The sequence below is a fragment of the Miniopterus schreibersii genome (genome assembly GCF_964146895.1).
Source record: "Miniopterus schreibersii genome assembly, chromosome: 4".
NCBI lineage: Eukaryota > Metazoa > Chordata > Mammalia > Chiroptera > Miniopteridae > Miniopterus > Miniopterus schreibersii.
In genome coordinates this window covers 46603132-46674931 of record NC_138105.1, presented here as the reverse complement: position 1 = coordinate 46674931, position 71800 = coordinate 46603132, and the positions used below count along the sequence as shown (strand labels likewise).

The window sequence follows — 71800 nt, the reverse complement described above, 5'->3', positions numbered from 1 at the left end:
ACAGCATAGCCAGGATTGATATGGTCACGATACAGAACATTTCCATCACAAGGCTCCCTCTGTTGCCCTTTAATAGTCACACTCACTTTCCACCCACCTCCATGCCTTTCTTAACTGCTGGCACCCACTGGTCTGTTCTCCATTTCTATAATTTTATCATTTCAAGAATGTTCTATAAATGAAATTATACAATGTGTAACCTTTGGAACTGGATTTTTAAATTCAACATAATTTTATGGAGATGGACCCAGGTTTTTTAATGTATCAATAGTTGATTTTTTTTATTGCCGAGTAGTATTTCGTTGTATGAATGTACCATAGTTAGTTTAGCCATTCACTCACTGAAGGACACTTGGTCACTTTTAGTTTTTGGCTATTACAAATATAACTGCCATATACATGAAGGTACAGGTTTTGGTGTAAACATTAGTCTTTGTTTCTTTGGGATAAATGCCCAAAAGTATAATCACTGAGTCATATGTTAGTTGCATGTTTTGTTTTTAAAGAAACTGCCAAACTGTTTTTCAGAGTGGCTGTTTCAAATATTGAACTAGCCTTGTATTCCTGTAACAAACCCCACTTAGTCAAGGTGTATAATTTTTTTATATATTGCTAAATTCTATTTGATAATATTTTAAAAAGATTTTTGCATGTATATTCATGAGAAATATTGGTCCAAAAAGATTTACATACTCTCTTTTTCTGGTTTGAGGATCAGGGTAATCCTAGTTTCATAAAATGAATTGGGAAGTGTTTCCCATCTTCTATTTTCTGGAAGAGATAGAGTAGAGTTGGTATTCTTTTTTAAGTGAATGGTGGAATTCTCCAGTGAAACCATCTGGGATTTTTTTTAGCAAGTTATTTAATTACAAATTCAATTTCCTTAGTAGTTATAGGGCTATTCAAATGATCTGTTTCATACTGAGTGTTATGGTAGTCTGTGTTTTTTGAGGAAGTGGCCCATTTTATCAAAGTTGTCACATTTATGTGTGTACAGTTTTTCATAATATTCATGTATTTTGATGTCTGCCGGGTCTGTAGTGATATCCTGTTTCATTCCAAATACTGGTAATTTGTATCTTCTCTCTTTTTGTTTTGTTAAAGACTTACTAATTTTATGATCTTTTCAAAGAACCAGGTCTTTGTTTCATTAATTTTCTTTGTTTGAAAACAGATGTTTCTCTGTTTCAATTTCATTCATTGTTATTCTTATTTTATTATTTTTTTTCTTCTGCTTTCTTTGAGTTTAAGTTCTTGAAGTGGGGACTTAGGTTATTGCTTTGAGACTTTCCTTCTTTTCTAGTGTATGCATTTAATTCTATACATTTCCTTGTCAGCACTACTTTATCTGTGTCCCACACATTTTTTAAAACCACTCTAACAATTTCTGTCTTTTAATTGTCATGTGGTCCCACTGTCACCGTGGTGAAGGTGGCCTCATTACCTCTGGGGAATTGTGCAAGTCCTGACTCCCCACTAAGCTGCCTCTCACACCACCCACGAGGCGGGAGGGGATGCTGCCTCCTTACTGCCCGGTGGGGGTAGGTAGCCAGGTGGCCCACATGGTCTCCACCGACACTGTGGGGGGGGGATGTGTGATAGGAGGAGGCTCATAGGTGGCAGGGATGAAAATTCTGGCTCCTGCCTGGCCTTCCCTGACACCCCTGTGGTGCTGGGGTGACTCATTACAACTTAATGGGAGTAAAAGTTGAGGTCCCCACTTGGCCTTTTCTGGATGGGTTTCGTGGGACCATGGTTTTTGTCTGGAGTAGACTGGTTATTGTCTAAAGCCTTTCTGTCTTGCTAAGCTGCTGTTTTCCTGATCCTTCAGCTAGAAAGAGGAGACTTTTGTGGGGGGGGGGTTTCTGGTCCATGCCATTGATATTTTGGGGTTGATGCTCCTTCAGCTCCAAGTCTGGGATGATATGAGATAAGAAGTAAACCCCAGGAACTTACCTCTGTCCTTCCTTGGCTCCCGATGTCCTGGGCCATTTTGCCACCTTCTCTCCACATTTCAGAGCTTTCTTATGTCCGTTTTATATATAATGTCCAGGGGTTTTAGTCGTATTTTGCACGAGGAATGTGGGAAAGTTTGCATATCATCTTCCAGAGCAGAAGTCTCCACAGTAATTTGCTAAGAGTGTGGAGAGAACCCGTGGGTTTGAGAACCTCTGGTCTAGAGGATACAAAATGTGTAAATCATAGATCCTTGCTCTCAGGCTTATAATCTTGCTGTGAATGTGACACACTAGAAGTTTGTCATATTCAGCTCTCCATGCTAAGCTATATATTTTAAATAAAATAAGCTACTACCAATTATAAATGGTAAAAATACCCTTTTCTGTTTATGTTAGTATCTTAGAGGCTTGCTTTTCTGCTCTCCACCCCAGCGTGCCACATTCTCCACACCACACTGCAGTAACAAGGATGGTGACAATTGTTTTTTGCACCCTGTGATAGTTTATAAAGTGTTCTCATGTACATGATGATATTGGATCCTCAGAATAGCCCTATAAAGTCAGTAGAACTAGCATTATCATCACCAGGGCTGATGTTTGGCTGCCACACACCAGCACAGTTGTGCTGGCTGCTAAAGTAACAAAATACTTCTGTAAAAGCTGCTGTCTTGAACCCCAAGTACCCACCTGCCACCTGTCCCTCTCCATCCTAATGATCCTGCAACTAAAAGGTTAACACTAGGCCAAGACAGGGCCTCGCTGGAGTCAGATCTGGTGCCTGAGCCCCTCCTGTTTGTCAAATGCTTTGACTACCACCCCTTAGTCTTCCTCATGAGACATGAGGCTCCAAGAGCAAGTGACCTGCTCACGGTCTCCCATCAAGCATTTCAGGATCCAAAGCTGCAGATCTTTCCTGGGCCAATAAGTAGACAGAGAAGTAGGGCAGCAGGGGCTGACAGGTGGCCCCTTTGAGACCTCCCCACACACTCTGCTTGTTTTTTCTGCCTGTCTGTGCCTGGCACCTGCTGTTCTCCCAAATGACTCAGAACACCCGCCTGCAGAGCCTTTTCTAGGAACCTCAGCCCCACTGATCTTCCCCGTCTAAACTTCCCTGCAACATACCTGCCTAGCCCCTTCCTCCCATGAGCTTTTCTTTTGGTGGTGGTGGGCTCTACAATGAATCATGAATGTACAGTTTATATTGCTCCCCAAAGAGCACATGCTCCTTGAGAAGGCCCATCATATAATCCCAAATCACGTGGAACGCAATGCTATGCACACAGTGGGTTTCTAAAGCCCACAAAGTCTTCCCTGGATTGGCAGGTCATCAGAGGCGAGCCCAGACAGCCTAGCCGGGAAGACAGGGTCTGCAGCAGTCTCTGCTCTCTCCTTTCCCCACCCACTGAAGGTTTCTTCCATGTACACACCCGTGAAATGAGCTGCAAGACTCCAAATCTGCTTCTCTTGTGCCCGCAAACATCGAAGGGAAGTTTCCCCTTGACAATTACGCGATTGGCGTATGCTCACTTCCCGTGCAATTTCTTAGGGCATATATATTTAACAACAATAAAAAAATGACGTAAATGTTGATGAGCTAGTTGGAAAGTGCAGCTAAGTGCAGCTCTCCGACTCCGACCAGCGGAGAGCACCTGGGCTGGCGAGTCCTTGGGAGAAGAGCCAGACCCGCCGCGGCGTGGAAGGCTGAGGCTGTGCGGCCACGTGTCCCGCAGGGGCCCTCCCAGGATGACACAGCTGCTTCCCGGAGGCGCTTCACTAAATGCACTGAGCCTGTGGCAGCCGACCTGGTGGGATGACCCTGACTTAGATGAGATGGTGCCTCGTTTCGGAGGCCCGACAGGCTAGGATAACGCTGGCCCAGGGCAGTGGCTGGGCAGGTGTGTGAGGGGACGGTGTGGGGTGAAGGATTCCCCTTGGCCTGACTTGGGGTGTTCAGTCTCCCCAGCTCCCTGCCCCTCCCAGGCCTCTTCCTGCTCTGTCCCCGGGGCTGCTCTTTTTTTTTTTTTTAATCCTCACATTTTTTCCATTGCTTTTCAGAGAGAGTGGAAGGGAGAGAGAAGGGGCAGAAACATTGATGTGAGAGAGACACATGGATTGGTTGCCTCCTGCACACCCCAACTGGGGCTGGGGATCGAGCCTGCAACCACAGTATGTGCCCTTGGCCAGAATTGAACCCAGGACCCTTCAGTCTGTGGGCTGATGCTCTAACCCTGAGCCACACCTGCCAGGGCCGGGGGCTCCTCTCTTAAGAGACTTTGAGGTGAAAGCTCACCATGCTCAGAATTCAGACATTTCCTGTGCGTGGCCAGCTATGCACGCCAGCCCACGGTTTTCTTTTTTCTTGAGAAAGACACTGTGAGAAGGTAGAGAGGAAATCAAGAGGATTAAAAATGACAAGCAAGGAGAAAAGGGGAAGAGACTGTGAGAAAAGGACGGGACAGGAGGAGCCTGGGCCCCCTGCCAGCGCTGGCAGTGCCACACCAGATGTCAGTCAGCACAGGACTGGCCTTGGGCCCCGAGGAGGCGCCGCTGTGGGCACGGCAGACGCTCGGTGTGAGGACAGGATGCTCCGTGGGCCCGGAACCTACTTGTTTGCTTTCCTAGGACTTCCACAAGCAAACATCCTGAGGCATAAAACCCACCGGCCCTTGCTGCCATCAGAGTGGAAAAGTGGAGGTGACTGGAGAAGACGTGTTCTGTGGCAGGGCTGAGACAGCAGAGAGGCTGGCCTGCCAGTATGGACACCGGCAGTGCCCCAGAGCCCATGTCCCACAGCAAAGTCTCTCTCTCCCCCCCCCTCTTCCTCTCAACAGGCCTTTTTCAGACAAGGCCACACCCCGGGCAACGCGGGGCCTCGGTGCAGCTGGCGGTGTCAGCAGGCTGGATTTTGTGCCCCTCAGTCCCACCCCACGGGCCTGGGCCTGGGCCAGGGCCTGACCCTGCCACGCTCAGGACTCTCACCGTGGCTCTTTTCATGTGGACTACAGTTAGGAGAATTTTGTTTTACAGAACTGTGATGGCGCGGGATGGTGATGACATGTTAAACAAAAAACCACACCAAACAAAATCTCTACCTTTTTTCCTTTTGCAAACATTTCATCCCCCGAGGGTTGGGGAGCTCTAAGGAGAGCAGTTTTCTCAATGGTAATTACATCTTCAAGAAAACTGCAGCACTGTGTCTGAATTTGCAAGGCCCGGGGAGTTGTTGGTTTGTGCGAGCCACACCCACAGTGTAGTTCTCCAGCGAGGAGGCCTGGTGTCCTGGACACCCCGTCCCTCTACGCACCCACACACCAGGCCCACGCCTCGCTGCCCTGAGCAGAGCCCCGACAGGGCGCCGACTGGGAGAGCTCCCTGGACCGGGCACCGGCTCTTCTACCCACCCAGCCGTGGGCGGCCCGGGTGGCAAACAATACCTTCTTTCACTGGAGGCAGGTGGTTTCGTTGCAACACAGAGTGAGAAGAGGCAGGCCTCACTGTGAGAGGCTGTTCTGGAAAAAGGAGGAAATTCGTTTCCAGAGGGAAAGGCGACCAGGTGCTGAAGATGTACCCAGCCCTCACACCACTCCAGGGCTGCGAGCCAGCTGCTATGCCACACACGGCTAACCGTTCATTAAAATACCAAAATGCTTTGGTTCTGGGTGGTAAATAGTGGCTGTCCCCAGCCTTGCCATGTCCCCATCTGCCCCGCCTCCCATTGCGAGGTTCCTGTCAGTTCCCATGGCCCAGCGATTAAGGAGTCATATCAGGGCCCTGCAGGAATGTGCTGTCTCCCACTGGTCAGTGCTGTCAGTTCTGACTGTCAAACCTCACCCACCCCCATGCCAATCAGAATTAATTGCCCTCCAGAGACATCTCATAGCACATCGCTTACTCACGGACATTCTCTGCATTCCTGAGCGTCATTTCTGTGTTGCGCACTTATTTACATCCAGGTCTGTCTCCCCTTCCCAGGTCCCGTGTACCTTTCACCCAGGGTCCCCAGTGCCTATTATAGAGTAGGTGCCACCTACATGTTTGCAATGTTAACTTGAATTAGGGTTGGCTTGGAAGTGGGAAGACAGGGCGAGAAAGAAGTTGCACTGAGAAGAGGGACCTGTCTGTGTGGGCACTTGTGGGTAGGGCCCAAGGGGGCATTTCTGCCACCTCTGCTGATCCGAATGTAGAGAATGAGGACAGGTTTGGGTGTAAGTAGGGAAGCCACACAGCAGGACAGCCTGGCATCAGAGCAGCCAGACTGGAACTGCGACAGGCCTCTCCCAGGGCTCGACTCTCCCATCAGGCTATGTGCCTCTGCTCAAAATCGAGGGTGCCTGTTGGCTGCATTAGTTTCTGTTCTCTGATGAGACACTGAAGGAAAGCAGTTCCAACCACTTGGCCAGAACATACCCCCCAAAAGTCCTCTAATGGAGCCCTCTGTCCCCACAGACAAAGATAATCTAGTGTTGTGCTGTCTTTCCAGAGCCCCCCAGCCTGGCGATGCTTCCCGTGGGAGCAGGAAAGGTGGGGAAACGGGAATGCAGTCCTGCCCTAGAGGGCCCCTGCTGGGAGCAGCAGGGGTCGGGCTCGTGGAGTCAGATCTTACACAGTTTGGGGGACACTCTATTAGAGAAATAACTCAAAATTACAAACACAAATGAGATTCAGGGCCTTGGCAGGAGCCCACACAAGGAAGGGGCCTGAATGATATGCTCCTTTGGCTTCGCATTAAATCTACCTCTGGTACAAGATCAGAATAAGCAGGAGGCAGTGTGCATTCATTTCCTGGGGCTGCCGTGACCAAGTACCACAAACTGGGTGGTTCAAGCAACAGAAATGTGTTGTCTCACAGTTGCAGAGGCTAGACGTCTGAAATCAAGGTGTTGGCCGGGCCACGCTCCCTCTGAAACCTGTCGAGGAACCCTCCCTGCCTCTCCCCAGCGTCGCATGGATTGCCAGCTCTCTTTGGTGTTTCTTGACTTGCAGCTATGTCACTCCAGTCTGCGCCTTGGTCTTCTTGTGTCACTTTCCCTGTGTGTCTCTGTCTTCTAAGGACACCAGTTATGTTAGATTAGGGGCTCACCCTACTCCAGTATGACCTCATCTTACCTGATTACACCTGTAATGACCCTATTTCCAAACAAGGTCCCATTCTGAGGTACAGAGGAGTGGGACTTCAACATATCTTCCTGGATGGACACAGTTCAACCCATAACAGGTGGGGGTTGGGAGCAGTAGCGTCAGTGGTAGAAGCAGCTGGAGCTCTTCTGGAGCCTGAGGACTGGGAGATCTCCAGGTGCTGCTGCACTGGGCTCTCTGGGTGGGAGAACAATCTGTCCCCTTCCCCAGGCCGCCTGGAGAGGACAGTGTCTCCCCAGACACCCTGCCAGCCTGAGGCCCTGCTGCTTCACCTCCACTCTTGGTGTCTTCACTCCATGACCCAAAGCATCTCTGTGCTCATCCCAAAGGAACTTGGCAAGTGTGGGTGGAGCACACGCCAGATGCTCTGACACTCTGGTCCCAGATCCCTGAGAGTTCACAGCCTGGTGAACCACAAGGGATGAGAATTGGCCACAGAACATGCCAAAATATCCAGAGCCACAGGGCTACAAAGGCCAACTCCCAATGCTTGCCAAGCTCAGTGAAAGGGGTAGATGACCAGGTGGTTAGAGCAGTAGGTAATTCAGGCTGAAATACATTGTTGTTTATGGTTTTCTTTCCTCTAAGAGGTTTTCCCTCTTAATTAGGTTCTCTTAATCTCCAAAATGAATGTATGTTTGCTGAGCACACAGCAAGGGGTAGGGGGAGCCCAAAGAGTTCGGGGTGGTAGGAAGAAGCCAGGCTGAGGTTAAAAAACAGGCAGATCATCACAAGATGGGTTTCCACATACATTCGGTAACCCCAGCCCTGCCCAGCAAGGTCAACCATGGGATGGCCTGGCTCCTTCAATATTCTAATTAACCAAATGCCGAAGAGGCCAGGCGTTTTCAAAGCCATGCTCCAATGAAATACACCCAACATTAAAATGCAACTCAACATGGCTCATCCGTGCTGATTCAGTCACCCTCGGAATCCTGCTGGCCCCTGGGGACATCATTTTGAATGTGAATTGTCCACGTGCTTGTGCTCGTGAGCGATGTGGGGACTGGCTGGCCCTGTGATATAATGTAGAAGCTGCTTCCTGGTCACACAAATCCAGGGCAGAGCTTGAGTCTGGTCATAAGAGCTTGTGGATGTTTAGATTCTAGATTATGAAACAATAGCATAATGGTCCTTTGGCTGATTTTGGATGTGAGGCCCTGGAACAGGTTCACTGATGGACTGATTGTGGTTAGAGCACGTCTGAGCTTGCTGAGCAAGGAAAGGCAGGATCTGTGCTGACCCAGCCCCCACCCACCCACAGAGAAGAGCAGCCCCTCTGTCCCTCTAATGGCGCCATTAAGACATTTCTGTGATTCTTTGAGTGGCCTTTGGACCACGCTGCTGCGAGCTCATGGGCTTTCACTGAACCAGTCAAAACTTCCACCCCTTCTGTCTCTTTATCGTCCAGACCTTAAGTAACTGTTACTGCCTTTCTGTGGAGTAGCAGAGTTTTTATCCTGTTCCTGCACTTGATCTCAGCAGCTCCTTATCAGAAAGCAAGGCTGCCCGTCAGCAACCTCCTGGCAGTCCCACTCTCAGCTCCAGCCCCCAGAGGGGTCCACAAGACAGCAGGCCACAGGTGCCTGCGCACTGCACTGGAAACCAGCTGAGTGCTTGGCCAGTAGTGGTGGCTGAAAGCACCTTTGCATCTGCTTTGTGTATGTCGCTCACTTTGGGGCTTTTGTAAAATCTTATATGGTGATCGCCAAGGCACTGGTAAGTTGAAACATCTGTTCAATAATGAATATGTGATCAATAGGGACCAAGTCTGCTTCCGCTCTCATTGTAACTCAGGGGCTAGCATTGTACTTGGCTCAGAGGATGCCCTAAATAAGAATATTTAGGTGGATGGGCAAGCGAATAAGTAAATGAGTGACTTATCAAAGCGAGAGTGGTGGTAATATGAACGGGAAAGACTCAGGGGAACAAAAGCAATCTGGGAGTTTCCATGGAGGAGTGAGACCTGGGCTGGGCAGCTGAGACTGAGTGGATTTAACCAAGTTGTGAGAAACCAGAACTATCTCTGTCAAAGATCTTATAGAGAGGAAAGGATCTGTGATGGTGGGGATGTTGGGAGCTCAATCAACAACCCTCATCCTGGAGGCTCAAGGGTATTTTCCCATGGGACCAATGTGGATCCTGCATTGGAAGTTTTAAGAACTTGTGATCACACAGCTCAGGCCAGCAGTAGAGGCCATGCAACAGTGGCTATAGCAGTGAATGTGAATTCAGGTTCTGCTCAGGCAGTGGGGCCTGAGTAGGTGTTTCATGCTCTCAAGGGGAAGGATTAGGGAAAATCAACATCTCCCTCCCACTTGGGCTGACAGGTTTTCCACTTGAGCTTCTTGGATTTTTCCTAAGGAAGATTTTCAACAGCAACACCTACTCCCAGTGTGTCATCTTGGTTCCCACGCAGAGTCATCTATTCCATACATACTTATGGAGCACCTGCCATGCGCCAAGGCTTCTCCTAGCAACAGCAGCAAGCAAGACAGGCTCGGTCCCTGCTATCATGCAGCTTACCTTCTCCAGCAACGAAGACAGGTAACAAAACAAGTAAAGAAAAAAAGAAATAAAATTTAAAAATATGATCGTTGCTGGTGTGAAAGGCACAATAAGGAATACAACCGAGGCAACAGATAGAGAGTGACAGGTGTGGGGTGGCAACGTTAGAGAGCGTGGCTGGTCCGAGAAGGTAGTTCTGAAGAAGTGACGTGTGAGCTGAAAGCTATAGGTAAAGTAAACTCATGCCAGAAGTCAATAAAGAATAGGAAATAAAGTTTTGAAATAGTATCTGTTAAAATCTGAGATTGACTGCTAATAACAAGAACCAACTAAAGTGGCTCAATTAAGTTAGAAGGTTATTTCTCTCACATAAGATAAGTACAGAGGTAGGTAGCCTCTAGATAGTACAGTAGCTCATTGGGGGCCTAGCTCTTTCTACCCTTCTCTTCCACCATTTCTAAAGCCTTACTTCCAGCCTTATGATCACATCATGGCTCAAGACTGCTGCTAGAGCTCCAGCCATCACGTCTGTATCCCAGGCAGGAAGAATAAAAAGGTAAAGGAGCAGTGAGTGCCCAGCTATCTGTCTCCCACTGAAGGAACTTTCCTGGAAATTCCACTCAGTGAATTTTATTTGCAGATCTTTGACCAGAACTTCGTCTCATGACCACAACAAGATGTAAGAGAGGCAGAGTCTTTAAGCTGGGGACTCTGCCACTGAGATAGTGGGTATTTAGGTAGTCATCTCTGCCTCCAGAAGCCAAAAGATACTTCTACTCCAGACCCCTGAGAGCATGAGCTTCTGTTGACAATACCTATGGGATAGGATTTAAAATGAAGCAGTTTCCCCACTGATGATCTAAATCAGGATTCAGAGGCTGGCTGCTCCCTACCCCCCCACCCCCACCCTCCAGGGCCCACCCTCAACTTTCCCTTGACTTTACTCCCTCATATTAAAGGCATTTGGATACATTCTGTTCTCTTTCCTGAAGAGGAATGAGATTTTTTTCCCCAAGTACTTGTAAGATGTTTCTTAGTGGCCACCCAAAGATATCAAGTCCTTATTCCTGGAATTTGCAAATATTACCTTATTTGGAAAAAGAGTTCTTGCAGATGTGATTAAATTAAGAATTTTGAGCTGGCATTGCCCTGGATTGTCTAAATAGGCCCTAAATGCCATCACAAGTATAGTTTTGAGAGACAGAGAGAAAAGAAGAGGAAGCAATGTGACCAGGAGACAGAGATTGGAGTGATACAGCCACGAGCAAGGAGCACCTGGAGCCACCAAAAGTTGGAAGAGGCCAGGAACAGATATTCCCCCGGAGCCTTCAGAGGCAGATGGCCCTGCCAACACTTTGATTTTGGACTCCTGGCTTCCAGAACTGTGAGAGAATAAATTTCTGTTGTTTCAAGCCGCCCAGTCTGTGGTACTTTGTTACAACACCGAGTAAATGAGTACAGTAGTGTACCAGCCTCGGGGAAAACGAGCGAGTGGCACATCTTACACTATGTAGAAATGGATTAAAGAATTGCACTTTAAAAACAATTAAATTGTTGAAAAGCTAGTAGAAAATAGAAAATATATCATGTTCATGAGACTATAATGATGTTTTTAGTTAAAGAAATTTAAGACTTCTCAGTGGAAAAAAATCTACAAATTTAGTCATATAAAACTGTTAGACCTCCAAAATAAAAATGACAAACTAAAATATTTAGAACTTATATGACAAAAGACAAAGGCTAAAATATATATAAAGAATTCATTTAAATGTATTAGAAAAACAGCTAGACCCTAACATAAACGAAGAAAACACGAACAGTTCTCAAAGTGGGAAATTCAGTGAGTGAATAAACATGTGATGTCATAATAAAAACAGTTGCTTTTTATTGCATCAGGCTCTATGTTAAATTCTTCAGAAAGTCTCTCAGATTGCTCCCTTAATCTACTACAAGGTAGGTGCTATTATCCCCATTTTATAGATGAATAAACTGAGGCTGGGGGAGTATACTGGACAAAGCTTAGGGAGATGAAATTTGAACCTAAGTCTGAGAGAATAATTACCATTGCAGGTAATCTTTCATTCATTTACTGTATGAAATTAGCATGTGTTTTACTTCTACTCTGTAGGACTAGGCATTGGGCTAGGATTGAAGATACAAGCCTCTCTTTTCTTTAGGGACCTGGAGACCGGGGGAGCAGGCAGACAGTGAAACCCACAGTTATCAGAACTGTGATAAGCGCTGTGGTCGGAGCACACAGAGAACCAAAGAAACACCTGTCCCAGCATGGATGACCTTCAGAGTGTAATGCTAAGGGACACAAGTCAGACAGAAAAGGACCCGACTGTATGTGGGGAATAAAACAAAAAGCAACAGATGAGCCAACAAACCGAACTCACGGAAACAGACAACAGAATGGTGGTTTCCAGGGGGAAGGAGGGCGGAGGGATGGAAAGGGTAAAGCGTGTCAAATATATGGTGACGGAAGGAGACCAGGCTTCTGGTGCTGGGCACGCAACAGAGTATACGGATGCTGTGTTATGAAGATGTATATCTGAACTTTATATAATGTTACTAACCAATGTTACCCCAATAAATTTAATTAAAAAAAGAAAAAGAAAGAAATCCTGTCAGAGATTCCTATCTGAATTTGGCCTGATTGTCACAGGCATGTAGTGCCAACTTTGGGAAAAGCAATTTTGCAATTCATGCCCTAGAATTCACTCCTGAGAATTTATCTTTTTTTACTTTTAAAAGGGCAGAAGGGTACCCCTGGGTCTCGAACCACCCTCACAAGCAAGAGAGGTTGGCAAGCGAAAGCTTGACTTGAAGGAACCGCTGAGCTAAAGCCAGCTCCTGGGACTTTATTTTAATAAAATCATTCACAGAAGAAAAGAGAACTATAGTGCTATAGGTTTAGCATAGCATTTAAAAAATAACGACAGGAAGCTCAGAGGAGGCAAGAGGTATTTTGAGACAACCTAGGACAAAAGCTTGGGTGTGTGTGACTGACCGATAACCAGCAGCTGAGAGAAATGTTCAGCAGGGCTAACCAAACTGATCTGTGATCGAGCCTCTTGAAGCCCTGGTTGCCCCAGACATGCCCATTGCCTCTGCCTCTGAGTCACAGATTTAGCCTGTCCTGGTCCCAGCATGTGTCTCTGTGATCAGCTTGGCTCTGACCCTGTCGTCTGTACCCACAGCCATGATGACCAACAGGAGGGGACCACGCGTCTGTAGAATATGGTAGATAAACACAATGAAGTACCATCCAGCTACTTAAAAAAATGAGGAAGTCTACGTCAAAATATGGAAAAATGTTTCAGAGCAGAAACTGCCTAGATGACCATAAGGGGAAAGATTTAATGGGCTGTGACCGATTAACACAATGGAACATTATGGTAGCTGTTTTTTTAAAACAAGGATAATTATGAAGACCATGTAGGGACATGGAAAAAATGTTGGATATGGTGACAAGTAAAAAATAGCTAATACAGAATTAAATGTGTGAACAGACTATATAAAGGTTTCTCCATTTCTCATTCCTATAATGCGATGTAATTTTCATCATGAGAAAAATGGAATGTATACAAATAGAAAGTGATTGGAACTTTATTTTTCATTAGCATTATCTTAGTGTTTTGTCAGCAAGATGAACAAAGCTTTGAAAAGATAATAAACTTCAAAACCAAGAGAAGTCTTCCAAACCAGCAGAGGAATAAATGTTGCTTGAGCATCTTCAGAAACATTGCTCTAGGTTCTGGTGGTAAAAGGGTGAAGAAGCCAGACTGGGTGCCTGCCCTCGAGCTGTTCCCCCGTCTCCATCCTCGTGGTAGATTGCCTGCAAAGATGACTGTCCTCAGTTCCCCCATTCCTGTGCTCGCTCCTCACCGTCAAGACAGAGACTACTTTACCTCCCCTTAAACCTGGGCTGGCCCTACCGCTCGCTTTGGCAGTAGGATGTGGTCACACAGGATGATTTCTGGGCCTGAAGAGCCTTCTTGCCTCTGTATTTTTTGCCTTCATGGAAGCATGCTGCCATGTAAACAAGGCCAAGCGTCCTGCTAGAGAGAGGCCATGTGAGGAAAGAGGTGCTGGAGAGAGAGCTCAGTTCAGCCAGCCCCTGGCTGTTCCAGCTGCCCCAGCTGAGGTGCCAGGCATGTGAGCAAAGCTATCTTGTAGCCTCCGGCTCCGGTGGAGCCATCCAGCCAAGACTATGTGGAGCAGAGACGAGCCGTCTACACTGAACCCTGCTCAAATGGCAGAACTATAAGCAAACAGATGCTTGTTGTTGTTTTCAGTTACTAGGTGTTAGGGTATTTTGTTACATAGCAGTAGCTAACTGAAACAACTCTAATCTTGACTAGACTGAAGGATTCCAGGGCTGAGCCTCCCCGGCTTTATGTCCCCTCCTAACACAGTGCCTGGCACTTCAGAAACATTGGATGGATGGATTCAGGTGGGAAAGAAGAGAGAAGGAGAACATACTGACTCTGATATTCCGCATCAATGCAGTTGAGAAAATGTGGCACAGAGAGAATAATTCTCAGCTAAGGTCACTCTCAGCGATATAGCTGTGTTTCAACCCAGGTAGTCCAGAGACCATGCACTGGATTATTTTTATATGAGCTCTTAGAATAACATGATGATGAAATTAAGGAGTCTAAATGCTGGCTCTTGACAAGCCCCTTCTTGTGTAAGTACAGAGAGAAGCAGGACAGGATCCTTACCAGGTGAGGGCCTATGGCTGAGGGATGCTCCTGGGCCAGGGGGGCCAGGGGAGCCTGGGGAGCCTGGGGAGCCTGGGGAGCCTGGGGAGCCTGGGGAGCCTGGGGCCTGCTTTCAGTGAGCCCTTATTCCAAGGCAATTCTGCCCCAGTCGGCTCCACCCGCACCTACAGCCTCCTGAACACAGATTTCCAGAATTCAGGGGTTCTCACAGGCTTACTCATGCAGATGGGATAGAGAGAAAGATAGAGAAACTAACTTCACATTGGTTCCAGTTTTATGTAGATGCTGTGCTGGGGAGATGGTGGATCTTGAGAGGCCTGAACCACCTAGCTCAGCAAAGTTCAGCTGGTGAGCCATATGCAGTTCGTCATAATTTTGAATGACTTGTGAGCTAAGGATGTTTTCCAATGAGTGATGTTTTTTTCAATAAATGTTTTCTGCCTGGCCGGCATGGAGATCTCGGTTCAATTCCCGGTGTGGGCTCGATCTCCAGCAGGGAGTGTGCAGGAGGCAGCCAATCATGACTCTCATCATTGATGTTTCTATCGGTCTCTCCCTCTTTCTTCCTCTCTCTGAAGTCAATAGACATATTTAAAAAAAACAACACAAAACTTCCAATATTTAACAGTTAAAAAAATCAAAAGAATAATTCTAGTTTGTGACAACATGAAAATCATATGAAATTCACATTTTATTGCCCCTAAATAAAATGTTACTCGACTTCAGACACACTCATTCACTTACTTATTTGTATGGCTTCCTTCATGCTACAATGACAGAGCTACAGAGACTATGACCCAAAACAAAAAGTTATTTACAAAGTAGCCTTTCATAGAAAACATTTGCCAACCCCTAGTCTAGATCGTACTTCAGATATTGACATGATCTTAGCCTGTTTTCTATATAACTATAAATAACTCAAAATATAGTATTGACAAGGTCTGTGGGTAGATAAACTAAATATGAAATACTGGAATGTTAGAGAGATGCTTTTCCTGGTACTAGGTTGAGGATCTAAAGACAAGGGTGACAGGCAGAGCTGGGACATTGTTGTGTCACCTTGGATGGATCTTTCTACCTCCCTTAGCTTCATAGTGTCTCCATCCTTTGGTTAGCTGTTGGGCTAGTAGTCAGCTGTCTTCACAGGTGAAGGCAAACCTGTTATTAAAAACAGAAATACTTTGTACCATTTGGTGACTAACTGAACCCCCAGGGGTTTCCCTGGTAGCCTTGGCCCTTCCCCCCCCCACACTCCCCCCCATCTCCCACCGTCTCCCCAAGATTCAGCAACTAAAGGGTTAACATTGATGATGATCTTGTGCAAAAAATGCTGGTAGGATGTATCCATTTTCTTCTAAAAACACATTTTCAATCCTTGGGCTTAAAAATATATCTTCTATAATACTCATAATCTTAAAGTTCTAATCTTCTGTCAGCCCTCAGTTCCCAAGTGAGCAATTAAAATGAAGAAAATCTTCCCAAAGTCAGTTATAGAAAGGAAGGCAAGAGTGCGAATAGTCATGGGCTCTGGCCCACTGGATTTTGTGTGATATAGGGCTCCAAGGCTGAGTGGGAAGAGCTGATTAACCAGGTTGTCTGGCTAACAGGATTGGTTTTAACAAAGCCCGCTCCCCAAAATCCTCTCAGCAACTCCAGACATCTCCAAGCTAATGCATCTTCCAGAATGTGCTTGTCTTCGCTGCAAGGATTCCCATAGGAACAGGAGGGAAAGAGAGGAAAGTGGTCTCAATAACACGGGGCATGGACAGCTGCAGCCTGCCAGGCCCGGGCACATCCGCACCCTGACCCTGACCACAACATTCGTCCAAGGAGAACTGGATACAACCAACAGACTCTCCTGCAATTCAGACCTGCTCAGGGAAGGCGTCCTCATAGTTGTGTCTCTCAGGGACTCAATTCCCATTTGTGTGCATGCAAATAACCGCTTTCCTGGACAGGTGTCCTAGCAAGTCAACACTCCCACTGCTGTTGTAACTCTCCCGGGTAGGAGGGGCCACAAGAAGCCAGGACCCCTGGGCTCAAGCCCAGCTTCTGACACTTCAGCTGGGTAATGCACCCATCTGCAGAAGAGGGTTAATATTTATCCTGCAACCATAAGGGTCTACCTTAAGGCTTAAATGAACTGAAGTGGGTAAAAAACCTGCAAACGTAGAGCTTTTGTGTTTTGTCTTTCACATCCTCTCTCTTAGGTTGTTCATTTGGCCCCTGGGGAAGCAAGTGAGAGACAGTTAGACCCTTTACAGGAGGAAGGGGCTACCCATCTCCAAGGCCCTTCTAAAGGATACAAACAGAACTCTGATTAAGGTCCAATGGAGAACAAGCTCAGAGACCACAGTTAATCTTGCTTAACTTCTTAAAGCTTCCACCTTTACTTATTCCTCTCAGATGCTCTTTCTTTATGTAGATTCAGGTTAATCTATATCAATGTCCTTTTCTCCCAAGAACCTCTTTTAACATTTCTTGCAAGACAGGTTTAATGGCAATAGAGTTCTGCTTGTCTGCAAAGGTCTATTTCTCCTTCACTCTTGAAAGATAATTGCTCAAAGTACAGAATTCTAGGTTGGTGGTTTATTTCTCTCAACACTTTCTTTTTGCTTGCACAGTGTCTGAGGAAAAGTCAGTTAGATGTAATTTTTATCTTCGTTCTTCTATCAGTGTTTTTTTCCTCTGGCTTCTTTTAGGGTTTTATCTTTGATTTTCTGTAGTTTGAAAAGGACATGCTTAAGTGTGGGGGGTTTTTTGGTCGTTTATCCTGCTTGGTGTTCTCTGAGCTTCCTGGATCTGTGGTTTAGTATCTTACATTAATATGGGGAAATTCTCTGCCATTATTGTTTCAGAAATTTCTTCTGTTCCTTTCTCTCTTCTCCTTCTGGTATTCCCATTATGCTTGCTACGGCTTTAATAGTTGTCCCACAGCCCCTGTTTTTTTCAGCCTGTTTTCTCTTTGCTTTCATTTTTGGAGGTTTCTATTGAGATAGCCTCAAGCTCAAGCAGTCTTTCCTCCACTGTGTCCAGTCTACTCATAAGCCCATCAAAGGAGTTTTCTGTCTTCATCATTTTCTGGGTCCCTACCTCCAGCCTTGGCTCCTCCAAGCCATGGAAACCTCACTCGGATATGTCACTCATTTGTGCAAAGAACTTCACTTCCCCGGAGCCCTAGGAATAGGACCTGAAAGTCTTTGCAGATAAACATATAGGGACTTTGAAGACCCCAACAGTCTGGCCTTCGCCTGCCTTTCCAACCTGATCCCCTCAGCTTCCTCACCAGGCCCCAGCCAGAAACTGCTGCTGCTCCCCTCGCTGCCCCTGACACCTCTCAGGGGCTTTTTTCAGGGAGGAGGGATTATTAACCTGAATTCTGCACTTATCTCATGGGCACAGTGGCTGCCAAACCCTGCCACCCACCCTCCCTCCTCCTCCACTGGGTGTGAACTGTTATAATCGGTTTCACAACGATTGTGAGGTGAACTCAGGGGCCCTGAGTGCAGTTGGGTGCTTTTGGAGGCGGGGTATCTGCAGCACAACAATTAGAGTCCCTCACCCCTCTGCCCTCCCATCTCCTGCTCCTCCCATTTATCTGCCAGACCCATCCTGAGGTAGGAATTAGGAAGTGACACTCCCCGGCTGTGTGTGCATGTTATTTTCAGCCACCATTTTCCATGCTGCCTGCCCCGGCCCCTTCCTCTAGCTCCCCCTGGCCAGGGTTTCTGTCTGGAAGCTGTGGGCAGTTAGATAATGGAGAGCCCTAGATGAAAAGGGAGCAGCCTGGGTAGCTGGGAAGCAGAGGGGCAGTGATGGAGTCTGACCTCCGTCAGGACCATGGGACTCCAGTTTCTGGAAACTCCTCTCTCAGGCGGTCCTCGAGGCCTCTCAGAGAGGGGTCTGGCTCACGCTGCTATTATTGGAGTTAAGCCAGACAGCAAGGGCTGTTTGTCCCCGCCTCACTGTCCTTAGTGCCTGTGTTCCAGGCTCCACAGCAGAAGTGATGGGGCACCCCAGCTCCACCAAGCCCCACACCCCAGCATCATTTACGGTGCCTGAAAACAGCACTGGAGGAGCTCCCCCGACACCTGCAGAGCACCTGGAGCATGGCATGCCCTGGGCTGGGCTCTGAGCTGACTGCCTAATCTGGCTGCACACAGTTGGAAACTGAGACACAGAGAAGCTTAGTGATTTGGGTGCCAAGACCCAGGACATAAATCTTAGGTGGTGGTTTTGAAACAGCATCTTCTCTTTCTGATAAGTAGATTTGATGAATCTAGACCAGACTCATAACAGGGAGTGCTCCCCAGAGTTTGTTTCTGTAAACACTATCCCCCCCAGATGCCAATGGAAAAAACCCCAAAATGTGTACTAAGGTCAGATTTGGAAATTTAATATATTTAATTTGTAAATTTAACTTATATTAAAGGCTCTGAGAAGATCTGAAGTCAAGAAAATGGTCTAACCCAAGTGCATTCTTTGGCCAGGGCAATAGTAACCAATATCACAGACTGGGTGGCGTAAACAACAGAAATGTATTGTCTCACTGTTCTGAGGGCCAGAAGTCAGAGATCAAAGTTTCAGCAGGGTTGGCTCCTTCTGAGAGCCATGAGGAAGAACCTGGTCCAGGCCTCTCCTCTAAGATTTGGTGTTTACCAGCAATCTTTGTGTTCCTTGGTTTGTGGAAGCATCACCCCATCTCTGCCTTCATCTTCACACGGCTTTCTCCCTGTGTGTGTGTTTGTGTCCAAACTTCCCCTTCTTATAAGGACAACAGTCACTGGATTATGGGCTCACCTTACTCTAGGATGACCTCATTTTATCTAATTACCTTTGCAACAGCCCTATTTCTATTTCAGGTCACATTCTGAGGTACTGAGGGTTAGGACTTCCACATATGCATGGGGTAGGGGGGGCGTGGGCTTGCACAATTCAACCCACACCACCAGGTTTTTCCCACATTGAATCTGGCCTTGTTCGTTCTGGAAAAAAGTTGATGGCGTAGCTCCTGGAACCAGAACACACACTCCCAAGACAAGTCAGCCCCTACCTTTGAACTTCCCCAAACTCAGTGTCACTGGAGAATCTGCCCCCTACTTCCCACTCCACGCCACTCATCCTTCCGCAGTCTGTGATGGGAGCAGATTGAGGCTCCCAGGGTTCACTGAGGGCAGCCCAAGCCCCAGCCTGGAGGAGGAACAGAATCATTCATCACTGGCTTGTCTCTCATCCCAGCACTGGGAGTTGGCAGGAGGACCTGCCCTCCACATTGAGGAAAGAAAGATCAATTCTCTCTTGGTAATCAGAGCCCCTAGGCATTCACAGTTTCCAGTATTCAAGGGGAAATGAAGCTCTGAGACATGTACAAATGTGTTATTTGGGGCATGAATTTGATGTGGCTGGTGGGACTGACATATGGAAGTCACTGAGCAGCAAGCAGGCCTAGCTGAGCACTTGACCCAGGCTGAGCATCTTGGTGTGACCTCTCTCCCTCCGCCCACACATTCAGGGGAAGGACTCAAGGCTTTCTTGGGGAAGAATGGACTGTAGGAGATCTTGATTCTGATTATCCCAAGCAACAGAGGGGCAATAGAAAGCTTTTAATTCAAATTGTACGTCCAGCTGGCCCTCAACAAATCACCAAAGTTTACATGAGCATCTTATTAGATGTCACTGGCACAAAAAACACACTGAAGGACAACAGAAGGGTGTCATTTAGATGAACCCAAAGCATCAGCTAGGCCAGACCCGAAGGGCACCTCTGGTTTGGAAGATGAAAGTCTAAGAGAGAATATGCTTGAAATTTAAAGGATCACGGACATCTGAGAGGAGAACATTTTGGAATACTTGAATGAACAAATGTTTCCTTGAAACTTAGAAAAAGCAGCTGTAGGACAAATAAAAGAGAGTTCTGCTTTTAGAGCAGGTGACAAACACAGAATTTATTAGCCCAAGATATACTACAGGCCAATGATGTTATAAACAGGTTTGAAGAGTTTGAATCAATAGACTCAATCATGGACTATAAATTTAGCTAAGCGAAGTATAGCTGGAATTCAGAATGTCCAGGGGGAACGACTTGAAAATTGCACATGCCGGCTATGAGCCCAGAGCAAATCCATAATGTTTACAAATATGCCTTTAATTTTAAAAGATCCTTCTACTCTCTTTTATCTTCTTTATACTAGTAACCACCGTAGGCTAATATTATGGGAAGAGAGTCACAGGCTTAAGAACCAGAGAGTCGGTTAGTTCCTGGTTCTACTTCTCATGGGGATAAATTTAGGTGAATTATTGAACTTCATTCTGCCCCAAAAGGACAATATCAAACTAGATTTTTATGAATCAGCGAGATAATTTATGTAAAGTACTTGACTCACAGTCAAAGTTCAATAAAATTAGCTCCTCTCCCCTCTCCCCACCTCAGGACTCTAGAGTAGAATGTGGCTTTTCCTGAGGCAGGACAGACCAAGCACAGGTGCTGGCAGGATGGAATGACAGAAAGTTCATCTAAATGTATGCCCCTGTCCCACTTGCTTGCTCCTCACTTCGCTCACCTCACTCCCGGGCAGGCCCTCCTTGCAATGCCCATCTCTCTCTGCAGAAGACGGGACAGTGACCTAAGGCTATGTTCCAGGTGACCAAAGGGCTGGACCAAATTCAACTCTTAAGAAGAGACTTAGAAATAAATAACAGGTTTGATCATCTCCTCTCTTTGTCTCTCCGCCTCACTTGTCATCACATCCACCCTGTGAAAGCAGTCTTCTTTTTTGTTTGTATACTCTTTGAACACATATTAACATGCCCGGTTCCAGGAGACAGTGGGGAACAAGACTCACAGCCCCGTGAGAAAAAAGAAAAGTTAACACATAAAAAGACTCCTTTCCCTTCAACATTTAAGACTCTCTTAGGGAATAGTCAATAATATCATAACTATGGGCAGTGACAGTTGGCTGCTAGATGTATTGTGGCGATCACTTTGTAAGGTATATAATGTCTCATCACTATGTTGTACACCTGATACTAATATAACATTGTATGTCTACTGTAATTGAAAAAAAATTTTTTTCTGAGGCTGGGAGAAGGCCTGGGGCAAGGAACCAGACAAGACCTTTCTTTACCCATCAGGATATAGTGATGGAGGGATGCAGGAAGGAGGAAAAGAAACGAAAGCAGGGTGAAGAGCCAGGCAGAGGCGATTGGTTTATTAGGACTTGGAGAGGCAAGACTGGATGCGACGCGGCCTCAGTCCCTGGCCTCAGGCTGGCTCAGCCCCAGGTCCATAGGCTGAACATCTGGCTGTGTGTGCAGCCCCTAGAGGAAGCCATGTGGGGCCTCCTAATCCTCTGCCCCCTTCCCCATCTAAATTTACAGTGGGCGTCAAAGCAGTTCTGTTCTTTACCTTCACCAGGAAACAGCTGCCCAAAGGCATCTCTTCAAGGTGACCATTTGAATGAAAAGGGGGGGGGGGGGGGAGAGAAGTGCTCCAGAGCAGGCCGCCTGACATCCCTCCCTCCAGCAACCCCCCTGAGAGGGCCATCAGGCTTTTGGTGGCAGTGGAGTCATATTTGCTATTTTAAATGCCCCAAGGAACCACATTTCTTTATCCTGGGCAAGTGGCTGACCCTCCTTAGGCCAAGTCCCCTGGCTCTCCCAACAAGATGAAAGCTTCCAGGGTGACCAACTTGTCCAGTGTGTCTGGGACTGTCCTGTTTTGAGCACCAAAAGTCGCACAACCCAGGAACCTCCTCAGTCCTGGGTCACCCTAAAGCTTTTTCAGGGCTCCTCCAGATTTGGGGGTTTTCTCCAGGCTCCCCTAGTCTCCAAGGGACACTCAGTTCTCACACTGCATTCACCTCCCAGAACTCACCCAGGCTCCCTCCCCATTTCAGAGCTCCTCTGGGACTCTGCCAGCCAGCTCCATCACCCTGACCTGGGAGCTTTCACAGCCTGTGTTACAAACCAGACCCCTGTGCTATCTCACCTGATCCTCCAACCATCCTGCTCAAGTTAGGAAATGAGGACAAAGAGCGAGCAGCAAGGAAGTGGTGAATTGGAATGAAAACCAAGCCTGGCAAACTTCAGAGACCATTCTGAAAAATAAAAAATAAAAAGGGTGTGTGGGTGTGGGAGGGGGTGGCAAGTCATAAGACAGTTGGAAAGTTAGGCCCAAGAATCTGCCTCGGCTGCTCCCCTCCACACCCAGAAAATTGGGATGGATGAAGGAGGTGGCAAAGACATTTTTAAAAAGCTCTCCAGGTGGTCCTGACACGTCCTCAAACCCATCACCTCTGGAGGACCAGGGGAAATACCTGGCTTTTCAAAATAGAAGGGTGGGAAAGAGATCATGCTGAGCTTTTACAAATGCATTTAAACCTCAAGATCTATAAATCTCCCAGGAACACGACTCCAGCTCCCTTAGGGTCACGACTCCTCATTTCACATCCCTCCTCCCTAGGAAGGATCAGGCGGAGACAGCTGGCTGTAACCTCTGCAGAAACACGATGCTGAGCTTCCCTCTAGCACAGCTGGAAGGGGTCACCCTGGAAACTAAACCAAGTCCAAGGGCCATAAGAAATCCCTATGAGCCTTTAAAAGTCAGAGTAAAAGCCTTAGTACCCCCAGGAAAGTAGTGTTTTTCTCACTCTCCTTGTGAAGGTGTCAGTACTTGACTGTCTTTTAGGGGAGTTTGGAACATATTTGCCACCAGCAAAGGCTAATGGCTTTGTTAGATGGTTCGAGACCTCAGGCCAAAATTTCCCAAGACTATCTCCTCATCTCTTATAGATGAAAAATGAACACATCTCTAGTTCTTTCTAGAAGTCCAGGAAATAGTTCTTTAATGTTGTTTAGTTTCTTTTAGTGGTAAAGTGGAGAAGTCTCTAGTTCTTTCTATGGAATTCCAAGAAAGTGCTGCCTCAGGCTATTGAGAGAAGAAAAAGGCAATCTCTTGTTGGGCTTAAGGTGGCCCCTAAAACAGGTCACTACAAACCCTCACCAGCCATTACTTCCCATTGGCCTCCTGGGTCAGCTTTGGCCTCCAAACCCCAGGCTTTTAACTCAATAAATGAACATGGCCAAGCACTTACCTGCTAGGGATCTTCCCATACAAATGTGTTTCTTGAGGTCCCTTCTCTTGTTTAAGTTGACATTTGAATCTTCAAGTCAGAAGAATGCCTGTCATGCGGTCAGCAATCAATCAGAGTGTTTTATTGTACTTAGCACGACTGCACTCCACTCAACAGGTGAGGCTCTGGGAGGCTCATTGACTCTCCCAGGGTCATGCCACCAGAAAGAAACACTGCAGGATCTCCTGGCTCTAAGCCAGCACTCCTTCCCCATGACCCGTGTTTTCACAGGTGAGCAAATTTCTGCATACAGTAAGCACGCATTAGATGCCCACTGACCTCAGTGCCAGGGTCACAAAGTGGTACAAGACACCAACAAAGTACAAAAGGGACCTATAAAGGCATTGTTTAATCTCTGAGTAACAGCAAGCGTGGAGGTGTGTTCTGCTGCTAGGAGGGGCGGCAAGAGAGCAAATGACCCTTGAAGTGGGTCCTAAAGGGTAACAGAGACCTCCAAGCAGGTAGGGGAGCCGGGGGGCAGTTGGCCAGTCCCAGACTGAAAGCGGCTTGGTTTGCCTGGAGACTGGGCTGGTGGAGGTGGGAGTAGTTAATGATGGAAAGGAATGGTCCTCCTGCTCTTCACCTGCCCCAAACACTCGTCCTCCAACACTCATCCTCTATCTCTCCCTCTCCAGCTTCAAGAAAGGATTTTGCCAAACTAGCTATGAGTAGCATGAATGTAAGTAAGACTGGGGTGCAGGAGCAGAGGTTTAGAGCAGGTTCAGGAATGACTGAATTGTCCAGCTTTTCATAATGTGTGACTTAGCCCCAGGCAGAGTGGAAGTGCTGGTTGTCCCGGGCCCACCACCCACCCCTTTGAGATCCCCCTGCCTCTGGTCACAGGGCGAGTCTATAGATAGTTGAGATATGTCACTGGGACCGAAGCTCTGAACAGTACCCACCATTCACCCCCCCCCCCCACAGTAACTAGGGAAAGTCTGCATGGATGGCAGGAAGGAGGGCAGTGTGAGGAGGCCTAACCTTCTGCCCATCTGTGGAAACCTCAGCTGAGCTCTAGAGTACAATCGCATCTGCTGGCACCACTCATCCACTCTCACCCCACATCGCATTTGCCACTGGAATGAGAATGGCTCTGGCCGAAAAGCAGAGACAAAGAAATACAGTCTTATGTACATACCTGGAGGTTGGGAAGGTTTGGCTGAGCGTTTGGAGCTCTGCCATTGGTGGGGTCAAATTCCCAAGATTCCTGACCTGGCCTGGCAGGGAAGTTTCAGTGGTTTGGAGGTTACTGCTTTCCCTTTTCCCCTTTCCCCTTTCCCCATCTGCCACTCCTTAGAAAAACACAAAACAGGAAGTGTCACCCACGGTTGCTGAGCAAGAGCCCTGCTCTCTGTAGGTAGACACCTCTGATCCAGAATGTTCCTCCAACGGCGCATCCAAGGTTCAGAGCCTGCAGTTGGACACTTTCAGCCCCTTCATTTGCTTCAGCCCACTCTCAAGCTGCCTCTGGCTCTGGCCGTCCTGGCTCCCTGCAAAGTTAGAAGCCTCTCTAGCGTGAACTTGTGTGTCACGGGAGCAATGATATACGAGTCTGTTTGATCGGCTCACTTTCTTGCACTATACGTCATTCAGGGTTCCTAAGCCTGCTGCACTATGAATAAGCATGAATCAGACAGGAGAGAAAGCTCCAGGGAGCCCTCCTTTATTCCCCTAAAGTAAAAGCACCACTGAGGCTGCCTTCTCAGTGGTGTGTCCTTCCTGTCTGACTGAGATGGGAAAACCTGGGCATGGAATGAAGGTCGAAATCCTACACATGTTGGAGTCAAAAGAGTCCAGGGCCCCAGACCCCTAGGCACTGTGCACATTTTATAAGTGACACGTGAACCTATAAATTAAATTAAAAAAAAAAAAAAGAAATTGCCTGAGTCACTGTACTTTGAGGGAGGGGAGGGTAGAGATCCTCTCCACTCCTTCCTCCCACTCCTGGTTCTCAAGGGCTAAACTGGTCCTCTCTGCAAAGCAGGATTTTCTTGGTGCCTGAACTCAGGTCCCCTTTTGGGCTGGCCCTGAGAGCACTCAGCAAACCAGATCGGCTTGCCTTGTTTGCAGAGGAGCCATGCCAAAGGCGACTTACTTGGTAGAGCTGCGATGTGACAAGTGGCCTGGGAGCCTCTTCAGCCAGAGGGTGTAATCTCTGGCCCACTGAGGGCTCTGGCTCCCATGGGCCAGCAAAGCTTGTACCACCCTGCTTTTCAGAGCACCTTCTCCCGCCGCCCTCCCCAGGTGTCTCAGCTCTGCCCTGCCCGTGGTTTATGGCAGTGCGCACCCAGCTGCCCTTCCGCCCCCCTGGCCTCTCAGCAAAGGCCCGGAGAGTACAGAGCCACCTTGAACTTGTACAGAATGTATTGGTTTTGAGGCTAGGTTCCTCTTATTGCTGCTCTGTGTTCTCTAGAGATTTGACCATTTATTTGATGAAGGATTTAAAAAAAGATCTCCCCTCTAGAGGCTGCAGCCACAGAGAAAGGACTCTGGGAATAGTCACAGAACATTGTGTTGGACCTCTGAGTGCTCTCTGTATGGCTAGAAGGAGACAGGAGATGACCAGAGCCAGCATCGTCCCTGTGCAGTGGAGGAGAGTGAAGTCCATGCCTGGTCCCATGTCACAGTGGCTCCCTGGCTAGACTAGAGCTGTCCCCAGTCCGCAGAGTCTCAGTCACTGGTCAGGGCACTGTCAGCTCTTCTCGTATTTTCTGTATGGCCATGACCAGTGTCTAAAACACCTCTGTATTTCCATGATTATCTCCTGTCTCTCCTCCACCCACACACCCACCAGTTCATGAGCTCCTTGGAACTTGGTTTCTCTTGTCTCTTCTAATCCCTATGCCTGAACAGTGACATGTAGTACGATCTCAATAAATAGTTGTGGATTCACTGATGGGCTCAGAGTCCAGGACCCTTTCCATGCCTCCAATCTGCCATGAGTAGCCCTATGAACCAAGCCTTTAAGGTGAAACCTCAAGCCAGAGACTCACACAGGTGAAAAGAATGGCTTATCCATACTAGACCCTTAACCGAAGCGGACCAGGCTAGCCGCAAGCTGGACAAATAAGGAGAACTGCATCATGAATCACTCTCCTGGCTCCTGCTTTGGCACCGGAGAGGTGACCTCACCCACTGCAAGGCAGGAAGGGCTCCTGATGACTCACCTGTTGGAGAGCTCGGAACCTGCTGCAAGTCCTCCCTGAATGTGCATGAGGCAGTGCTGAGAAAGCAGAGGCGGAGGCGGGACAGTCTGCAGAGCGGGACCTCTGTGCACGACGCACCTCTGCTCCGCCTGCACTTGTGGCAGAGACAAAGGGCCTGAGACACGCGCGTACGCCAATGAGTGTCATGAACGGTGGGCGCTCCGAGGAGGGGAGGGCTTGGGGGTGGCAATCAGGGAGGGCGACTCTGACTTTGCACAGATAAGTTTGTATAGCATGAGTGTTTAAAATAAATAACTCCTATGAATAATTAAAAATAAACACATTGTTCCTGAGAATCCCAACTAGCTGTGCTGTCACGTCCTCCTTCTCTCGTTCCCTTCTACCTGGGCTGCAGGCAGAACTAAAAGAAAAAAAACCTGGCCAAACCATAGCAAAATAGTTGAACCCAAGGACACAGAGGAAGGCCTAGGCTTCAAATGTTTCCACCCCTGAGGAATGAGGGCAAAGGTTTCTTAACCAATGGGGTCAAATAGCTCACTGGGTTCCATGGACACAAATTGCCCCTCCAACCCCAGGCAATCACCTCCCTTTTTTCTATCCACTTTCCCAGGCCTTCACTCCCAGAGACACAGGCAGAGATTTACCTTCTAAATGACCCGGTGCTCTCCTAGTGCAAACAGTGCACTAACAGCACATGAAATGACAGCACTTTCTAAACCTTGCATTGCACCGAGTCCCCAGGGAACTTTTGCTAGGATTTGCACCCTACTGACACTTCTTGAGGTCTCCCTACAGGCCAGGCAGGGTAGGAAGTGAGAGAGAAGAGGGGAGGAGGGGAGGAAAGGAGTGGGGTCAGCATAGCTGTCACAGGTTGAACTACTTTCTTAAAAAATTTAACAACAGCTGAATTTATTTATTTTTTTTAATTTAAAAAATAATCTTCCTGGTGACTTGATATTTCTCTAAGAGGAGATCCATAGCTAAATGTCACTCTAGCCAAGCTGGGCTGGAACATGTCCCCAAGTCTTATTCTACAGAGACTGAGGAAGCCTGGACCTCCTTTGAGACAGGCAGGAAGGTGCTGGAGGGCTGCAGGAGGGAAGCCAGTGTCACCAATGTTGAAATGACATTAGAGGCCAACTTTCTGCACCAGGGAGCTCAGGGAGCTCATTTCTACCAGGAAGCTTGATACAGCCTGGTGTCTTCCTGGTGGGACAGGGCTGTGCTCACAACGGATTTCATGGCCCTTTGGGGGGCCTGGCCAGGCACTACCTGCTGCTGCTGCTCAGTGAAGCTGGAGGGCTGAGGGGAAGTTGGACAGTGGAGGTTTTTTTTTCAACTTGGTCACCTGGCCTGGGATCTGAGCTCAGGGGACAAATAAGAGATTCAAAGGAAACAAACCAACTGGCCTGTTGTGGGAAGGGGAACAACGGGGGAAAAAGAGAACAAAGACCTGAAGGTGACAGTAACCCCCAAACACTTTCCCAGAGAGCAGCTGAGCCTGAAAGTCCAGTTAGGCAAATGGGTGGAGAGGAAATGAAAATTTCTCCTTGACAGAGACAACATTGAAGTAAGCAGAAAGATAATTATTTCTCCCTCAGGTAATGTGACTTCCTCAGTATGGTGCGGTCAGGATGGCCCTACTAACTTAAAAACTGCTTTTTTAGGTTTTAGTTTCAGCAGAAAGGAAAGATTCCCCCGTCATGGCCTGCGAGCTCAGATGCAAAGCAAAGGCATCCTGCCCAGGGCTGTGCCCGTGTCTCCTCCCTCCCGAGGATGGGGACAGCCTTTCCCAGGGTCTAAGTGGGGCAGGGACAGGTCCTTCATCTTCTGGGCCAGGCTGACAGTTTTCCCAGTGGTCTTTCTTGCTCTGGAAAACAACTTTGCCGATTGTTGTTTGCTTTCTGAGGCCCGGAGCCCCTATTTGATAGGAGAGGTATCTGTCTGGCTCAAAGGGCTCTCTTTCCATTGACAACAGTCAGGTCCTACCCACTGGCTTCCAGATGCCTCCTCTGTTCTCTGGATACCCAGGGCCATGACTACACACATTCACACGAACGTGCCATCCACTACAGGGCAGTTTGTTCCTGCTGACAGTTCTTCCATAAATTGTTGCCCCCAGCCCATGTGCCCCCTCGGAGCTGTTCCCGACTTGTACCCCTTTGGTCTCCCCTTATCTCTTCCCCCTTGCAGCCTCACCTCCCTGCTCCCCACACATATTACCCTCTTCCCAGCCTTGAACCTCATGCTCCAGAAACACCCTTGCTGACCGCACTGTGCTGTTCTGACTGGGACCTTTGCACAGAGCTCCCCGCTCTCTACCCATAGCTTTCTTAACAAAATTCAACCCGAGCCATCACCTCCTCCATGCCACCAGAGCTAACCACCTACCCTTCTTCACCTCCAGTGTCCTGGGTGACAACTTCTTACTTTTTTATTCTTAAAACTCATCTCTGTGCATTACAGTGATTATTCCTTACTGGACAGTGACCTTGAAAGTCCCTCTAGGCCAGGTCCTAACGCTGCATCCAGCACACAATGATGCTCAATGAAAGGGGAAGGGAGAGGGAAAGAAAAGAAAGGAAGGTAGCAGGTTAGACTTGAGATCAAAAGCTTTCTGAGGTAAATTTTTCTGAGACCCCTAGCGGGGTTTAGGATAAGGAAAGGGAAGCCCCAGTCTCAGGTTGTGCTGTGCAGGGCAGCACCCGAGAGCGAGGCCTCCTTAGATTTTGTGCCCCCAGCGCCTCTCTTTCCTCTCCTTAGTCCGAGCCCTGCCGAGGCTTCATTCGTGTTCCTTTCAGCCCAGGTTCAGTCACTGACTCATAATTCCAGTGGCTGCTTGCTGGGCCTCTACTGGATTAGCTCCGTCTTAGGCATGAGGCAAATCCAGCTGTGAGTGAGAGATACCCCTTGCCCGCCCTTGATGCCTGCCCTAGGAGAACTTGCAAGCCAGGAGGAGAGAGGACATCAGACAGTAAATCAGATCACATTTAATTAGAAACCATTGCGTTGCCTGTAAAGGAAGGCAACACTTGGCTCTCAAAATCAGAGCTAATCAATGAAAGAGGTGCTTTCCCCAGAGAAAAAAATCTATAACCAGCACCAGACAATCCAGCCAAACAAGGTTCTTGTTCAGCAGGCCCTTCTCCAGGCCCTGCCTCCCCAGCGCCGAGCAGCTGTGTCCTCTGTCCCCACCCCCAGAGCGACCTGGCAGCACCCCGTGACTGTACATAGGCTGTACGTGGTGGCAGTTCCCGAGAAACTCTCTCTGCCATCCTTAAGGGCATGCGTGTGGAAATGTTCACTGCGGTGCTGTGCGTGGTGACGTGAATAACCTCGGTGCCCATCAATAGGGGAATGGATGCGAACACTGTGGTAGCCACATAATAAGGAATTTTGTGCATCAATAAGAATTGATAAACTAGATGCATACACAGAAACATGAAAGAGTCATAAATATAGTCTAGAGTGAAGAAACAGAATGGGATTCATGGAACGCTGTCACGTATGTAAATTAAAAATACACTCCAAAGAATGCTACACATTTTAAAAGGATATATTTATATATAGACACACGCACACAGCTAGAACAGTTATCAAATACATTTTGGCGGGTGCCTACTGAGGAGAAGGGGAATGGAAATGGAGATTAGAGATGGGGGGAATAAAATAATAAACAGCATGAAAGGGCTTTACAGACTAATGCTAACTGCATGACAAGAACTGGGTATGGTAACTTTATTCTCTGCCCCTGTGGTCCAACACAGGCAAGGCAGTGCAAAACCAACCAACCAGTAAAAACCCTGACTGAGGACGCATCACATACGCATGATGATTTCATTCCAGTTTTTCAGGGGCCGTAGAAATGACTCCAACCCCACTCCTCACTTTAAGGTTGAGAAGTCCAAGGCCCAGAGAGGGCATGCGAATTGCTCCAGTTGCACAGCTCCTTGGTGGCAAGATGCAGGCACTCTGTGTTCCACTCTCTATCTGGTTCTATTTTCTGACCTGTCAATCCAACCACCCCCAGTGTTTGTTGAAGGGCCTGGCTGTGTCTATGTCAGCACACAGGCGCCCAGTCTGAAATAACGCACTGACGTTAACTGGCCTTTTCTTCATAGAGTTCAAAGCGAAAACCTCAACAAGAGCCGGGAGGCTCAGGTACTACTTTCTTTGTTGTCCAGTGTTTTTTCTCTTTCCAGGACAACGGCCTCAGAGCTCAGATGAGCTCATTGACTCACCTGGAGAGGTAAGTGCAGAGCCTGGACAGGGCTTTAATGGGATCGTGAACCCTGTTTGGAGGGAGTGATATCAAGGTGGTGCTGAGAGCAGGAGGAGCTAATTTTTAAAGGACCCTTCTCTCCCACAGCCTGTTCAGCATCCGTTCTGCCCGTGGCATGTTCACAAGCCCCTACACAGTGTGGGTACAATGTGTTGATGTCTACAGTTTTGCTGGAACCCACAGACCCATAAAACTACTGTCAAGAAAACTAAACAGAGTATTAATGTGGGTGAGTGGTGGAGGTTTATGGCAGTAATGTTCCTGAGAGAGGGATGAGCAATAAGTGTGAGAGCGCTTCTTGTAGGAACAACCTTCGAGATGGGCTTGTTTCACTCATGCCCCCTTCTACCCCGAGTGGCCCAGCTTTTAGTATTGAAGGATAATATACAGGCATAGGGAAAACTGCATCTATCATAAGGGTTCCACAAACCCACCTGATCAATACCCTGAGCAAATTACAAAACATTCCCAGACTGCAGAATCCCTTTCGCATCACTGACCTCCCTCCAAAGGGTCGTCACTATGCTGACTTCTGAAGGCATAGATGAGTCGTGTGTCCCCTGTTTTAACCCCATAAGCAACAGGGTCTATAGTTGATAAAAGCCCTTTTCAAATATTAGTTCCCTTGACCCCACTGTTTTCCAGTGGGAGAGGCAGATGACAGGCAGTGTTCCCATCCTGGAGCTGCTGACGCACAAGGGAAACTAAGTGACTTTCATAGTTTCAGGGTCCCACAGGGTCAGCAGAGACCCGGCAGCTCAGGTAGCTTGCCCTGAGCTGTCTGACATCCTTGGGCCTCGTGCAACCAGCTGCAGCTCTGTGCTGAGCCTGGGTCCTGCTGGCAGGGCACAGGCATGAGCCGTGGGTGCCTGGGACAAGCTCCTGGGACCTTCCTCCAAGAGGCCTCAATGGTGACCAACCCCAGAGCCTTAACAATGTATTGGCTTGTGGGAAATAGCCAAACATTGTAGCCACATGTGAGGCTCAATGATCTGGAATGCTCACATCACTCTAGAGTTTCTCTTTTAGAAATTCCTTTGGAGCCATCTGATAAACCATAGTTCTTTTATCTTGTGGCTTATCATGTTGTGATGATCACATTGTGATGGAAGACAGGTATAAACCTGTTTGACTACCCACCATTTTTCTCACATGTGCCCATCAAAAAACAGAGCCCCAGCCAATTGTCACAGGAAATATTCACAGAACAGACTTTCCTCATAAATCCAATTACCATTAATTGAGCACCTTCTATGCACCAGAACATATCTCCCATTTTAATAACAACCCCCAAAAGTAGGCATAATTTACCCCATTTTATAGATGAGAAACTGAGACTCAGATAAGAAGTGACTTTACGAGGTGACCCAGTTAGCAGAGCTGGGATTTGAACAGGTCTGTCTGGCTCCAAAGCCCACGCTCTCACCCATCAGTCTTTACAGGTCCTCAGAAAGACCCTGCAGGGCAACCCCAAAGCCCAGTGATGGGCGGGCTCTTTGAGGCCCTTCTGAAAAGGTAGGTGAGGTCACTGGTGTAAGATATGAGTGAATGGAGCAGAAGGGGTGAACTATGACGTGGCCTCAGCATCCCTAACACTCTCACCAAGAACCGAACTATTAGAACCAAAGAACCTCAGCCCTGATAGCAACTTGGAGGGCCTGGAGCCCAACCTGCCCTGAAGGAATGAGGAAACGGACATGTAAAAGGATGTATAGCTGGCCCAGGCCCACCCAGGCAGGTCTCCGCTCTGTTCTCAGCATCTGGTGGCCTCTTTTTTCTGCCTTGCCTTCCTTGCAGCCAGGGTGGCAGGTTTTATGTGGGCAGAAGACACCTCCTCCCACCTCAGGTGACCACAGGGAAGCAGGTGGTTCCATGGGGGAGTCAGGAAGGAGGATACTAGACTGTGGAGACGGAGCCTTCCTCTCCTCTTTCTTGTGCGGGGCTCTGTTGACCTTGAAGGAAACTCTGGGTACAGTGTGTTCCTTTGGCCTTTCCCTGAACCTACAGCCTGCTGCTGTGTAGAGAGTACCTTCCCTTCACATACATGTTGAGCAAACATTTTCCCGGAGAAGGGAAGTCAGGAGCTGGGATGAGAGGGAACCCTCTGCAGACTTTGGCCTTGAGGATGAGATCATGGGTCCTGGAAGCAAATGCATTTTATAGATCCAATAAATTAGACACAACCTGGCTATTTATGTGCTGCCAGTTGTCATGGAGCCCTGCCTTTCTTACTCTGCAGGAAAAGGAAGCAGAAATAGAGACAAAACTGGGTTCAGTGACCTGTCCAAGGTTACACAGCCAGATAGGGATGGAGTCCAGGTGAGGATCCACTGCTCTGAGAAGTCGCCAGGCGGGGCTCTGACTTAGAATAGTGATGAATGGCAAATTTTTACACTGTCTTAACATATTGGGTCAGGTGACTCTCAGGACTGCTAGGAAGTTACACAGGGGTATGATTCCCAAGCAGAAATGTTAAGCCCAAGGTCACACAGCTAATAGATGGCAGAGCAAGAAGTGGCCTAGCTGCCAGTGGAGGCCAGACACCCAGCCCATCCATTTCCCCAACATCCCTTGGAATATGTCAGGGATATAAAATGATTTGCAAAGGACCTGGGAAGTCATTTCACAGGTTCAGAGCCCTCCAGGTGAAGGGACTTGGAGACACCCCAGCCCAGGGAGATGGACAAGTAGCTTTGGAATGAACTCCTCCAGTCCCTGGTGATTTATTTCCATTTTGTTTGGAACAACACAGAGTAAGATTAATCCCATCACCAGATTTTATTGTCCTTTTACAGTTTAAACCGCCTGGGGGCCTCATCCTCAAGCTGCTCATCCTCAGCCTGGTGCCCAGACTGTGGCTGTCTGGGTTGTTCTTTTCTGTCATGCTCCAGCTCATCAAGTCTTGTCCTGCAAAGTGTCTGGGGCAGAGGACTGGACAGATGTGGCCTGACCAGCTGGCCTCATGCTGGGTGCTATTGCTCCATGAATGTGGCCAAAATGGTGCTTTGGTAGCCATGGGAGACCACCGGCTTACATGCTTCCCTTTGGCCTCTCCCAGAATGAATCCCTCCACTGAAAAGTGGGAGTGACAAGTTCTGGGACTGGGATGGTGGGTGTGTGCTGAGTAACTATCTGCAAAGCCATCAGCTTCTTAGGAGAAAATAACTGGCCAGAGTTCAACCCATTATGAGCTGGTTGAGGAAAGCAGGGACTTGGGAAAGAGCTGAGAGCATTGGGCATCTTGTCTAGGTGTTTATCTAGCAACTCTTTTTTCTATTGTATTGGAGTCAAACCTGAACTTGGGAGTAGGAGGCCCTGTGGGGGTGGGGAGGCCATTCTGCTCTTTGTCTCACGTCAGTGGCAAGAAGCCTGCCCTGGAGGCAGCCCTCCTCTTCCCTCTGCTCTCTGGGGATGAGTCAGCTGGTGGGAGCCACTGGTGCCCTGGGAAAGAGGAAAACACAGCTGACCAGGGAGGCTGACGTCTCCGTTCAGCCACAGCTGAATGAAGGCACTGTTCTTTCTGTCGGGGCAACTTCCAAAGCCCAACCATCGTTTGAATCCAAATACAGCTCGAACCCCTGTCATGCACCTGTCCAAACTGGAAAGGTGGTTGTCCCTGGAGTGGTAAGACTTGTCCATATTCCCTCAGCAACTTTCTGGGTCTGATGCGGAGCAGTTTATGGCCCGAAGTGGTGAAAAGTAAATGAGTCTGTGCTGACAGCTTTGGAAAGCACCGGGGCCCAGGCCTCCTTCCTGGAAACACTTCCACACTCTGCAAGAGCGTGGGGTGGGCGGGCCTCCCGCGGGCCTCGGCAGCCCGCATTCCCAGCGCGCCCGAGCGCGCGCTCCTCCCGCCGCCCTGAGTCAGCACCCTGGAGAGCTGCCCCACCCCCTCCCCCGGCCGTGAGGTCAGCGCGATGCCGCCTGCCTGGCCGGCGCACGCGGGGACCGGCAACCGCAGCAGCTAGGCAACGCTCCCGAGAACTGAGCTGAAGCCATTCTCAGGGAGGCTGTGGAAACCTCCAGAACCCAAGAGGCCCAGGGAACAGGGCTCCAAAGAGCAGCTTTGCTGACAGAATCTCACCGTGGACACCCAAATGGGTGTGACATTGTTCAGCGCTTATTAGCAAATTGCTTCATAGATACTGAATTACAATCTTCCTAAAGGGCAGCCACTGCAAGACTCATGAAGTGTCACTTCCTATGTTCCCTGGTGCCATTGTCCCAAAAGCTCTGATGCTGCATTGCCAAGAATTACAGGCCCCAAGGAGTGACAGAGCATACGAATTGGAGGCGCTTCTGTTTTAAGATGCGTGTTAGACCACCTGCTCAGGTTCCAATGAGGCGGCTCTCCCTCTAACTGGGCACTGAGGTCAGAGTCAGTTGCCCAGGAAGAAACACACCTGTGTTGCCCAACAGGCTTGGAGAGGGGCTCAGGCCTGAGAACAGCTCATTAACCCCACATCAGAACCCCAGCCTCTGGCCTTGCTCCAGCCCGCTGGTTCTTAACAGCAAGGTAAAAAATGAACCACTGGGGAGTTACTTAAAATGCAAATTTGGGGGCCCTACCAGATTCTGATGTGGTATAGGTTTGGGATGGGACTGGGAATCACCCACAGTTGCTGGTGATTCTGCTATATACTGGAGCACACCCCACTCTGGGAAAGTATGTGCCCCTTCTGTCAGAAGTCAGGGGGCACCTCGGAGAGCTCACCACCTGCAGCAAATGTTCAGCTCCCACTGACGTGGCCCACTGTCCCAGCTCCCAGCTGGCCCTGGCTCATGAGGCCATGGCCCTGGCTCCATTGGCAGCATCCCCACAACCCTGCCGTCTTCCCACTGGCTATTAGGAGGCTAAGGGAGTGTGACTGACCCAGCCTTCCTCCTGGAAAGCTGAAAGCAGAGGGTGCACACCTTTCTACTGGCCCAGTGTGCCCTCTATGAGGAAGAACAGACAACAGGGAGTCTCTGGTAGAGACACGGCCTATATACACTGGAGTTGGCCTAGTGATGGGAGCTCCTTGTCTGACCCCAAGAGTGGCGAGGCTTTTCTTATTAGACGTGGACAGTGAATATTACTGGTGCTCAGTTTCAGTACTGTAGCCCCTACCTGATGTCCTCATGTAAGGGAGGGATGCTCCTGGCCCCCTGGTATTTCCCTCTAGAAACACTGCTACAAGTGAGCTTCTCTTCTATGGAAACCCACTGCCACAGTCCACCCATGGATGGATTAAATAGGTTTCCAATAGGCCGTTCTGGAAACTACCTCTAACGCAAGACATCATTGATTTGCAAAAGTGGTTCTGAACTCATATCTAATTGTGAGCAAATTTAGAGAACATCAGCTGCCTGTGAGTTAAGGACAGCTAGCATGAATCAGCCCTTGAATGTCTCTGAGGAGGTTGGGGTGAAGCCTAAGCCCTGACTCTGAAGGTTGGGTATGAATGCACCCATAGAGACCTCAAGCGTGCCCTCATTAAAAAACTCAGCCATCTTTGTTCCACAGGCTGACAGGTCGTGCCAGGCTTTTGGTGGGCCCTTAGTCAAGGGCCCATGAAGGAGCAGATTGTGAGGGCTGCTTGGGGCCCAATTTTCCTACCTACCAACCAGGAAGCCAAATGCCTCCTTGCAGAGCTCTGGCCTGGAAGGCAGAAAAGCATTATCTTCAGCTGCAGCAATGTTGCTTTTATCTTCACTGAGGTGATCCAGTGAGCTCCAGGACATTTTCCTAGATGTTTGCAGATGAAAAACTCCTCAGGGAGAGGTTGCTCTGGATTGTTTGCAACCCTGCCACAGATTCAGTCCCAGCTAAGCACTGTTACCCCATCAGATGCCGAGTAGTGTGACTCACTGACCCACTGTCTCCCATTTTGTTTGTACTCAAGGCACAGTTGATTTAAAGAAATGCTTATTGACCAAATGCAATGTCCCTTAGTCAAATTTGATGCTTCATGTGTTTGGGGACACATATCAACAACAAAAATCTCTTTTTTTGGCAAGACTGGCTCATAAAGCAAGAGTCTCATAAAGAATTAATAATAAAGTTTAAGTTTCAATAGAAAATTCTGTGAAATTGCAAAATGTCATCATTGCCAGATGGGAGGAGAAGGGGAGGTTCCGCATGCTTAGAGGCAGAAGTTGGTGATTTGCACAACTCGGAAGGTTGAATTAAGAGTTTACCAAACTATTCCGCAGCCTCTCACCACTATACATGAATGTTCAGAATCTGGAATGAACAATTAGAAAACTGTGGTCCCTTTGAACTCAATACCTATCTTTGGGGGAAGGACTGCAACACAGTGTCCTTGTGAAGGCATTTCATGAGAGGGTGAAAAGGAAACTACTTGGGGCCCACTGTGAAAACAAAAAGGCTTAACAGGCAAAACCAGGTTCTAAATGTCACAGGGCAAGTAGCAACTCACAAGGATGTCATCCACACTCTCACTCATGGGTGCCTGACCCAGAGTTATTCCTCTAACCATTTCCAGACAAAGCAGGAGAGTAGCCAGGAATAAAACCTGGTATGAAACCCCAAGGTTTCCTTTCAAAGAAGCATCAACCCTGCATTTGAAATAAAACTCCACCTTCCTCCCTCTCTGCTCATTCCTGAGACAGCTCAGAGGTGAGCTGTGATTTCCCAATAGTGTCTTGAGCCAAAACACACGAGGACACACAGCAGCAGATCCAGACTTGCCGGCCCCATGGAGATTACACAAAGCTTGGCCCCAAACGTGGAATAAATGTGAGCATGTACGAGGTGCTGAACATTCCACCAGTGGCCTGCATGTCAGACGCATGCCTGCTTTCCCACAGGTCTGGCGCAAGGCCCTTGATTAAGTGCAGGTTCTGTGCTACTAAGAAGACACAGCAACAACCTAATTTGGCTCTTGAACCCTTTGAGAACAAGACTTGTATTCCATCCCTTCTTTTCCTCCTGCATCCTGCCTTCCTCTCCTGACAGGATCTCACACATACACACACATCACGGAAAAAACACAGTCCCATAAACAAGAACTTTATTCAACTACGTATTACGTAAAAGAACATATAAATGGACCTTTAAATACATTCAGTTCATCTTAAACAATTTTATATAGAAACTTATTTACATTTCTCCATTATATACTTAAATTATTCCAAGGTTACTACCGATAAAAGGTAATAGAATCTTCACCTGCTCACACAGATGCAAACACAGAAGTTGTCCACAGGGCTAAGTAAAATAAAACACCACTTCTCAGGAAACTCGGCCTATTGGATTTCAAAGCAACAACTCATTCTGGAGGTGTTTTGAGCAGGCCTTTACGGGAGGCCTCTGCTGTGGAGATACTGGGGGTTGGTTCTGAGAAGCTGATCCCAGAGCAGAGATGGGTCATTGGTTGTTCATGACTCAGACTGTTGGAGCGAGAAGGAACCCTGGAGACCATCACGGAGGCCATGCCCCTGCTTCTGCAGACTGGGAAACAGACTTAGGGAGAGGGAGTGACTTGGCCAAGTTAATGTAATATCAGCGGTGGAAACAGGGACTCAAACACTGGTCCCTAGGATCCCATCTAGAAGTCCTGGCCTCGCCACTATCCACAAATCCACATCCATTTCCCATCCACCCACGGGCCCTATGCTTTGAACACTGTTGTCTGCATGGTTAAATATATGCTTTCTCAGGCTTTATGATGAAAAACAGGTCAAAAACAGCATAAAACCATCTCTGTGGAGCCCTGGAAATACCTACTCAGGGCTATTTTTATAAGAGGTTTTGTGGTCAGGTGCCTTACTTCTACCATAAAGTTTACCCTTGCAATTTAGCTGACTTATAGAAGTTGAGTTTCCAATTAATTTAGTTAGAAGACAAAATTGTACAGAAGGGAGACTGTAATACATCTTATTTGCCTAAATCCGTCTACCACTGTTGGATCTGAAATGAGGTTTCACTAATAAGCGACCAAAAGTGGAAAAAAAGGGGAGCAATTTTTAAAAAACAAAAAAGTTTCAAAAATTCTCCCATTTCCCAAGTAGTCTCAGAGGGAAACAGTGAAGTGGGCACCGGGTAGAACAAGTATGTTTCCCACCCCCCTTTTTTTAAATAAAAGCCTTTTTTCCCAAATTTTTCCTAATGATATAAATTCTTCTAATTTCATTTTTAGTTTGTTTTTAAAAACTTTGTATGTTTTTTCCAGTATTTCAAAACCACTGTACCAAAGAATAGACGTTAACATTTAAAAGTATCATTGTTGAGAGACAGACAGACAGACACCAGGCTACATCAGAGAAGGAAGGGCTGGAGCAGGCAAGAAGAGGGAGAAGGAAGACTGGGAGACAGAAAGGGTTTTTTTTCACCTGTAACTAGAGCAAACAAAAGTCGTAGCAGCCTTCACTCAGTTGTACAACAGAAACACAAATGGGAAAACGTGGAATGGGAGAGGTGTAATCAGCTGAACAGCCCCTGATGACTTTCCATTAAAATATGGCACTTCTAAATTCTGAAAGATCCAGCATTCTCCCAGGGGCTGCCACCGCTCTGCAGGGAGGCTCTGCAGCCACAGGCCCCCAAAGTGCACATCCCACTGCCCACGGTGCCCACACCACACTGAGCACACCAGGAGCACTGATCTCGGTCCACCAGTCTCACTTTCCCTCCTGCTCACATGCAAACCCTCACCGCAAGTCATACAGGGAGAGGTGAGCAAGGAATAGTCTCCAAGGACACGTGCCAACCATAAGACACCAAGGGCTTATGGAGAAGTCCAGTTGCCAGCAATGGACGGTGGGTGGCAGGTAGAGCCCGAGGCCAGGGAACACAGGAAGATAAAAGTATCTTCATACAAAGCGGGTTTTCTTCTGTCTTTTTCTAGGAGGCATTCACTCTGCCAAAGGAACCAACTAAGACATTGAATTTTTTATACTGAAAAATACACCTTAGATATATAAAAACTGGCCAAAATTCCTTTTTTACTCCTTACATAAGAATGTCATCTTACACGCCCGAGTCCTTGTTTTGGGGTAAAGGGGATGCTCGAGCACACCTCGGATGTGTGCAGAAGGTGCCGGCCCATGATGAGGGTGAATCAGGACCCGACAGCAGGAGTCACCGCAGCAGGTCGCAGCCCACCGGCCTCCCAGACTGTACCTTCAAGGACATGAGTGTTAGCAGGCGGCACCAGTGATTCGCTTGATGGGGAGCATTCAGTGTTGGCCTTTCACAGTGGTCAGTCCTCATAGTAACCTCAGGAGGTGAGAGGACAGGCACCATCACTTCCACAAAGGAGTAAGGATTTTCCCCAGTGTGGTCCGACTGGAGTCTTTTTGTTTGAAGGAGGCCCTTTCCCCAGTCCCTCTGCCCTTCAGAGAGGCCTCTGTATTGGCACTGGGACCCTCAGCAGACTCGGAATACTTTTTGGGAGCCCGGGAGCTATTGGCCCGCCGCAGGGTGCCGCTGTCCTTGGGGACTGCATCCTCAGGGCCACCCTTCATCCTCAGCTGCCGCTGGGAGACTGCCCGAGTGAGGCCAGGGGGCTTGGTCACAGGGACAGAATCTGATCTCATCAACCGAGATGAGGAGGCCACTGTGTTTCGGGCAAAGCTCGGGAGGTGGGATGAAACACGGGGGGTGCTGGGGGTCTGTGGAGGGGCCTTAGGCTCTTCTTCTGGGCTCTGGGGGCCCTGGGAGTTGGAGCGGCAGATCTTGTTTTCCTCGGGTTTCTGTCTGGGGACATTCCGGAGCGGCTTGGCGCTAGGCTTCTTGAGGGAGCCCCTGGCCTGCAGGGCAGGCTCCTTCCCTGGTCGGGTGCCACAGGAGCCAACCCTCCCTCGTGGTGGCCTCTGCTCCTCGGTCACCTCGGTCACCCCAGCCCCCTTCAAGGACCTCTTGGGCGACGTGTCCGAGGTGCCCTTCACAGAGTTCTGGCGTGACCACGGCTCATCTGTGCCGCTGGGGGGCTCCCGAGGGGGCTGCTTCCAGCCAGCAGAGCCCCTGCTGGCCCTGGAGATGGGCACGACTTTGCGCATGCTCTCGCTCTCTGAGGAGGTCAAGGTCCGCACGGGCTTGGGTGCTGCCCCCTGGCCTCGAGTGACAGTCCCAGGCTTGGGGGCTCCCTGGGACGCCTCTTTGAGGGAGTTTCTTTTTGATGTTATCACATCCTTCCCTTTGGAGGGTCTGTCCCTGGAAAGGCCACCTTTGCAAGTGGACCCACTCTTCCCAGAGGTGGGAACAGGAGTCTCCCCAGGGGGGCTGGAGAGAGGGTTAGAAGACACTTGGCTACCATCTGTCTCCCCTGCCCCAGGGGACACAGAGCCATGCCCTTCTCTGGCCTCCTCCAGCTCCCTACCGCCAGGCATGGAGTCAGTTTCCTCTGAGCAGTCCAAGGTCAGCGAGCAGTCAGTGGTATCTGAGATGTTGAACAGAGGCCCAGGATCTTTGTTCTCAGGGTTGATGATGGGCTCATCAGGGGCAGCCCCGTCACCCTCCAGGGCTGGGCTGGGACTCCCCTGGGCACCTGTGCCCGCAGACATGAGGCTATCATTGCCAGCACCAGCGCCAGTGCCAAGGGGCTGCAGGCTCCCATCTCCTGGAGACGCCAGCTCCCCTGGGCTTAAGTTGGTCAGGCTCAGCTGGGGGGTCTCCTCTTGATCCTTGGGACCTTGGAGGTCGAACTGAGTCAGCCCGGTGACCAGCTCATGCTCCTTAATTCCCAGAGCCAATGGCGAGAGTGGAGGGGACCAGGCAGGCGCTAGGCCCACAGGCTCACTGTTCCTCTTTTGGAGCATGCTGAGCCCACTGCGCCTAGTTCGGAGCAAAACTGGTGCAGGTTCCTCGATCTGAGGGACTAGGAGCTGTCCACATGAAGCTGAGGGTGGGTCGGGGGCTTGCTCCAGGCCCTCTGAGGCCTGAAGTCTGCGTGTGCGGTTTGAGTTCTGGTCCCTTGGCTTCCCAGACTCCATCCAGGCCATCGTGGGCCGGGCCTGCCGGGGGCTGCTCCAGGGCAAGCTGTTGAATTTGTTGGCCTCCTCGGGGCTGCCCATGGAGCTCTCCAGGAAGGTCAGCAGCTCCTGATCAGCAGAGGTGCCCAGGGAGCGGCGGGAGCGGCGGGTGCTGGGGCGTCGGTAGGAGGGGCTGACGGGCCTGCGGTGCAGGAAGGAGGGCAGGTCCTCTGCACCCTTCTTGCTCAGCTGCTGTACGTCATTCTCACTGCTGCTCCGGCCGAATCCCACCAGCTCCCCAGCCGCCCAGGAACGCCGCTTCTGCTCCAGCTCCTTAAGCCGCTGCAGCTGCCTCAGCTCCTGTACCTCCCGGTTATGGTTGTCCTGAATGAGGGGTGGAGAAAAGCCGGACGATGCATCAGATAGGTGGGACCCATGTGCAATTCCAGAGCCACCTACCCTGAGACCCCAGTGGGAGATACAAACATGTGTGGAAGGGAGACCTGGGTCATGGGCATCACTGAGAGAGACTGTGTGCATTTGCACGTGTGTGTGGCAGGAGGCTAGGTTCTTCCAAAGCTATGTGGGAATGATCAGAGGAGCACACTATGCTTGGCCTCAAAAAGTCTGAGGTTATTATCAGATCCCTGGCCCCAACTTCCAGCTTTCCAGTCAATGCATTGTCCCCTCTATGATTCCATATATGCCTGTGACCTCAACTCTGAGGAAATCCAGTTTGGTCCTTGCACAGATACAGACACACACACACACACACACTCTCCTGCGCAGCACATCCTACCTAACAAGGATATGGATACATAAATGTACACCCAAGATATCAAGAAAGGCCTTTCAAATCTCTGTTCTCTGGCTGCTCCCTGGTAAAACAAACAAACAAAAACAAACAAACAAACAAACTACCAGAAATGCTAGGGTGGCTCTGTCCCTCATGCCCCATGTCCTTCCCACAATCAGAGAGGAGGGTTTGCCTTACAAATCCTCCACCTTCCACCCTGCTCCAAGTAGCCAGCCCTCTGGAACCAGAACAAATGCACACAACCAAGTACACTTTATAGCCTGGCTGTGCACTTTAAATATATTCGTGTCATGGAAATATGTGGATCTCACAACCCAAATCTGTTATCCGTAGCACTTTTTACTTGAAAGTCAATTTTCTCAAATAGTGGACATTCCTGTCCACATTTCTGTGAGGCTCTGGCTCTGGCTGGCTGCTTGTGCTGGGGAGGGGGCCAGGTCTTGGCTCTCAGGGTGGCTGGGCTGAGAGCATCACACAGGTGGCCTGGAGAGCCTACAGAATTCTGACTGGGAGTGAGGGCCTCAGAAAGAGCCAGTTTGGCATCTACCACCCACCACCTCTTCCCCTGCTGAGCTCACTGCTTGGACAAGGGAGAGTAAACGTGGTCTCAGGTTGAACCTCCTTCTCTTAGCTGGACAGAGGAAGGAGGAACCGAGAAATGAAGAGACTCTGGACTACTCACTTACAGCTGGAGAGAAATCTGACCAGTCCCTAAAGAAATTCACCTATGGACAAATCTGCTTTTGAAATATAGAGGAAGAGATAATACACAGGTATTAGGTTCCTCATCGCCACTGAAAAGGAAGGGAGGTGAGTTGTTTTGTTTTTAATTGAAATGAAAGTTTTATTTGCAAAGCCAAGCAACCCCGAGAGTTTTCTGGCTTCTGCAATTAACTCAGAGATGATCGGAATTGATGGTTGAAGGGCAAGGTGTGCTCAGAGGGCAGCGCAAGCTCCCTAGATATCTGAGAATTCCCAAGTCTGCTCTGGCCGAGGACAACATGGTGCCCATGGTGCCAACCCCTGGCGATGGCTACAGTGCCCAAAACAGGGAGAGAGGGCCTCTGGTCATCCCACTGCAACAAAGGTCTCCTGGAAGAGATTATTTTCTCCTGAGGAGGCAGTGAGAAAGACATTCAAGATCTTTAAAGAGATTTTATAATATTGTGGCTGCCATCATAAATAGACTTTACCAACAGTATGTTTTCAGGGCATTAGAGCAGGTATGAGCCTCAGAGTTGCAGACACAGCCAAATGCTGGACACTTGGTGATACGGACACACTCGGGGCTGGGATGGCAGAACCACTTCCCACTAATCCCAACTGAAAGCCTGGTGATGCGCCTGGGCCTGACCTTCCTGAAAGCCCAGAAATGCTCAACCATCTTTCTGCCAAAGGCAGAAGGCTGGTTTGGTCTAGAAGAAGTATAAAAAGCCAAACAATTCAGAAAACAGAGGTGCCATCTGTCATACCTTAACCGCTTTGCTGAATTTGGTACAAAAGTCTCGAAATATCTGAAGGCATTCGTCCAGTTTCATGGTTTCTTTGTCTTCGCAGAAAAAATCGATAAGGGCGTGGGCCTCCTCCTGGAGCTCTTGCTTCCAGCATTCCAGTTCGGTCAGCTTTTCTACAGCAAACTGCAGGAAAACACACAAGCACACGCTGAAGTAAACAGTCAGCGGACAGGCTGGTGCCCAGGGAAGGTGTGTTCCTGGGTGCAGTTTCAGGTCTCGGAAAAGGGAAGGTTTATTGCAAGTCCAATGCGCTCAGAGACAAAAGGAAAATAGTTCAACCCAAACAAAACCTTTGGGGAAACAAGGTGCACTCCTGTGTGAGGCCTGGGAGAAACAGAGAGATCGAAGGGCCTCAGCTTGTAAAATGCCACTGACGAAATGTTCACCTTCAATGTCACTAAAAAGTCACATAGGTATAGTTGGTTGGTTTTATCAATATTAATAAAAATAATTATATTCTATATGTTCTTCCTTCTTTTAAAACTGTGTGTTATACTGGCTAAGAGTTTACTTTAGGGTCCTAGAAGTCACTTGTTCTAATGATGAGTTGTGCTGTTGACAGGGAGTTTAAATTTAATCCCAAATGAGCTATGTCAGGGTCAGGATCGCTGCTTGGGACTGAAGCCCTCATGTCTGGACCAAGGCCCCAGCCAGGGCTTCCTCTCCAGAGCTGCTTCTCTGAATCAGCTGGGCTGCTGTGTCTACAGTCCATACCATTTAGTAGCTGTGGGGTGGACCCAGCTAATTCTAATAGGTAGCAATGGTTAGGAATTCCTGCCCTGTACAAACCCACCCTCTTTACTTCCTCATTTTTCTCCTAATCCTTCTAGGACAAAGTCTACGGGGCCTCTACAGGTTCAGGTACTACCTCAACCAAGAAGTGGGCGTGAAAGAAGCTTGCTTTCCTCGAATGAGCTCCAACCAGTTCAGGATGTGATCCACCGGGGCCCAGGGGCACAAGCACCCTTCCCTGACAGCGGTTCAGGGACAGCTAATGTTGAGCTGAAATGAGGAAGCGGCGTGGTCCGAGGGGCGAGCCTCATGGACACTGAGAACGGGGACCACACTGAAGGCTCATGCTCCTTTCTTCTCCACTGGGTTACCAGGCTTATAGGAAGAATTATATGAGTAATACAGGGTGTATTACTTTATGAAATCACATGTATCATGTTTTGATGAAGACTTGTATTTGGGAAACTTCTTTGAGTGGGGGAACGTGCCTAGGAAAGGGTGAAGTTACCGGCTGCCCACCCTCGAGGAGTGGAAGCACTGCTTGGACATGCTTGGAGAGCTTGGGAACCTAAAGAGAGATTCCAAGAAGACGCATCCCCTCCCACGCACTCCAACACACTCCCCCCCTCCTTACAAGCCCTCTTCTTACACCAAACACACTCAAGAGGTTGCAGAAAACCAAAACTATTTAGGAAACCAAATACCAGAGAAAGTAACCCTCTGAGTCAGTAGCCCAAGGCAGTGTGTGCATTCACAATGTATTTTTCTTTATGGAGAGAAGGGTATTAATGAAAGGATAAATCCATGCCTGTCATTCTTCCACCGAAGGAAAGGTGGATTCCAGCCAAGAACAGCTCAACCGCAGAAATATAGGGCTCTTGATGAGGATCTACCTAGGTGCTTACTCCACCTCATAGGTCTCATCTTTGGAGACTGAGGGGACTGAGAGGACAAGGGGAAGGAATGACTTAAGTGCACTGCCGTCACCCTCAGGACTTGGGAAAGTGAAACATTCCAAATATGGATCTGACAGGTCACCAAGCTGGGAGTCATTATTTTCTGAACCCTGCCCACATGATTAGGGCCATGAACAAAAAAGTGCAAAGCTACACTGGCAAAACCTGAGTAACAACCGGTTAGCAACTGTAGCAAATTCAACTTCCATCTCTAACTTGCCTGCTACTGACCAAAGTTCCAAACCAGTTTACTTGGTACTTCTTGCCCAAAAGGTCAAAAGAATGAAGTAGATCTGCAAAATCATGTTCCTGTCCCTTTTCTGCTCCAAAGCCTTCCGTGGTTCCCCACGGCTTAGAACACAACATCCAAAGTTTTCAGGCTGGCATTCAGAGCCATTCCTGACCTGATCCTAACCTACCTTAAACAAATGTATCCCTCCTATTTAAAGAAATTGCATTTGAAAAGAAAACTAAATAGCTGGGTGTAATGTTTTATTTACAGAAATAAAAATGACTACCAGAAAGAAGTGTTTAGAGTTCAAACAAGGTTGCCTTTGAAGAGCAGTCTCGGGCGCAGTTAAGACAGAACTACTTTTCATCTAAAACCTTTCTGTTCAGCTACTTAGCATACAACACCAACATGTATGTATGTATGTATTTATTTTGTTAATCGTCACATGAGGATATTTTTTAGAGAGGGTGGAAGGGAGGGAGGGGGAAGAGAGGGAGAGAAACATCGATGTGAGAGAGATACATTGATTGGTTGCCTCCCACACGTGCCCTGACTAGGACTAGGGATTGAACCTGCAACCCAGGGAGGTGCCCTTGAATGGGAATTGAAACCTTGACCCTGCAGTGTGTGGGCTGGCACTCTAACCACTGAGTAACACTGGCCAGGGCTATTTTATTTTATTTTTTAATCCTCACCTGAGGACATGCTTAGAGAGGGGAAGGGAGAAAGAGAGAGAGGGAGAGGGAGACAGAGAGAAACACAGATGTGAGAGAGAAACATCGATCAGTTGCCTTCCATATGTGCCCTGACTGGGGACAGAACCGGCAACCTTTCGGCGCACAGGACAATCCTCAACCAACTGAGCCACTCTGGCCAGGCAGCACATGATGCTAATGTCTAAAATAAGAACTGGGGAATGAGGCAACCAGGATTCTCATGTAGTGCGTGATGGGCCTTCTTGACTTTCTGGATTGGCTTCATTTGTCTGTATGTGCTCACTGCTGAGTGTCTTCCTACCCACTGTTAGGTGTCTCTGTGTTGGTGTTTGCTCTGTTCTTACACTTTGAGAAAAATGTGGGCACTTTAAGGGGAAAATCACAGTCTGGTTATATTTCAAAGAAAACACAGACCACATGTTTAATAATAAAAACAAAATCCCAACAGAGCCCAACAAAATCAAATGCTTACTGATGGAAGCTGAAGCTCGTAATATTTGTAGCTTAATTACTAGTGAATGAGTAAAGGCCTCGCTGGAACAGCTCTGGGAGCACAGTGTTCCTTCCTGGTGCCAAGGGCAGCCCTGCCACACAGATTCCACCTCGCCAACCTCAAAGCGCTGACGTTTAAGGTGGCACACCATTTCCCTGAAGATTGAAAGCATGAGAAGGTGCCACTTTTTTTTTTTTTTTTAATAAGGAAGATAAAAGAAGTATGTCAGACTATGTGATTAGTGAGTCACAGTGAGCTGTCACAAACACGTCCACTCTGCTGTATTCTGTTGTTAGTCGGAGCAGCTCCCGACACACCCTGTTGGGCTGATGTATTTCGGGTGGTGATAGGCACAGCTATCGTGTTCTCCCACTGTCATGATAAAACATGCCAAAACGAAGCCTGTGACTTTAATAAAAACAAGCAAAGGAACAAGAGCCCAGGTTCTCAGATACCTTGGTGATTGCTGTGGACCTTGGGTTCTGGGGTCCACAAGTTGGACTGGGAGTCGGGAACTCCTAAACCACGATTTAGAACCACAACTTGAGTTACCAGGGAAAGTAAGCCCCATAAACAGATACCAATTCACTACAGTGCGGCACAACCATGCACACCGAGCAGTGATAAAGGGAGGCCCTGCTCCCTAACCATTACCTTAGTAAGTTTAGACTGTATTCAAGATCTGCTCAAAATCAATCCAGCAAAGAATGGGCATTGACATAAGAAGTTCCTTTTACTGGCTCGGGGAAAAATATGAATGGGAACCTGCTGCTGCTTCCCCAGACACACCCATGCAAATCTAAGCAGCCTCGGGGAGCCGCAGGAAGATGAAATTAGAGGGACTGACTCAAATCACCCACAGACCTGAAGGAAATCTTCCATCTGCTGACAAAGTTCATCATCCCGCCGGATGTTTTCCTTCAGCGATCTCGTCCTGACGAAGAGCGAGTGCAGCTCTGCCTCGGTGTTATCCAGAGATAATCTAGAAGACGAAAGGGGACAGTGGGCAGCTGGCAACAGGGAAGCCACGTGTCAAGTGGGTACATCAAACAAGTCCAGCTGTCCGTCAAACTTAAAAACAGGAGGGGAGATACACCTGAAGCTATTACAAAATAATAGGGAATGTAAAAAAAAAAATCAAAACACAAACTATCAAATATCAGTTTGAATGCAGAAGTGGTTATAAAGGTCCAACTACATTCTATTAAGCTAAGACATTAAAGAAATTTGTAAAAAAAAACAAGGGGATGGAGCCATTGCGATTACACTGACCTATCCCCATATTTAGGGTTTCCTCCTCTGTTTTTTATTTATTTACTTATTTATTTTTTACTTTATTTTTATTGTTGACACTATTACAGATGTCCCCATTTCCCCCCACTTTTGCCCACCTCCACCCAGCCCGCACCCCGCCTCCCTCTGGCCCCCACCAGTGTTGTCTGTGTCTGTGGGTTATGCATAGATGTTCTTTGACTAATCCCTTCACCTTCTTTCATCCGGTCGCCTCCACCCCCTCTGCTCTGACAGCTGTCAGTCTGCCTATGTTGTTTTTTAAGAGGAGATTCCTTCCTAAATACACCCACTGGTTCAGAGAGCAGGCTGTGATGTATGTAACTGCGTTCTTGCTGGTAAGATAACCAAAACCATGGGACCTGCTGGAACACTTCTATGCAGTAAGCATTAAAAATTAAAAGCTAGCAGGACTCAGATACACTTTCCTCCGGCCACTAAACATAAATACAAAAGCTCTAAGTCAGGAAAAGCAAGGCAGTGTGCCTGACAACCTTGACGTCAAGGGGACTGCGGACACACTGCACAGACACGTCGCTCGCCGCGGACAGCCGGGGAAAGCGCTCCATTTCACAGAAAACTAACAATTCTGCAAAGGCTTTTGTTATTTATATCAAATCCAGATCAGCACAGCATAAATGCTGTTTTTGTCACCCAGCATAGTGAACAGATGAGCCCTAAGATCCAGGGGGAGATCTATTAGCAAATTCACGGCAGGATGCTTTCATGCCGCCGCTGTCAGTTCTAACTCCTCTCTGTGCAATAAAGTCTTCCGCCGTCCGTGGTCAGTGACACCCACCCATGATCTGTTTGTACTTCACCTTCCATTTCAAGTAAACAGGTCTTACTGATTGCGTTTTTCCCAAGACAATAGCTAGCTAAACTTCCCCATCTAACTCTGACCAAAAATTTCAGTTCAAAAATGTAATGAATGGTTGCCCTGACCAGGTGGCTCAATTGGTTAGAGCATCGTCCCATACACCAAAAGGTTGTAGGTTCGAATCCCGGTCAGGGCGCATACCTAGGTTGCCAGTTCGACCCCTGGTCAGCCTGTATGGGAGGCAACCGGTCGATGTTTCTGTCTCACATTGATGTTTCTCTCTCTATCCTTTCCTCTCCCCAAAAGCAATTAAAAAAAATATATATCTCCCCTTGGGTGAGGATTTAAAAAAAAATATAATGGTTCTTTCTCTCTTATTAACATTTCTATACTAGTCAGAGGAAAAAAATATTCCCACACAAATTTCTATTAGTGAATCAAAACCAAAACAGCTTATATCTTATAAGAAAGATGCTCCTTCTTTTGGGAGAATAATCCAGTGATCCGTAAACACGAACTATGAACTGGTCACACCTTTGGACTAATAATCTCACTTTGGGAAAGATGTAGTCTGCGGTTAGATGTTCGCAGTCATAACACTGAGACACTGGCCAATGACAGGGCTCGGCTTGAAAAGCTATGGTTCCTGTGCTTATGCATGTGGTTCGTGTTCTAACTGGATACAGTCCCTTGGATAATGAATATATGCAGTATAACCCCACGAACGAGGCTGATGAAGTGGTGTGCCGGAGCCAAAGCACAGGAGGTGACCGTGGGTACAGGTATCTCTTCCCAACTCCGCTTCAGTAACACCACAGTGGTAGCTTGAATCAGCCATGCTAGCAGTATTTACACCATGGAAATCGGCAATTGATACAAATCAGAACTATTTTTATGCCCCCAAAAGCTAGTGTTTTGTTTTGTTTTTTAAATTTACTGCTTTGATGCAGGGATGTGTATTGTAAATTTGAAAACACAGAACTCGAGATAGCACATAGACACAGATCAGAGCTACATTAAAGTGTACGTCTATATTAGAATCAGAAGCAAATTAAAGTGTTGTAAATGGAGCTTTATGCTTGATAGAAACTTTCTCTGTAAAGCTGAGTGACTAATTTAAAACAAAATCCTTTCACAGCCCTTGGTATGGTTCCAACTTCTAATGTAATAGAAAATAAATGTACCATGTTAGATTCTACCAGGAAACAGTGATGTATGGCCCTGCAAGTTTGACTGATAATGTACCAGCTCCCAAGGTAGTAGGCTGTGTTTTCTGAGCTCTATCTTTTGGGTGTGGAGGGATTTGAAGTTCTTAATCTGTGTTTTTTTTACACTGATGATATTCATTAGAATAGATGGCAATAGATCTTTTTTAGATTAAAAGTAAGGATTAATTTTTCAAAACCCCCAAATTCCAAAGGTGTACACCCACGTTGCTGTAAGCAAATGAAAGGAAGGTCTGAAAGTTCAATAAGACAAAACTTTTTGAAGTTCACACCTGAATCCAGAAGTTATAAACTAGTCATCAGTTTTCATAAGAAGGTAGTTAAAAAACAACCCTTAAATCTTCACAATTCACTTTCAGTCTTCCTTGCTTACCTAGCAGCCTCCTGAACATGATGTAATTTTTCAGAAAAGTTTAGAAGAACGGCATCGTTCTTTTGGGCTTCCTGAAACAAAACCAGAATTTTCTCTCACTATATAGATAGAACTGGAAGGAAATCATTTTCTCGAGGCTTAAAGGAACCTTAAAACCACTGTTCCCATTTTCACCCTTGATATGTTCAAAGCTATTCATGGAGACAAGAACTCCGATGTTCTTAGTAAGATCTACCAGAATGCCAAGGCTGTCAAGAAATATTTTAACTTCCCAGAGCAACTAATGTTGACATGAAATACAATTAATGTGCTGGAAAACTCAGTGGAAGTAGGTGGTGGCTTAGCAGGGCCCATTGTTTCTCAGAGAATCCAATTTATCCTGTTTAAATACCACCCATGCCAATGAGTGAGCCTTTAAATGACCGAGATACCTCAGCTGTTAAACCAGTTTGCAACCTGAGTTTAATCAGAAGGTGTACAAGCCATGGAGATGCTGGAGTCTTCACCTGTTCACAGGTTACGAGGGAGGCAGGTATAAAGGGACCAAGTACCAATTCTGGAAACTTCCCCACATGGGCAGGGACCAAGGTACACAGAGCACACCTGGCTACATGGATCTAAAAGGGCTGCAGGAACACTCCCTCCCTGCAGGGCATGTGGGAGGGGGAACATATTTTCTGGTTTTAATGTCCTGAAAATTAACTTCCAAATTAGTCCTAAGGTCAATATGGCCTCCATCTTCTGAAGACTATAGAAATAATCGAATGTATTATTGATGGAGAGCTTACTATATGCTAAATATTAAGCTAAGCGCTTTATGAAATGATCACTGTTAGCCCTCTCAGTCACCTGGCTTTGAGGTATCACTATCCCCATCACTGGATGAAGAGATTCAGGGTCTTAGGTTTAATAACTTGTCTGAGGGATTACAGCTCAAAAATGACAAATCAAAATCTCTCAGCTCTGCCCCACTCTGAAGCTCACACTTGAAACAAGCACGTGACAGAGCTTCCTACCCAGGCTAAAGCTACGTCTTTGTATTTGCTGTCAAAACAACAAGGCGATCCAATGAAGGAAAAACAAACCAGAACAATTCGTTACTTGAGATAATTTAACAACAAAGAGATAATTGTCCTTGGCTGATTTTTCACTTTGTAACTAGTTCCTTTGGCATCACACAGACCCAGCCAAAACTGGAAGTGACGGCTCAGGTGGTTGGAGCATCCTCCCAGGCACCGCGGGTTCGATTCCCTGTCAGGGCACATACCTAGGTTTTGGGGTTGATCCCCCAGTCAGGGCACGTTCCATAGGCAATTGACCGATGTTTCTCTCTCACATCTATGCTTTTTTCTCTCTCTCCCTTCCTCTAAAATCAATTTAAAAAAAAAAAAAATGGAAGTGACGGACAGGGTTCAGAGTCCAATCCCTGGGCTCACGGCAAGGCACTCTAAGCCACACTTCACAAAGGGAAAAAGTGGAAGTGATCTTTTTAATTGCTCTGACTCTCTCACTCTTTATGCATCACCGGTCAAAAATCTAGGCAATTCAACACCCAGGCTTCTATACTCTATCCCTATGGCCATTACTCTGATTCTCAACTCTCATCAAACAATGAATTAACGCCAACTGCCACCAAGAGGTAACCCTATTTCTAGTTCTCTGTCCACTCCAAGCCATCCTCCACATTGCCTTATTTTCCTAAAAACAAAAACAAAAAACTGAGTCATGCCATACAGCACACACTCTTCAGTTGGCTTCCCACTGATAAAGCAAGAAATCCAAATTCCTCAGCTTTAGGATCTGAATCCATCATAATCTGTCTTTGTCAACCCTTTGCCTTATTCCCCCCGACCCCTCCACCCCCCTCCTCCAGTCCTCTAACCCAAGGTGCAGTTCAGCTCACTAATTTGCAGATAGTGCTTCTGCATAGAGAACCTTCTTGGAACCACCGCGCCCTTTCCTGATTCTGATGCCACTTCACACCTGGGAAAAACTTCATGGCCTGCATGGGATTCACACACATTCTCTCTCCATATTAACACTCCCATACCTGTGCAACAAAGTGCAGAAGGTTCATCCCAGGTTTGTTTGCTTTTGTGTCTGCCAATTTGAGCAGGGAAGACAGTTTAAATCCTACTGCATTGCCGGCATACCCTCCCTAAGGAAGACAAATCAAAAGAAAAAAACACAGTTATATTTTTAGACAGACCAATAAAGTTGGAAACACAACATTTTAATTTTTTTTAATTTTACTTACCGCATTCATGATATTTCCTGCCTGTAGCACCAAGTGTAATATTGAATGTAGCTCCTCACACGACATCAGCTCTGTCAAAAAGAGCACACTACAGTGCCTTAGAGAAGCCTCCAGCTTAAATGCAGAAAAGACAGCCACCAGCTACCACAGTCAAGGTCAAGGGTGTCTGAAGCAAGCTCTGACCTTGAACCGCAAAGACTGAGAAAATCAAATAAAGCAGCACAGCTTATGGTATATTTAATTCAGCATTTGCTATTGGAAAACCATGTCCTAGTGTTGAACTGGGAATCAAATATGTGTAACACTTGAACATCATAAAAGCCCTGGCCGGCCTGCTCAGTGGTTAGAACATTGGCCTGCGCACCAAAGGGTCTTGGGTTCAATTCCCAGTCTAGGGCACGTTCACCTCAGTTGCAGTTCGATCCCCAGCCGGGGTGGGGGCACCTGTGGGAGACAACCAGTTGATGTGTTTCTCTCCTCAATGTTACTCTCTCTCTTTCTCTCTCTGTCCTCCCCCACCACTCTCAACCCCTCAACCCCTTCCACTCTTTCTAAAAAAAAACAAAAAACCCTTGAGTAAGGATTAACAAAAAAAGAAAAACCATCGAAAAATACTTCAATTAGAAAATTTTTCAAGTGGAAAATGCGAAAGCCTTACAAAAAGCAGTACACTGTGTTGTAGGAATAAATTTTCTCTCAGCAGTTATTTTTTTCCTTTATATCCACTAGCCTTTGAGACTATATTTATGGAACGGAAAACTAATAGTGAGCAACGTTTTGCTTAGTCGATGAGCTAAAAAGTAAACAGGCTGGCATGACATGTAAATAAGTTGCAAAGCATCAACCTGCAGGGGCTGGGCCCCCAGAGAATCTTCCTATTTTATTCAAAACTATACATTTCATTTGGATTGGCTTAAAGATTTAAAAAGAAACTTTTCATTGTAACATAGTGGTAAACTAGTTCTTTAACCACAGAATCTTTTATACACTCACCTACATAAATAAATACTATTAAAAATTGTTAATGTATTTGGACGGCTAAACAAGTTTGATGATTTAAATGGCAGGATATATAGATAATAGAATGTTACCTATGATATTTTTAAGTTAATATTCTCCATTAAGTCTGGTGTTACTTTCAAAAAATTACATTTGGATTACCGCCTACACTGCTATCTATGGAGGCCAGCTTTTGAAGGGGAGCTAGATAAGAAATGTTTGCGCCGTGCCCACAAATTTGCCCTGCTCAATATGAAAACATACTCTCCCATCTCTATTTGAACAGGAGGAACAGCCTTCCTAAAGTTGCTGCAATAGCCATGGTATAGCAAGAAAATTTAAAAGGCCTCTAGATTGAAAGAAGAAAAATTCTTCATTCTTAGTCTCCTCTCTAAAATGAAGAAATTATGATGGGCTGAAGGGAAAAACTTTATCTCAACACAGGCTGGAGCAACTAACCAGGAAAAACAAATAGAAACAAATAGTTCTGCACAATAACTAGAAATTCAGAAAATGAGCGAGAGGGAATCAGGGTGGCGCTGATGTGGCTGGACAATGTGAGGGTCAGGGAAGACCAGAGTGTGCCCCAGAGGTGGGAAGGAGGCAGACACAGACGGGCCGGGCCTTCGCTCCCACCGCCACCCACGGCAGAAAGCCAAGCTCCGCCCCTATGGAGTGACATCGGAGCAACTCTGAGGAGTCTATCCAAGCTGGGTAAGCAAAAATTTAGCAAGTTGTTCAAAGCAATGGAAATGGCCAGCTCACCCCTCTCAAAAGTAGTTAGCCCACCCGCTGTTAGAATTGGGAGGGGAGGCCGTCGGGGCAGAGACACCAGGAACCCTGGCAAAAGAGCCACACCGGCTATGTCCAGGAGGAGTCAGGAGGAAAGGTGGTCTGCTTCTGGAAAGCACGGTCCTAGACACCAACAGAGTCCAGGGCATGGGAGGAGAGATGCAGATGGTCCATAGCTTGTGCACCTTCTGATTAATCTCAGTTTGCGAACTGGTTTAACAACTGAAGGTATCTCAGTCATTTAAAGGCACGTACACACAGAAAGCTAACCTGTGAGAGGGACAGGGGTGAGCTTCAAGCAACAAGGTTCACTCTGAAGCTTGAGGTGAAAGAAACCTTCTTGTATGATATGCCAATTAATCAACGGATTAGTCAATTAATTTAACTAATTAGGGGAATAAATGTAGATGAACCTTCAATGCTATCCCCGGTAACAACTCTTCCCTTTTTTGGGTATATTAGAAATGGGACTTTGCATTTCTAATTTTAATTGAATTGTTTCTTAAAATAAACTGTTACTAAATTAGTAAGAACCAATCACGTGAAGCATCATGCATTCACTTACCTTTTATAGCGGTTCTTAGAATTGTTATATCCGTGTACAGAGACGAACAGGAAGGTAGAAACTCCTTCTTTAGCACCATGGCTTCAATCCGAAGCGAATAGCTGGAAAGTAAAAAGTCAGACTGTGGAATCTGAGGTCACTCATTTAAAACCTTCCTCTATAAAGAACAATGATCAGTGATCCTTACTTTGGCACCTGAATTAAGCAGTGCAGAAAGGAGTCTGCCAGCGACAGCTTGGACACATCGCCACTAAATGTTATTAATTTCTTTATCTAAAAGACAAATGGGAAAAGGGGGTAGAGAAAAACATAACTTATGATTAAAATGGAACATGATTTTTACATTGCATCCTAGAATCCCTGTAAGCAAATAGGATGTCAGTGCTAACTTCAAAATAGCAAAAGTGAAGACCTAAGAAAAGACAGAAAAGGAAATCATCACATCGACTACTCTGCTTTTTAAAAGCAGAAACACCAAACAGACAAAACAAATTAGAAAGAGAAGGGCCGGGTGACTTCTGTGGGTGTAGGCAGTCCCGTTCAAGCCAGAGAGCTGGAATCCTCACGGAGGTTTCTAAAGGGCGACTGAAAAAGGGTCGTTCTAAGGGTGAAAATCTTCTGTAAGTTATAACCTGGAAGGGACATCATTGCTTAGGAGAAGAAAGAAGAGACTGGGTAGTCATTATAATATAGTCCTTAAGTCATAAGTGACAAAATCTTAATATTTTTTAGTATTTTGGATATCAAATACTTAGACTGGGTAAGGTCTAAGTCAGATCTTTCTGTGGTCAAGTCTCCTTCACATATATTAGCTTTATAGGAAGGGACTATTGTATGATGCGGTGAGTGTACTCTGCCTCTCCAGCGGAAAGATAAACAGGGAAATGACTCAACAGAAAGATCAATGTCAAAACATCTCCCTATGAAAGAGATCAGGTAATAAAAGAGTATGCACAATGGGACCCCTTTTCTATATATATATTTTTAAAAAGCGTTGACTACCCACCATCCTCCATGCACCAACTACATACACAGGAGAAAGACTACAGGCCCCACCTACACCAGGTGACAGGATCCCAGGGATTATATTTTCTTCTGCTGCTTATTTTTATTTTCTAAAATGTCTACACTGAACATGTATTTTCTTGTAAAAAAATTAAACTAAAAGTTATTAAACACACACATATCCCTTCAAATATAGGAAAGACTAAGAGCTCTGACATAGGAATGTAGCCAAAGAGCTAAGCGGGTGGGGATGGAGGCGGAGAGAAAGTTCTCTGCTATACCAGAGAGCAAGTCATGCCTTCCCCACAGAAAACTGGACCAACCCAATGGCTGAAACACTTCCCTGTCCACTAAGTCTTCCAACGAAAACACTTTACGGCAGGTAGAGCCTTGGGACCTAGACAGCCTAGCCTTGCAGCTAATCAAAACGGAGGAGCACTTATCACCTTTTATTATTCTTCAAAAGCTTTCTCTTCCACCCCCTGGGTTATGTTGGCTGCCCATAAAAATAACATGATTTTTAAGCCTCTTGAAAAATAGAGAATGGCATTCAAAAACACAGAGGGGAGAGTATTTGCAAAGATCCACAAACTGAAATACCTACACCAATTCCCTGCAGATATGAAATGTAACAGTGCAGATGTACAGCCTAGTATTGGGTTTGGTCCTTCAGACAACTTTTTCTTCCAATGGACAGAAAATCACCATTTATAGAATTGCATTATTTCCCCTACCTTTAGGGTCCTAATGTGATTTTTAGCATTTTTAGCTTCACTAAATTAAAGGGCAGATGGAACCTCTGGTGTAGCTAAGCCCCAAATCAGAGCCTTGTTTCTGAGCTGAGAAAGCTATGGGATGAATTCTGATCCCTTCTGAACTGGTCTCACAATTCACTATATTTGGGCAGGGGCAGAGTGAGGTTGTACCTTTTCTAAGGCCTTATATGTAGTGTGTGCAAAACTGCTGAAAATAACAGCAGTTTTCTGTCTAAAGCATAAGAACAGGTCATGCTAAGTAATCTTGGTAGATATTTCTATTAGACATGAGCTAAACTGTAACTGAACAAAGATTAATCTCTTTCCCTTATGTAAAGAGCTAAAAATGTTTAGATTTCAAGAGAATGGTGATGAAAAGATAGTATTTGATTTAAATACTGTGTATACAGTTCTTAATTCCATTTCAAAATGGGATTTATGTTCATTAAGAGGGATTACTGTACCTTCACAGCGGTAGAAAGGTGAAAAAGAGAGGTGAACCAACCCTATAATTATTATGCATTCTCATCATCATCAAAAAGCATTTATCAAACATTGTTAGGCATGATGTTGCTAGCTGAGCCAAGTGACTCTCATTATGACCTGGTTGTGCCTGGTTCTGTCCTAATAGCAAAGTGCATGCTTAAGACTCACACATTCCCCAGGCAGGCCTCCTTCATCCCATCTAATTCCACTCACATGGCCTTAAAACAGCAGGATTTCCCACCCACAGTCCAACAGAAGATTCTGGGGCTCCCCCACTGTCATTCCCCTCCCAGGGGCAGAGTAAACAAAAAAGGTAGGAATGAGGTGATAAAGTGTCAGAGGAGGCCCCCAGAGAGAACCGAACACTTCTATCACCTTCCAGCCCTGCATGCTTGACCCTGAGATGATGACAGGGTACCAGCCCCATCAGAGGGAAGGGCTTGCCAGCTGGGCGGGGGTCTCCTGCACCGCCCACTTGGCTCCTACCCCAGCCTCCCCTCAAGGCACAGGAATACGTGGCTGGACCCAGAGCATAGTCCGTTTCTTCCCTTGCTGGGTCTACCTTCTTCCTCTGCCGGTTTTAACCACACAAGTTAAACACACATACCAGACAAAAGATTTGTGGTGAAGGGCAGAGGAATCCTGAACACAAATTAACCTTGGGTTGGCTTGTCAGCTGAGAATGCAGAGGAGAAAAGGGCTCTTTCCGTTCATATTTTTCCGCCAGCTGATAAGATCACAGTATTATTCGAGTGACACTCACACTGGTACTGTGATAGCGGAGGTGATGAAAAGCCTGGGAGGTTCTCTGAGAACCTTCTGAGATTTTGAGAACCTCTGCCCTTCCTTCCTTCCTCCAAGCACAGCAGAAGGAAGTGCTCTGGGGTCAGACCAACCAGGGTTCAAGTCCACCTTCCTCCAGGGCCTGTCCATCATGCGACACTCCACACGTTCTACTTAACTCAGGTGAGCCTCAGTTTCTCACTTGTAAAATGAGGACTCTCTTACGTCACTGAGGATTAAGTCAAAATGGTACACAAAATAATCAGAGCAATGATTTACTGACTGTCTGTGTGCTGGACACTTGGCCAAGCACTTGAAATATAGGATCTCACTTGGTTGAATTCTGCCCTGTCCAGTGCCTGGAACATGGGGGACCACTCAACAAACGTTTAGACCCTTCTTGTGCTAAAAATGAGCACAGAACGTTATCCCACAGGCTCAGCAACATCCGGTTATTCGTACACTTATGCATTTATTAGCATATTTCTGCCACATTCCTAACCCTCTCTCACTTGGCCCTATCTCCTCCTTGGCCTCATCTCCACCCTCCACCCTCCATCAAAGACTCTAGGGTTGGCCCTAGGTCTGGGTGGTGCCAGAGGCCACACAGCACTCACGAAAGAGCCAATCTGTCCTTGCAGTGGGCATGGGCCACGAGGTGGCTTTGGCTTTCACAGGGCCTCCCTCTACCAGCACAGATCCCCCGGAGTGCGTTAGGGAGGGGCGCCAAGTGGCCCTGAGGGCTGTCAGGGTGTTCCTGCTGAGGGAAGCTCCCAGTTGAGTTTGGAGGGTGTGGTGAGCTGAAGCCCAGAGTCTGTAATGTAAACAAGGAGGCCCGTGACCAAGCGTGTCAGATATTCAGGCTGAGAATGACCCTGCAGCAGCGGGTGATGGGGAAACCAGGGCCCGGCTCAGGGCAGGGAGAGCGGGATCCCCCGCTTGCCAGGGGTGAGCGCGCCTGGGACTCAGGGAAGCCTTGGGTGGGTTTTACTCATCCTGCCCTTAACTTCCTTCCCTTTGAATCATCCCACACACAACTCAAAAATATGAGCGGTTTGACAGCTACGTTGCTTCTTTGAAAAATCCCTGAGTCTTCCACAGCCTTTGCATTCCCGAAAAAAATCTTTGAATTTTAAATTAGAAATGAAGGTATTAAGAAAACCGTATTTAATCTCCCACCTCTTCACAGCATGTAGCCGGCAGCCTCCCTCAGGCTTGACTTCTGTTTAATGAGAAATCTAGAGCTTTTCACAGCACGTTCACCTGAGCCATCAAATTTGACCCTCACTTATAAAAACGGTAAGGTTGCTTAGGAGTGGGTGCCAGGCAGTCCGGAGGAGGGGTCATGCAAAAAGCCCAAGCAGAAATAAGATTTTGAGAAAAACTGCATCTTTTTTAAAATCCAAATTAATCCAGTCATACTTACCCTAATTTAAAAATTTGGGAACTTCCATTCTTTACATAAAAGAAAAATTAAAGAGTGTTCAGTAAATAAGATCTGGGTAAATGATGATTTAATGTTCCTTTTCCTCAATACTTTAAGACCCTTTTATTAACATTAATAAATGCTATTAATTAATCTTGGCTAAGATAAGTTACATTTAATTTGCAAACAGAAAACCCACGGTAGAGACAGGCTGAGACTATCAGATGTACCTAGAATATCTAGTTATGCACTACGACCCTCGAGTTTATCACTGTGAGTTTATCACTGATGTAAAAAGTATAAATACATTTCTCTTATTGTTATTAATAGTACTAAAGTCAAGTTCCACCAATCCTGTGTGGGAAGAGAAGTGGGATGGGAAAAGGAGGAACTAGCAGTATGTGTACAAGGGTAACATACTTTTTACTTTATAAGACTAAATTCAAATGCTTATAAGCACAGATATTCATGTAATTTCTTACAAAATTTTTCCAAAGGTCACTTCTTCAGAAATAAAGGGCAATATTACAATTTTGGAAGGTTTTACAAAATTATTTTTCTGTTTTTTTCTATCAAGCTCCTAACCATTCAAAAATTCAGTTAATTCAGTCCAAAAAAAAAAAAAAAATCAGTAACTTTGTATTGTGGTACTACATTGCCATCATAGCAATCTCCACCTTTTAGTCAGTTATACAGACAACATTCATTAACAATTTACCCACGGCCCCAAATTTTAGAGCATCTTTATCCAAGAGCGGTGTTCTCTGTCTTTATTGTTTTTAAGTATACATATTATAAAACAATCCAGGTTCATCCTGGGCAAAGATCACCGCCAGATGATGGAAAATGGAATAAAATGTATTAAGCTTCCATGTGCCAAGTACCATGTTAGATGCACAACTACAGTTTAAGTATCTTGACTATCCAATGAGGTAAGCATCATATCCTCACTTTACAGGTGAGAAAACTAAAGTTCACAGGAGTTAAGAAACTTGCCCAAGTTTCTCAATAAAGGGTAGAGCTCTAACTTAAACCCTAACTAGATACTCTAACTCCAGAACCCATACTCTCTCTACTGGGTCGCTTTCTTAATTTTATGTGAGAAAACTCTGGCTCTGGGTAGGAGAGTTCCCTTCTTAGGTGACTTTTGACATTCCTACAAACATTAAGCTTTTATCATCACTCCGAACATCTAAAACTCACACACCAAATTCCTTACCTCCTCTGACTCTGGCAAAAGTTTAAGAAATTCTCGTAATGTCTCTGATCCATAATGCTCACTCTTTCCTTGATGAATATCTTCTACAATGGACTGAGGAGACCTTGAAAAGACAATCAGATTCCATTTCAATTTTGCTGGAGTGCCAAAGAAACACAAGCCAGTGGAAATTAAAACAAATCACCTCCACCCTCCTTTCCACCCCACCTTCTTCCCAGTCTAACAGGCAGGTTTGTGTGAGTGATCGCCACAGACCCACTGCCAGGAAAAGTGGGGATCCTGAACCACCACTCAGAGGCCCCTTCACCCAGAAAACCACCCCTGGGCATTCCAGAGAGTTCAAAGTGGCAATGACCACTAGGGTCTTCTTTGGGAGGAAAAATCCCATCCCCTTGGGTCTCATGAAACTCCTGTAGAGACCTCTCCTTTCCACCCTAGAACACGTGAACTTCACCACTACTTGACTCACCAGTCCAACCTCCACCCAAGGGGCAACACTGTGGATGAATTTATAAATTCCCTGACATGATAGGCTTGACTAGACACCCTGGGGCAATTCTCCCTGTGTTTCAAGCCACCGGCCTGGGTTTTCATGAAGAAAAACAGCAGAAAGTGGCACTTGCGGACTCATCAAAGCCATGTGTATAAGAAGGATTTGAAGGCGTGAGGAATGACTTTCACTTGTATTAGAATCTGCATTTCAGCTCACACCCATGGACTCTGAGGCTGACAGCATGGGTATGACTAAAGTTTCAATCATGTGCAAAAATCTTACTTCTTAAATTGCTTAAGAAATATTCCAATGTTCATGCTCCGTTTTGAATCCAAGACAGTAATCTGGAAAAAAGAAAAGGGACACATAAGATTATTCAAGAACAAATAAGAAGAGTTAGAGGAAACAAAAAAATTAAAACATATCAAAATATAATTCCAATTTATAGGAGAATAATTGCCAATATGTAAATCTGGTGATTAACTGATATGCCTAATAGAGTTTTACAAATAGTAAAATACTGTCATCTCCCCAAACTTTCTGCAATGATATATTCTGCAATGATAACTGTAATAAATATGCATTATCTATTTTATTATATAATTTTATTAAATTATATATTTAATTTTTTAAATATAGCAGTTTCCTCTTAATATAGTCCACATTTAAAAGCTTTAATTTGGAAAAAATGTCTTAGCATAGAAGACTCAAGAGCTTTGAACTGAGAAAGTAAAAAATAACTCTGAAGTGATTTCAGAGTGAGTCTCAACCCTGATTCAGGGATGTAAAAGAAATATAACAAAATTCTTAATTTGTTCTAAAAGAAAAATTCCTTTTCACTGAAAAGGAATATATAGGGTGTGTCAAGAAAACGTATACACACACTTTGAATAATTTTAAAGGCAGTGTTTATTAAAATACATTTCACTTTCAGAATTGAGGTATCAGCTGTTAGTGTATATACATTTTTTTTGGGACACCCTGTGTATGTCCAACAGCCCTTTTAGGAGGAGGTAAGAAAGTGCCCTACATTTTATTACTCAGAATTTAAAAAGGGAAACTTGTGCTGTATTTCACCAAATCAAAAACATTAATTTTTTTTTGCATTTTAACATCTCTGGAATCAGGATGTGTCTTACAATATATGGCATCTTGGATGTAATAGAATATGGTGGCTATTCCAGGATACCATCAAAACCCAGATTTTGGCTGCAATAGGTTTTAGCTGTTCAAAATTAATAATTTGGAAGAGTTCTATCAGACTAGAAATTAGAACTTTTTTTTGGCCAGGGGATGAAATACCAAAGCCATGTCTTTCTCTGGAAGTAAATATGCAGGATGTGGGAGGAAAGATAGCCTTAAAACTGCTGAACTTTTTTCCATTTGTTTTTTGGTAAAGGGAGACTGACTAAAATAGGAATGTTGTTATAATGCTTTTCCTTTCCAAATGTATGTGATTCATTGCGAACAAAAGAGAATCAGGTTTCAGATTAAATTCCTGATCTCTGGGCCTGCTTCTAAGTTTATAGGAAACAGCAAGACTAGCAGGACTGTTAACCAAAGTTAATGGCACTTCCTGGCTATAAGGTTAAATTTTTACAAGAGTATGGTTGCCTTCGTTTGAAGACTACTCTTAAACAATCACATTATTTACTATCCTAGGGGTTTATTTCATGTTAACACAATCACCTGCCAACCATAAAATAAACTCCCAAGTTAAAAGGGCCGGCTTCTCATTGGAATCCTACCCTGGGGTTGCAGTCCAAGTTCAGGGTGAAGGGAGGGAAGGGAAGGGAGAAAAGAAAGAGTGGGGGGAAACCTGTCAAAGTTATCACCCCTTAAAGAGGAAAGTTCATACCAAAAGGAGGAATCTAAAGTTATTACAGCAGATAACCATGTGTTTATTATAATTCATAAATTAACAAGAACGAACATGTATATTGATATAGCTATATACAGAAAACTTTCTCTGCACTCACTTCTCAGAGTGGGGAAATACCTTCTTTTATATTTCTCTCATTAAATTACCACCTCCTGCTATATTTAACCCCTGATGGTGGCACCCTTCTGAGTCCCCAATGCCCCAAACTCCACCCACATCATCCCCATCCTTCAGCCCTCTGGGACTCTGGACGCTTGGCAGAGATCCACAGCTCCTGTTGCTGGAAAAGTGATGGAGACATTGTTCTCATTACTACTATTTGCCATTTAAGGAAACTGAGCCTCAGAAATGTCGTTTTAATAACTTCTCCAAAGCAATACTAGAACTGAAATGCTAGCCTGGGTGTATCTGGTTCCTTTTCACTCTAGTTCTGGTGAGTTTTAGTATCACTGAGATACAGGAATAAAGAGAAGATGCCAATGTTCCCCCACCAGTCAGGTATTAGCACTGGGATATTTCATCAGAAACGGGGGCAGATCTGAAGAAAGCCATCCACGGGACTGACCAAGTCCCCTGGTGACCCCAGAGTTGTATGTCGCCAAGAGAATTCAGCAATATTCTTAAGGAAAAACCTGGGCTGGCCACGACTGAGCACCTGCCAGGGGAAACAGCCCAGCACCTCTTCAAAAACACAGGAAAACCAGACAACTGATAACATTCCGGGGACCGCCCCTCTGGGCGTCCTCAGATTTGCCTAGAGTGTGAGCAGTCTCTCTTACAGGTTATCTCACTCGATCCTTCCAAAGCAGTGTTATAAAAGTGTTTGTTAAAGTCCTTCAATGAGGGTTATCACTACACATGTAAATTAGCTTATCTTACTTCCCAAATGCTCGCCAGCTCAAAAAGCTGGGCAATTCAGAAATGAATGCTGGGGTTTGGAATCATTCAGAGCCGTGAACTCTACATGTGGGCCGCTGTCGGGCTCCACAGGCTAAGACAAACTGCCCCAAGAAGAGGGAAGAATCGACTGCTCCCTCTCTCCCCACCAGTTCCAATCACTCTATCTGCTTTTCTGGACACAGCAGCACATGGAGGCAGGACTCTGCTAAAGTCAACAGCAGGTACAGCCAGTGGGCGTCCAGGAGTTACATCATCCCTGGCCAACAGGAGGTGACGTGTTCAACTCATCCCATCCGGAGGATGTCCCACCTGGATGTGAGGGGGACTTGCTCTAGTAGCAGTCTCCCCAAAGTTGGCCAGGGTAGCTGGGGTTGTTTTAACACCCTCGGAGGCACTGAGACCAGGGTAAGTACTGTGTACTCAACAAATGATGTGCATGGCTACCCCACTCCTCTTGTTGACACCTCTGAGCAAGCTCTCCTAGTTTCCTCTACTACAATGCATGTACTTTCACCTCATGTCATCCCACTACAAAATCTGCCTCCAATACTCTCTAAAACGGGTGGGGAATGTCCGGCTCCCAGGCCAAAATCATTTGGTCTGGCTCTGCCAAGGCAACCACAGGTGGGACTCAAAATTCAATAAATCTAGGCGCTTTTTTCACAGTTCATTTTTAAGTTGATGTTTCTGTATGGCCCACTAATGATGTTATAAATATCCAAATGGCCCATGGCAGAAAAAAGGTTCCCCATCGCTGCAGTCTAAAGGAAGAAGAAATGTTTGTTAGCTGTAACGAAGTACACATAACAATGTTTAGCATCTTAACCATTTTTGAGTGTACAGCCCAGTGGCATGAAGTACATTCACACTGTTGTGGAACCATCATCACCATCTGTCCATCCACAGATCTCTTCAACTTGCAAAACTGAACTCTGGACCCATTAAACCCTAACTCCCCACTCCCCTCCGCCACCCTTAGCAACCCCCCTTCCACTTTCTATCCCAAGGAATTTGACTACTCTGGGTACCCCATGTAAATGGAATCATATACTATCTGTCCCTTTGAGACTGGCTTATTTCACTTAGTGTAATGTCTTCAGGTGGAAGAAGGAAATTTTAAATCACTTTTGGTTATTTCAATCCTATGTCAAATTCTGAAAAGCAAAATTGAAAAAAAAAAATCTTTCTGAATCCTCCAATATGGATTTAGCTTTTGGGTTTTAATGGTTTTTCATTTTCCTTTTTATTTTTGGTTGGCTGTCAAGTGGGTAATGTTCCTCCCCAACTTTGCTGGGGGGGGGGGGAAATAAAAACCCAGTTGAAGCTTTGCTTTTTTTCCCCTTTCAAATATATTTCAAACACTACTACCTGGTTCTAGAGCTCTGGATTGAGAGTGTCCCAGAATTCTACCACATACTGGGATCATAACAAAAGTTGAGAAAGAATGGCTGATACCTGAGTTACAGGGTGGGAGAATAAAGCATTACGCTTCATAAACTTTGAGAAACCAACCTTCCTTCCATCCTTCTTTCCTCTCTCTCCATTCCTCTTTTTCTAAGAAGCGGTTTTAGTTAGGCTTCCCCCACCTAGCTAAGGAACACATCCATCATCTCACATATTTATCTTTTTCTCTTTTATTGGTGAGAAAATTTAAGTTCTACTCTCTTAGTAAATTTCAATTATACAATACGGTGTTATCAACTGCAGTCACCATGTTTTACATTAGACCCCCAGACCTTGTTCATCTTATTGTGGTTTCTTTGTGAATCCCAACTTTGATCTATCATATTGACTGACACCTTGTAAGACAGTCCCTTTGGTCCCTTGGTTCAGTTATGTCAGCTCAGTTACCTTAGCCATTTGGTTAAAAAATGGCTAAGACTGTCCCTTCCCTTAGGAGATTTCAGGTTCTAGAGAGAGACAAGTACAGACCCAACAACAAGTGTGGGACTCTGAGGGGGCTGAGGAGCACCTGCAGTAGCTGAACGAGGAACTTCTCAGGGGCGAGATCAGGGGATTTGAGGGGGGAAAAAGTGTTGTTTGAGCTGAATCTTCTTTTTATTATCACCAGTTGTATAAATCTGTTATTTCTAATTACTTTATTACAGCTTAATTATTATTGTAATATCTGTAGCCTCTTCAAGTTAATTTTTTAGGTAACAAAGATACAAGGATAGTAATACTTCATAACCGCTCCCCCTTATTAAATGTCCCAGTTTACTATCTGAAGTGTTCTTCCTAAATTCTGCAATTTCCAAACCCAGCACTTCTCTATCTTCTAGCAACTTCTCCCTTTGGAGCATAATGGAACTTATTTGTAATGCTTTATGAGCCCTTTAAAGTAGGAGCCAACCACATAACGGCAGGCTGTTTCTGCCCCATATTATTACATTTCCAGGGGACATAATCTGATCCTTGGCAGGTTTGAGCCTCCAGCATTATGGCCTGTGTGGTAAGAGCTGGATGCCATGTTTCCAGGCTTGGGATGGGTCTGTCTGCCCAACAGGCCTTGGAGGGCATTCTCCCGTCCACACAGACAGGCGGTGAGGACTACTACTCAGCCCTGGGCTTCACCTACTGCAGAGTGAACTGGGAGATTTATCACGGTCCTTGTCAGACTACCCCTGTGTGAGCCATAACTGCTTTAGAAGAAAATCTAATGAGGGAAGAAAAATGTACATCCTTATTCTTTATTGAAAATAAAAGTACATGTAATATTTCTAGCCATGTTGGAGATAGCATGGAAAATTGAAAATAATTCTGGATAATCCTGTTATGTGACAATATTATGTAATACGCATTTAAATCCATCCATCTACCTAGACTACTTGCCCTACCTGAGTACTGAAGAACTGAAGAGTTAGGCCATTTGCTCACATAGTGATGGTGACTGAATTTTTCTTTCTAGTGTGCTGTCTCTCAGATTAGGAACTACAAGTTAGTTAACAGTAAAGTTATTTGCAAACCCATGCTCACAACGGCACTATTCACAATAGCCAAAAGGTAGAAGCAACCAAGTGTCCCTCAGTGGGTAACTGGATAAACAAATGTGGTGAATGCATACAATGGAATATTGCTCAGCCTTAAAATTCTGACACCTACAGCATGGAGGAACCTTGAGGACAGCGGGCAAAGTGAAATGATCCAGTCACAAAAAGACATATACGGTGTGATCGCACTTATATAAAGTACCCACAGGAGTCAAATGAAGTACCCACAGAAAGTGGAAGGGTGGCTGCCAGGGGCTGGGAGTTTCAGTTTGCAAGATGAAACTTCTCTGGATGGATGGGGATGGTGGTTGTACAACAGTGTAGGATGTTCCAGTGCCACTGCACTGTACACTTAAAAATGGTTAAGATGTATATTTTATCACAATTAAAAAATAATTATTCACAGACAGACAATAGTATGGCGATTACCCGAGGGAAAGGGAGGTGGGGGGAGGTAGAAGAGGAGATAGGGGGATAAATGGTGATGGAAGGAGACTTGACTTGGCGTGGTGAACGCACAATACAATATACAGATGATGTATTATAGAACTGGACACCTGAAATCTATATAATTTTATTAACCAATGTCGCCCAATAAATTCAATAAAAATAAATAAAACATAAATAAATAAATAAATAAATAAATAAATAAATAAACAAATAAACAAAATAATTTCAGTTTCAGTTTTTTTAAGTTAAAGATGTACCTAGGATACGGGGGGGGGGAGGGAGGTGAGGAGATTCTTTCTCCCCCCTGAATTTTAGATCTGGCCTAGAAATGGACATTTCTGCTTCTGCCAAGTTGGGAAAAGATGCCGCAACTCCCTGCCACTTCCTTCCCTCTCTGAGAGGTCCTTCACCTCTCTTCAACTCACAAACATAAAGCACCAAGTACCTCATAGCCCCTTGAACTAGCATTTGGCGAAATAAATGTCCCCAATTTACAAGGGCCGACCGCCTCCCCAGAGGCACGGTGAGCCGAACCCCCTTCTGTTTGCTACAGGTGCTTTTCTGAGACATCACTTTTTCTCACATGGGCCCACCCACTCTTTCCTTCAAAATTCTTGCAATTCAGTAAGTAGAGCTCAGAAACTGGTGAGAAATGACCTATTGTACAATAAGAAACCTCTGCTGGCAGCTGGGGTGAAAGCTGGGGTACTTAGGAAATGACTTCTTGCTTCTTCCAATACTGAAAGGATCTGCTAAGCAGTAAAAGAACTTTGCATAAAGCAAAGAGCAGGGAAAGCCTGTGTTCAGCACTAAGGATGTTCCTGAAGATGTCCTCTCAAATTTATGTCACAGTTTACAGTGAATTCTAATCCCAGTATTCTCCACATTTCATAATAAATAGACTCTTGGCTATTTCAACAGGGCAACATGCCACCAGCTTCAAGGCCCCCAAGCGAATTTGTGGACAGAAGCTGACATGTTCCTGAGCCAGACAGAAAAGAGGTCAATATTGTCAGCTTGAGAATTCAATAATGCAGGGAGCTGCTACTTCATTCCAGAGCCCTGCCTACTCTTATCTCACCAGCTCCATCTCTGACCTATTTTCGCAGCTCCCTTACAACAGATTAAAAAATGATGCATTTCTGTTGCCTTTTTTTCTTTTTTGGTGGGCAACATTCTTTCTTTTTAATTCCTGGTTTCCTAATTATTTCTTCTAGCAAGTAGAGACTTTAAAGTTTTTACTCTCATGTTTCTACACAGAGAGTACATACAAATGCAATTTTGGACTCAGTTTCTATAATATATAGTGACCTGTACCTCGGAGGCCATGCTTTCAAGTTAATTTTTTATAACTCGTTAGCTTTATTTTTTTCTCAAAGTAACACCGAGTGTTAACTGGAAATATGCTTCCTAGAAAGTCTATCTGAAAATAGCTTTATGCTTTGGCTCTCAGGACATCTCTGTTTCACAATGGCTATAACTCAATTCAGAGATCAAAGGAGTAAAGGCCATTGCCCAACACTGTGCAAAGAAAAGTGGAGGAAAAACTAAGGATAAAATCCTAAGGATGTGTATTAGTTAATGATGCTATTTAACAAAAGGCATTTTGTCTTAGAAAGCTCCAGTTCATCACAGATGACCAAGTTCAGAAACTTAGTGGTGTGTTTTTTTTAATTTGTTTCACTGGAGACGAATAATCCTGGACTCCAGCAGAAGTGCTCCATCAGGGAAAACCACAGATGTGCAGAGACAGGGCAGAGCTGAGAGGCCAAAGACGATGGCCCCATAGAGCATGTTCTCTGCATGAGGTCATACTCCACCGAGATGCCTGGGAGGGCCCGGCATGCAAGCTCCCTCCACTTTGTTACTACTCAGCTCAAGTTCATCATCTAAGGCCCTTTCTATCATTCCCAGAGCACATTCCCTTGCATTATGTTATTTCTTAGTTTTTCTAGTAAGTTTTGAAATGTACGTACACCCCCAAACTCAAAACAACGTCCCATTCTTACCTCCTCCCTTGCTTCCTTGAAGGACGAATTTAAAGGCCCTCCTCTCCTGGAAAGGCAAGGCTTGGTGGCATCCTCCTGCTGCCCGAAGAGCTCCTCGATGGTCTTCGTATCAATTTGGTAGTGATGCTGCTGCTTGGCTGCCAGGGTCCAGATGTTGGTTTTGCCACGTACTTGCTCCTCTGGAATGGTTTTCCAAAAAAAGCTTCTCATCCGCTTTTTCTTACCAACGTGGCTGTAGCCGTTCAAGTGAGAAGCTGGGGGCAGTCCTGGAGGGGGAGGAGGGACCGGAGGCCCCCCAGGGAGTGGCTGTGGGGGGGGAGGGGGAGGAGAGGAAGGAAACCCTTCCTCTGAATAGGGGCATGGTGGAGGTGGAGGGGGCGGAGGAGGAGGAGGGGGTGGTGTTTGCTCAATCATGAATCCAGCTGCTGTGGCGATAGTCCCATTTTCTTTATCACCGACCAAGGAGACACAATTCATAACATGCATAGTATTGTTGCCTTCCAAGGAGATAATTTCTTGACCTTGGGGAAGCAGACACAAACCTCAGACTTGTGTCATACTTTTTCACCCACTAGTCTGCTGCCAGAGAAAAAGGTACTGGTGTTGTGTGTCATCTTCCAAACCTACGAAGATAAAACAACTTTAAAATCGGTCCAGGAAAACATTCCAATGTGAGCTATTCCCGTCAGAGGCTCGTGTCAGCCCTCCTAGAGAAACTGGATATGAAAGTCAATGAGGGGCAACACATCCCAGAGAGTATGAAAAGGGACTAATACTCTTCTAAATGTGAACCGAATTTTACTACCTGGAAATGTTGCCAAAACCGCAGCAACATATCCAACTTGGAAACCTTCCGTTAATCAATAAAACACATATTTGCTGAGAACCCACTATAGGTTTAGCAAGTATTCTCACTTTATGAATAAACTACTTGTTCATTACCTGGCTCAGTGTCTTTGGATGATGGATACCCAATCCTTAGGGGAATTACACAAATGACTGAAGTGTTAGGCATTAGTGACCCCGCCTTTCTCCAGTAGGAGTATGTCCCCTACCAATCAGCTGGCACCGTCCACCTTGCACATAACAGGTAAAGATTTGGAGATGATAAAGTAATGGCCAAACTCATCCCACCGGAGTCAGAGCCATCACGTCCCTGCTCCACTTGGTGACATGGCTTCCCCGAACACAGAAAAAGGAACACTAGACACGAAGACGAAAGGTTCCAGCTCTAAATCAAGCTTTACTATTTACCATTTCAGACCAGTCACTTCGCCTCACTGGACTTCAGTTTCTCATTTGTAAAATTAGGAGGTTGGGATACATTACATGACCTCTACCATCGCTTCCGATGCTATCACTTTGGATTCTAGTTAAGCCACTCTCTGGAAACCACCAGAAGCTCTCACCTGTCTCTTCTACTTCTTCCGTGACACTATTAGCAAAGAGAAACACACACGGAAATGCTGTCCATGTCACACCTGCCCCGTCGATCCCTTATCCAGTTACTGACTTATTTTAGTGGCTTATATTTTTACTGATCTTGAAATGTTTGTTTTTGCTGTTGGGTTGTTATGGACCTGATGTGAAAACAGGGGTCAAAACATCTGTGTTTCTTCAGATACAAGGACAGGCAAGTGGAGATGTGGAAGAAGGGAACCCGTGCAGGCTACGGAGCGAGCACCCGACACTGTGGGTACGTGAAAGGGAGCCCGTTTCCTCCAGGTCATAAAGGGCCAAATGGAAGGGCTTTTTTAGACTGGACTTCTGAGTGTAATTTTCCTTTTACAG

At 46.3% G+C, this 71800-nt stretch overlaps 1 protein-coding gene across 1 annotated transcript; it reads right to left on the bottom strand.

Moving 5' to 3' along the window:
- Positions 1-37916: 37916 nt before the first annotated feature.
- FHDC1 (FH2 domain containing 1) lies at positions 37917-70583 on the bottom strand. Its single transcript, XM_081137555.1, has 11 exons — positions 70010-70583; positions 62061-62122; positions 61286-61388; positions 55799-55884; positions 55612-55712; positions 53256-53326; positions 53049-53156; positions 50999-51069; positions 48154-48271; positions 44119-44283; positions 37917-42213 (listed from the first exon to the last, which is right to left on the bottom strand). Exons 1-11 carry the CDS (start codon positions 70493-70495, stop codon positions 40162-40164), a joined length of 3423 nt encoding a protein of 1140 aa, XP_080993681.1. The 5' UTR covers positions 70496-70583; the 3' UTR covers positions 37917-40161.
- Between the last annotated feature and the right edge of the window lie 1217 nt (positions 70584-71800).

Excerpts from the sequence above, each read along its gene's own strand:
- FHDC1 (XM_081137555.1), bottom strand. The coding sequence starts at position 70,495 with ATGCATGTTATGAATTGTGTCTCCTTGGTCGGTGATAAAGAAAATGGG. Across the intron at positions 55,713-55,798 it reads TGCTTAATTCAGGTGCCAAA|CTATTCGCTTCGGATTGAAG; the intron begins GTAAGGATCACT and ends TTTACTTTCCAG. Across the intron at positions 51,070-53,048 it reads TTCTGCACTTTGTTGCACAG|GAAGCCCAAAAGAACGATGC; the intron begins GTATGGGAGTGT and ends GTTTTGTTTCAG.